Below are 52,206 nucleotides of genomic sequence, written 5' to 3' on the forward strand. Positions count from 1 at the left end.
ATTCATTGATTATTAATATTCTAATAGTAATAATCAATAATAATATCGCTAGTAATATTAATAATGTTAATATTCATTAATTACTAATGTTAATATTTAAATAATAATATTGATACATAATAATTTTAATAATAGTAATAATAATGTTGATAATAATATATAGCATTAATAATGGTATTTCAATTTTAATAATATCAATAATATTCCTAATAATAATAAGTAATTCTAATAACATTAATAACAAATAATAACAAATATTAATATTTAAAAAGGTCTTATAGTAATTTGATCAAATAATTTTAATCCTAATTAATCTGTCTCGAATAATAACGTTAAACCTGATTAGCCACTCTTGTATACCTCTAGCACAATAATATTTTAAATTATACCCCTAAATCAAAATTTAGTTCCTATGAGGAATTAAAAGTTAAAATGGTCATCCTTTGAATTTTTCTAGATCATTGGAGTTGGCCAGGCGACCTGTATGGAAATCTGAATACGTTAGTGACTTGTATCCTAAGTTAGTAGTAAAGACGACTATGGTGGTCAAAATTTTGGGGTATGACAGAGAAGGTATTAGCACCCTTCACATCCATGGTACTCCATGGGAATCGTTTTGATTACTCTTGCTTGAATGGGTGTTGCTATCTTCATGTACCTGCAAAATAAAAAATGGGTTAAAAAGTGAATGTTCAAGGAGGATTATGGCCCTCATACCTACGTATTCTCATGGTGCAATGAGAAAGTTAGAGCCTCGTAGTTTGTGGAACTAGAGAGAGAAAGGGGGAAAAGAAAGAAAAATGATCGCCAATGATTCGTATCCTCGTGACTACGTATCCCTATAGTGCAATAAAGAAGTCAGAGCTCCATAGTTTGGAGGACTAAGACTAAGAAAATATATGATTAGGGGTAGTGTTTAAACCAAAAGAAATGGCTTACTAACACACAGGAACTGACATGGTAAGGGAAAGAAGACATGAACTTGTCAAAGCACTGAGACTAACATGACAAGGGTCTTACCAAAGCACTATGACTGATATGGTAAGGGAATGGTGTCAAAACCAAGAAAGAAAGGGGGTTAACCATAAAGGTGTGTCCCAAAAGAGGTATATAACCATGACGGTGTCAACCTGAACTGTGGTGTCAAAACCATGAAAAGGAGGGGGTTAACCATAGATGTGTGTCCCAAAAGAGAGGCAAATGTGGGTTAACCAAAGAGGTGTGTCCCAAAGGAGAAAAGGGGGTTAACCAAAGAGGCGTGTCCCAAAGGAGAAAAGGAGGGTAACAAAGAGGTGTGTCCCAAAGGAGAAAATGGGGTTAACCATAAAGGTGTGTACCAAAGTAGAAAAGGGGGTTAACCAAAGAGGTGTTTCCCAAAAGATAAGGAAATTAAAATGGTGTTTAAACCAAAAGGATCTAAAAAGAGGAGCCACAAAGGCTAGTTGCAGACTTGACAGTGAACTGACTGGAATTGCACTAAAGTCTATGAATAAAGATGAATACTCTAAACAACTAGGTCATTCGTCCCATACCCAAAATATTCAGAATGAGGATAGGAATGCTCCCTCTCACCCCTTCTATATTGCTTAAGGCTCATGACATGCAATCCTTGTCAATGTCTGACAAGTTGATAAAGCAAGTTCACAAGGATAACCTGTGGGGATGAGGCAAATGACCGATGCATTACTGATGCTTGATGTATTATACTTTTTGAGAGGCTGAAGCTCTGAAGTAACAAATACGAGTCCCATCAAGTGACCAAGTGACTTATGGTCACTTCACGAAGACAAAGGGAATATGTGCAAAGTTATAGGATCTAGTTGATCAAATGGAATTTGATCAAGCTAAATCAGAGGGAAAGAGATGGGTAGAAAAACACAATGCATGATCAGATAAAGACTAACCTAGGGTTTAATTTTTAGGTAGCCAAAGAGAAAACCATGTGAGTGAAAATGTACTGAACTTAGGTCTCATTGTTAGGTAGCCCAAAAGAAAGCCATGTGGGTGACAAGTTTGCTAACCTAAGCAGATGAATGTGAAGCAAAGGCATAAAACAAGATAGGTTCAAGAGTTCAAAAAATGAACAAAGTTCAAAGTCAAACATTGTCGCTACCAGGAAATCACGATAACAAAATCGGAACTAAAGAGATGCCAAAAAGAGGCAAAGTCAGAAGAGTCGCCACCGAATTTTATTTAGTTTACCTCTATCGAAGAGGAGAGGGGAAATATTCGATAAAACCCTCGAAAAGGAAATGCGCACGGGAAGCGCTAAAAGAGAATAAGGAATCGGTCTCGCAACCGTGATTTGGGTTTGGAAGTCGGTTACGTAAGGGGAAGGTATTAGCACCCCTTACGTCCATGGTACTCCATGGGAATCATTTGGGTTGTTTTACATAAATGAGATTTATCTATCATTATTTTATTTTCAAAAGAAAGTGTGTGGAAAAGGGGGGGGGGGGGGTGTTTTTGTTATTATATTGCTCGCCAAGGATTGGGGCCCTTGTGCCTATGTATCACTCATTCGGGGATAAGGAATCAGAGCTCCGTAGTTCAGAGCTGAAAATGTTTGTGTGTTGGTTGATTTTACCTTTGAGAAAAGAGTTTTCGGGATGATTCCCTAAGGCACAAAAAATGAGTTTGATGAGTTGTATTATTTTTACCTTGAATAAGGGTTTTATGAAATGAGTGTTTGTGATTATATCGTACTAAAGTCTATGGGCGGAGGTGATTATTCTAGACAACAAGTCAAGCGTCTTGCATCCAAAATAATCAGAGTAAGGGTAGGAATGCTCCATTCTTACTCATTCTACACCACTTAAGGCTCGTGGTGCACAATAATAATCGTAATTATTAAATGTTTTGAATTTGACTATGAAAATGCCACTTGACGTTGAATCAAAGGTTTATTTTATTTTGATTATGAAATTTGGCTTATGCACCATGAATGCAAAGTAACCAACAAGAAACTAAAGGGCCTCATTGTAAGGTAGCCCAAGAGAAAGCCTTTTGTGTGCAAAAGTGACCTAAGTTAAGCAAAGGATAATGGTCTTACAAACATGTCCCCCTAAGGTGGTGCCATGATGCCATTTTTACAACAAGCATGTAAATTACAAATAAAATCCAACATTTACAAAGTGTCACGAAGAGTAATGAAAAGGCCTCAAAGCAAAGGTCCTAAGATGAAATCCTCTAAGTCCAAGTTGATTAAGAGTGAAGTGAATATTTGTTTGTCTTATCATTTTATCATGTTTTTGTTGTTTTTAATGTTTGATGATAATAAAATAAATAACAAGTAAATAAATATGCATGATGAATTTGTACAATGATGATGATGATGAGTACTTGAATGTAAATTACAAGGTAATGACATAAAAGTAAATTACAAGATAAAAAATAAAAATATCACAATAATAATGGTTAATGGATATAAATGACATAAAACAAATAATAAGTCAATAATACCAAAATCACAATAACAAAGGTTAATGATAAACAAAATTAATGAAGTATAATTAGTGGTTATTAACATGTACAAAAATGAGTATTTTGAGGACTAATTTTAATAGATAAAAAAGACTCAAAATATGACACATTAAGGGATAGCTTATCATTGATGCAAAGTATTAAAGATGATTAAAAATTCAACTAACAATAGATTTGTAACAAAGAAAGTTATGCATCCTTAAGTCCATCTATTAATATTATTTTTTTATTTTAAAAAAGAATATGATTTGTTCTCTTCCTTTTATTTTTACTCATCTTTTATTTAACAAGATAATAAGGTAGTAAATAAATTAGTATAATATAAATGATATAGTTAGATAACAATAAACATAAACATAAAATACTTGCAATAAAGTGAACAATAAAATAAATTGCAAAAAAAATAAAGTGCAATAATATAAATGTTAGAAGTTAGTAGTTAGTGAACATAAACATAAAGTAAATGAAATAAAATGAACAATAAAATAAATTGTAAGGAATTAAAATGCAATAATATAAATGTTAGGAGTTAGTAATTATTAGTTAATAACAATAAGCAAATGGATTAGCAAGTTAATGTAAAGACATGGTTTCATCTATACATCAAATGACTCAAATATGGTTAAAGTAGAGGCAATCTATCAATGCCTCAAAGTATCATGAATGATCTATTGATAAACCATTAATAGGTTTGAAACATTGAAGATTTAATCAACTCTAAATAACCATGGTCATGATCTAATAAACCTCATCAATCAAACAAATACAACAACAAATCCACAATAAAAGAAAATGGTAACACACACAAATCAACCACAAAAAGGTAAACAAAAAGATAGTAAGAGCAAAAAATCCAAAAAAAAAGTGAGAAAACCTAAGTTAATCATTTATGCAAGCTTGAATCTAAACCATATCAAAAGACCAACCAAGAACAAGAAACTATTTTTAATCAAAAAACAGAACCAAAAAGTTAAAAAGTTAAATCTAAAATCATTACCCCAAAAATGTGAAAAAAGGTAGGTTGAAATGGTGTTCAGCTTGAATGTGAAGCAAGGGTTTTGCGATGAAAATATTTGTGGTGAAAGCTTAGTAAAGGGGCTGAGTTATGAGTGTTAGAGATTGAGAAATTTTGAGGAAAAAATGTGAAATAGAAAAAAGTTGGTGGGGGTGACTTTTGGGAGAAAAATATTTTTTGGTTTTGATTTAGATTTGGAGAAGAGGGGGGTTGAATGATATTTTTTCAGAATTTTTGGGGGTTAGAAAACATGAAAATTTAGGGGGAATAGTGCATCTATTTATAGGGAAAGCAATTGGGTAAGTGGGGAGAACCAAATGCCTTTTGTGCAAAAAAAAAGACGTATTTTTGCTGTCTGCGCAGTGGAAATCAAATTATCCTATTGGGGAAATCAATTTCCCTATTTTTTTCTTCCATTTTTATTTTATTTTAAAATCCATGCCTTGAGCTCATGCAATATGCGTTTGGTTATGAATGTTAATGTAATTATTGTGATGGAGCAATGAATGTATGTATGTGTAATAAAATCATAGATATGATGAAAGTTGTTTTGGGGTAGGGTGAATTTTAGGGTATGATAGTTGTCCCTATTTAATTTTCTCGGACCTGAATACGTGGACAGCGACGGCTTCCAATGTGATTAAGGTAAGAGAGGATTAAATACTAATGGGAGTAATCAGAAATTTGCCCTGCAGGAGAATGTTAGAATTTGTTGGGGATTATGTGTGGTTATGATGATTATGCATGCAATGTGATGTATGCACCCTAAGTATCTTCTTAATGAGAAAACTTTGATTTGAAAATCCCCCCCCCCCAAAAAAAATAAAATAAATAAATAAAGGGAATAAAACTTCACTAGGAAATGAGAACAATGGTGATTGCTCCTAGCAACGGTCGGGGAAAAACAACATGGTGTTTCTTAGCAATGACTGGAACACCTAACATGTATTGGGGGGTCAAACAAATGAATTCAGTGATGATTCTTAGCAATGGCTAGGATACCCAACTTAGTGGGGATGATAAATGATTTCAAATGATGATGCATGGCGACGGTTGTACCATTTAAACCGGTTGGGGAGAAAAGACAAGGTACGGTGACGATTCCTAGCGACAGCTAGAATACCCGTCTCTTGAGGGAAAAAAGGGTTGTTCAGTGGCGATTCTTAGAAACAACTAGAATACTCGACTCGATTGGAGATATAACTTTTCATGACGGTACAATGATGATCCTTAGCGACGGCTAGAATACCTGAAATTCGTCGGAAAGATCAAATAGTTTAGTGACGATTCTTAGCAACGGCTAGAATACCTGACTCTACTGAGGAGAATACAGATGTCAAGTGACGATTCCTAGCAATGGATGGAATACCTGACATCTACTGGAGAAAATGAATTCAAGGATGATTCTCGACTATAAATGTCTGACTCGACTTGGGGAATGAGCTCAAAAGGCCTCTAGTATGAAAAATGAGAATTCAGTGACGATTCTTAACAATGACTAAGAATACCTGACTCTACGGGGAAAAGGAAAAATGTATTGATGACTTTCTAGGGATAGAAGAAGTACAATGATGTTTCTCAGCAATGGCTAGAATGCGCGACTCCTCTGGGGAAACTTGACAATGAAACGAAACAGTTTAGGGATGATTCCCAGCGACGACTGGAATGCGTGGCTGTGCTTGGGAAATGTTTTGAGCATGAACATTTATTTTATTGGGGAAAATTCCTAACAACGGTTGGAAAATTTCGAACTCTGACGAGTTAATTTGAGTAAGTTAAGGAGATACTTATGATGTGATGTCATGCATGTCAATGCGTGTTTAGGCTTTCATGGGGAATATATGAAATATAGGGTTTGCAAGTTATGCCAAGTGTGTTTGGGCTTTATGGAGGAGTGTATTTGGGGAATGCCAATGGCGATTGGGCTTAAAAAAGGGTGATTGAGGGAAGTGTACTGACTTTCCGATACTTGAGAAATTGGAGCTCGACGTCCAAGCAAGCGCTGAATGTAATGTTTGGGAATTCCTACTGGGGGGATAAATGATTGGCCAAGTCCAAGGGATTGTGTGGTACCCTCAGGTTGGAAATTCCAAATGCGTTTTGGTTACCTTTAGCAAATTTCGGAAAGAAATGTAATTTGATGTTGTGTCCCTTATAGTTTTTTTTTGAAAAGCATCTTTTAATCAAAAATTTCCAATGTAATATTATTTAGGCAAAAATTCATATTTCGTAGACAAATAAAGAAAAGTAAAAATATGGAACACATGTGAGAGAACTGATTTTATCGATAAGTGGTCCCCCCCCCCCAAAAAAAATAGGGGGTTTTGTACAAAGGAAGCAATTCCTAAAAGAGGTGATTGCGAAAAAAAAACAATGATTGTAATGGCCATAAAACATCTCGGGTTTCCATCAAATTCCAACTCTGCTATAGCCTTTATGCCTTTAGTCTCCCTTTGATCTTGATTTTTGAAGAAGGGTGATATGATTGACTTGCTGGGGACCCACATAATAGACTCGCCAAGGAATGAAGAAGGATTCCTTGCGGGATGCAGCCTCTTGCTCTTATTAAATCCCTAATTTTGCCTAGACCGCCCTTTCAGGTTTTCAGTCTACAAGGATACTCATTTTTGCATAAGTTTCCCTTTCGGGTTTTCAACATATCAGGTTTTTATTTTATTTTAATTATATATATTTTTTAAGCATAGTATTTTTTGACTGCATCTGCATTCACTGGGGATGGAAGATCTTCACCATCCATAGTTGCAAGGATCAGGGCTCCTCCGGAGAAGACCTTTCTTACAACATACGGGTCTTCGTAGTTTGGCGTCCATTTTTCCATTGGGTCAGTATGGATTGGAAGAATCTTCTTCAATACGAGGTCTCCGGCCTTTAGGCTGCGGGGAAAAACCTTTTTGTCATGTGCTATATTGATGCGCTTTTGATAGAGTTGGCCATGGAAGATGGATGCTAAGCGCTTCTCATCAATGAGGTTTAGTTGGTCAAATCGAGCTTGTACCCACTCAGACTCATCAAGCTTAACATCTGTCAAAATCCTTAAGGAAGGAATCTCGACTTCGACTGGTAAGACTGTATCCATGCCGTACACAAGGGAGAAGGGAGTTGCCCCAGTGGAAGTGCGTACGGAAGTACGATAACCGTGTAATGCGAATGGGAGCATTTCGTGCCAATATTTGTAGGTTTCCACCATCTTTTGCACGATCTTCTTGATGTTTTTGTTAGCTGCCTCAACAGCGCCATTCATCTTAGGCCTATAAGGCGATGAGTTGTGGTGGTCGATCTTGAAATTTTGGCATAGTTATTTCATCATTTTATTATTGAGGTTAGATCCATTATCAATAATGATCTTGTTAGGGACCCCATAACGGCATATGATTTCTTTCCTAAGGAATCGAGTCACCACTTGTCTGGTAACATTGGCGTACGAGGCTGCTTCTACCCATTTTGTGAAATAGTCAATGGCTACAAGGATGAAGCGATGTCCATTCGAGGCAGTTGGCTCTATGCGTCCGATCACGTTAATGCCCCACATGGCGAAAAGGAAAGGTGATGTTAGGACATTGAAAGGCGCTGGCGACACATGGATTTTATCGGCGTAGATCTGGAACTTGTGGAAGGTTTGGACGTGGCGATGACAGTCAATCTCCATAGTCATCCAGTAGTATCCGACCCTTAAAATTTTCTTTACCATAGTGCTCCCACTGGCGTGCGTCCTAAAGGATCCTTCATGATTTTCCATTACAATTTTGTTTGCTTCTTGCTTGTTCACACATCTAAGCAAAACCGAATCATAATTTCTCTTGTATACTACCCCTCCATTTAAGAAGAATTTGGATGATAGTTTTCGAAGATACTTATTGTCGGTGATAGACGCGTCCGCATGATACTCTTGGTTCTCTAAGAATTTCATGATGTCATAGAACCAAGGATGACCGTCAGCTTCGTCTTTTGCTGCCAGACAGTAAGCAGGTTCGTCCAAGTAGTTCAAGTGAAAGGACGGCGCTTCGTTCTTCCACTTAACTTTAAACATGGACGCCAAAGTTACCAAAGCATCAACTAGTTGATTCTCTTCTCGAGGGATGTAGTGGAATATAATTTCATCGAAGTAGGGGACTAGTTTCAAGGCATGCTCTTTGTAAGGAATGAGCTTATGATCTCTAGTATCCCAATCTCCTTTGACTTGACTGATTACCAAGGCCGAATCTCCATAGACTTCCAGGATTTTGATTCTAAGATCGATAGCAGCTTCAATGCCAAATATACAATCCTCGTATTCGGCCATATTGTTTGTACATTCAAAACATAATCGGGTGGTGAAGGGGAGGTGGAAATTAGTTGGAAAAGTGATTACTGCCTAACTCCATTGCCATGAGCATTAGAAGCTCCATCAAAAACCATGGTCCATCGGGATCCAGGCTCGGGTCCTTCCTCGGGACCGGGGATGTTACAATCCCTAATCAACATGATATCCTCGTCGGGGAATTCAAAATGCATAGACCGGTAGTCCTCCAAGGGCTGTTGTGCAAGATAATCAGACAATACACTCTCTTTGATGGCCTTTTGAGTGACATGTTGGATATCGTACTCGATTAAAGCCATTTTCCATCGGGCTACTCTACCGGTTAGAGCCGGATTCTCAAAGATGTATTTGACAGGATCCATCTTAGAGATCAGCAATGTCTTCTGAGTGAGCATGTACTGTCTTAAACGTTTGGCAGCCCATGCTAATGCGCAACAAGTCTTTTCAAGCATCGAATACATATTCTCGCAACCAGTGAACTTCTTACTCAACTAGTATATTGCATGCTCTTTTTTACCAGTCTCGTCATGTTGGCCGAGGACACAACCCATTGATCCTTCGAGAACAGTGAGGTACATAATTAATGGTGTACCAGGTACATGAGGCATCAACACAGGAGATTCTTGCAAATATTCCTTTATTTTCTCAAATGCGTCTTGGCAATCATCGTTCCAAATGATGGCTCGATCCTTTCGAAGAAGTTTGAAGATTGGATCACAAGTGGCAGTGAGGTGAGATATGAACCTAGAAATGTAGTTCAATCTACCTAGGAATCCTCGGACTTCCTTCTCGGTTTTGGGTGCAGGCATAGCTTGTATGGCCTTTACTTTCTTGGGATCTACTTCAATGCCACGTTGATTGACAATAAAACCTAGCAATTTGTCGGATCTTACCCCAAATGTGCATTTGTTGGGATTAAGCCTCAATTTGAACTTCCTCAGCCTCTCAAATAGCTTTTCTAGATTGACAAGGTGTTCTTCTTCGGTTTGATACTTGGCTATCATGTCGTTGACGTAGACCTCAATCTCTTTATGGATCATATCGTGAAAGAGAGTGACCATGTCTCGTTGGTATATGGCGCTGGTGTTCTTCAATCCAAAAGGCATCACCTTGTAGCAGAAGGTGCCCCATGGTGTTATGAAAATGGTTTTCTCCATATCTTCTTGAGCCATGTGAATCTAGTTATAATCGGAGAAACCATCGACAAAAGAGAAAACAGAGAACTGAATGGTATTATCTACTAGCACGTCAATGTGTGGTAGTGGAAAGTCATCTTTGGGACTTGCTCTATTTAGATCTCTATAATCTATGCACATTCTTACTTTGCCATCCTTCTTAAGTACATACATAATGTTAGCTATCCATTGAGGATAATTGGAGACCACTAGAAAGCCGGTGTTGAGTTGCTTTTGTACCTTCTCATTGATTTTCATAGCCATATCGGGACGGGTCCTTCGTAGCGTTTGCTTTATTGGAGGGCATTCTTTTTAAGGGGTAGATGGTGGACCACAATGTCAGTATCGAGGTCGGGCATATCTTGGTATGACCATGCAAACACATCTTTGTATTCCTTCAAGAGCTCAATAAATTTTGCCTTCACCTCATCTTATAGAGCAAAGCCAACTCGGACTTCTTTCGCTTCCTCATCTGTCCCAAGGTTAATCACTTCCACTGATTCTTCGTGCGGCTAGATGACTTTTTCCTCTTGCTTGAGCAGCCTTGCCAATTCTTTGGGGAGTTCAGCCTCTGCCTCACACTCTTCATGGTCTTGATTAATTGGGTTGTCAAAGTCATATGAGACCGTAGCAAATTTGTCATTGATGGTTGTCGAGGATGATCTGCATGATTTAAGGTCCACACTTTTATTGATATGAAAGAAAGGCTGATTTGAAAAGAATTTTAAAAAAAATGCCATTTTGAAAAAGGTGAAATAAATAAATGAAATGCAAGGATCTCAAAATTGATTGCAAACATGAACCTTTTTCGTTAATGATTAATAAGGAAATTTGATGAGGCCCTACAAATTATTCCCTCATGCCTTGGGCTTGACACATGTTCTTTTGATAAAAAGGAAGGAAAACAACATTGGGAATTGCATTTCAATCAAGGTCACTTTAGGTATTTCAATTTCGGTCCATTTGGTGACACCCTTTCCATCAGTCTTTGTGAAGATCAACCCAGCACCTTCTTCTTCCACAACATAGATACGGTTGTCATCAAGGTAACCGACGCTCGAGAAGTTTTCGGATAACGGGAGCACTGATCCCCATGTAGCTATCGGCACAGGCTTCTTCAGATTATGGGAGTTGTATCCTAAACCGGTACGGTCCTTATTGGCAGGAAGTTCAAGCAATCTTCCCCATCCTTGGGGGTGTCCATCCTTTATGATGGCTAGGGCATCCTTAAGAGATGCCATTGGATATTCGGCATCTTTTGATTCATCCTTTGCTGGGCAAACCATTTCAACATTGATAACTTCAAAAGATTGGAATGGGACTTCCCTCATCTCCCCTTCTCCTTCAACGTATCGAAAAGACGCGAGGTGACTTACCACAATGTCCTCCTCACCCTCGACAACAACTAGTTTATCATCAGCTAAGAATTTCAATTTTTGGTGGAGCATTGAAGTGATTGCACCAGCTGAATAGATCCAAGGCCTCCCAAGTAGACAATTGTAGGCTGGATAGATGTCCATTACGAAGAAAGTGATAAGGAAAGTATGGGGACCAATCTTCATAGGCAAATTCACCTCACCGATTACAGTCCTTCTAGTCCCGTCAAATTCTCTTACTATAAGCTCACTCGACTTCATTACGAGTCCTTCAACGGTTAGTTTATCAAATGAGCTCTTAGGCATCACATTGAGGGAAGACCCAATGTCTACCAAAACTCTTGATAGGACTGTGTCCACACACTTAATAGAAATATGGAGAGACTTGTTATGATTCCTCCCCTCGGCGAGAAGCTCTTCATCACTGAAACCCAAGCTTAAGCTAGTAGCGATATTGTTAACTACCCCTTCAAACTGACAAACAGAGATCTCTTGCGGTACGTACGATGTCCTCAGAAATTTTACCAAAGCATCCCTATGGGCCTCCGAGTACATTAATAAAGACAACATTGAGATCTTCAAGGGTGTCTGGTTAAGCTGATCAACTACTCGATAATCGCTCTTCTTAATAATGCGTAAGAACTCGTCTACTTCATTGGAAGGTACAGGGTCTTGTCTTTGATTAACGCCATCAATTTGTTTGCCTTTATCTGAACTTGAAGGATTGATAGTTCCAATTGGAGTGAGTGTCGGTGCAAATATCCTTCCACTTCTTTAAATTCCGCCAGTGCCGGTGATATTGATCATTGGATCACTAGACTCCAACGATTCTTCTTGAATTTTCAGGCCATGAATATAGACTGAGGTGTCATACACCAATGGGACTGCCTTGGTGTCAACATACGGGAATGGTGTGGGAACCGTTATCATGATCAGAGTAACATGATTTGTTGACAGAGTTAACTGAGAGAAGTTATATGGAATTTGTAGAGGAGGGACTTCGTCGTATGGTATCTCGAGGGTAGACACATCTTCTTTTGTGGATGGGCAGTCTACTACCAAGATCCCTTGGTCCATTAATTGTTGTATGACAGACTTCAACGTCCTACGCTGTTGCGGGTTAATCAGACAGTTTTCACAATCATTACTACAAATGGGAAAGGCATTATCCCTCATTAAAGCATTCTTGATCTCGATGAGTGGTGTTTTTAACTCATCCATACAGGACATCAATCTCCTTCCATTCTCAGCTCCCATCATATTCACGGCTGTATTGTTGTGAGGGGGCATCGGGTTATTATTTACATTCGGCCCCTTGGGGGCGAACATGATTGCCTTAGAATTAATAAGATATTGAACCTTGTACTTTAATGCTTTACAATTCTCGATCGAATACCCAGGAGCGCCAGAATGAAATTCACAGCGAGCATTTGCATCATAACTGGGAGGAAGAACCGCTAGTGGGGGTCCTAACTACCTTAGTTGTACAAGTGATCCCCTTAATAAATATGGTAGAATGTGGCTATACGGCATAAGAACCGTGTCAAATCTTCTCTCGGGTCTTTGCATCCTTTGTTGTTGTTGTTGATACTATTGTTATTGATGTTGCGGTTGTTGTTGATACCGTTGTTATTGTTGTTGTTGGTAGCGTTGCTGTTGTTGAGTTTGGACAGGAATTGTAAATGGTTGTTGTTAACTTGGTTGGACGGGAGATATGAAGGCTACTTGTGGGTAAGAGGCATTTCTTGTTCGAATGATAAAGGTGGCATTGGTCTCGCCTTCTCGTTTTTTACCATAGGGAACAAAAGGTTTCTTCGATGCACTGGAAGTACTGGCAGAGTTCTGGATCTTTCCCATTTTAATCATATTTTCTATTCTTTCACCGGCTAAGACCATGTCTGAAAAGCTCGAAGAGGTGCTACCTACCATTCTGTCAAGGTATGGACCTTACAGTTTTCCCATAAACATGTCTACCAGTTCTCTTTCTAGCAATGGGGGTTGTACCCTAGCAGCTAATTCCCTCCACCGTTGGGCATACTCTTTGAAGGAATCCTCAGACCTCTGAGTCAGATTTTGTAACTACATGCGATTAGGTGTCGTATCAGTGTTGTACTGATAGTGCTTGAGGAATGCCTAGGCCATTTCCCTCCATGTGTGAATATGGTTTCCCTCAAGTTGCATATACCAATCCAAAGATGCCCCGCTGAGGGAATCTTGGAAAAAATGCATTAAAAGTTGATCATCGCTGGAATAAGCAGCCATCTTTCGGTAGTATGCCCTAATGTGCGTCCTAGGGTCGTTATTTCCCTTATATTTTTCAAAGTCCGGAACTTCGAACTTGGTTGGAATGATGACTCCAGGTACCAGACACATTTCTGCCGCATCAAGGCCCAAAACATCAGTGTTCCCCATTGCCTTGAGCTTTTTCTCGATAGCCTTTACCTTCCTCTCCACCTCGTTGGTTGCTGAACCGTAGGCGTCATCCTGAGAAGCATCCCTTGGAATGAAGAATGCATCGTGTTGGTCGTCTATCTCAAAAACATGAGGACGAGGATTATCGTTTGGAACACCATCGGGTGCATTAATGTTAATTGGAGGATTAACTGGAGTCAGAGTCTCGACCGTTGGAGGGGTAGGAGGTGCAGCGGTAAATTCATGATCATCAAGTTATGGATAAGCTAGACATCAAATAACAAGAGTCGCCACCGCGCTTTTATTGTTTCCCAGGGAAAGGGGAAAAGTACGAACAAAACCCAAAAGTAAGAAGTTTTCAAATCAAAACTAATAAAATATCAGAGATTACAGGTAAGAGGGTTGGTTACACAGAGGGAATGTGTTAGCACCCAAAGTGTCCTAGGTACTCCTAGGGAGCCATTTTTTGTGTACATATGTATTTTGTACAAAATGATGTTTACAAACAAATGGAATGGGGGGATGAGAAAAGAATTCAGTAATTATATTTTTGTATTTGACAAGACCTTCGAACTTGTGCCTACGTACCAACATAAAAAATGAGGGATCAAAACCTCGTAGTTCGTGATACAAATTTCAAAGTGGATGCATTGCTTTTAACAAAAATTAAGTTTGAAAGGCACAAAGGCATAAAAAAGGTTTGAATGAGTTAGTTATTTTTGGCTTTTTAAAAGTTTAGGTCAAGTATAATTAAGTCTATTTACAAGTTTGATCAAGAAAAGAAGTTTGAAAATACAATGGCATAAGGCCAAAGTTTCTAGTTTGCAAAGTGGTCAAAGTTTAGAACAAAACTAGTTCAAGCAAAGAAGAATTTTTAAAAGGAGGGAGAGATTTTGAAATTAAATAAGTGGGGAGGAAATGAAGAGACTAATCTTATGCACAAAATTAAAAGTTAAGAGTTGAAAAGATCTGACCAATGGGTAGCAATCCAATTGACAAGAATGTCATATAGAAACCCCAAATTCCCTTGGATATTAGAATTAAGCCATAAACAATGCATACAATATTAATCTTGAAGAGCAAGGCATCAAATAAAGATAGCCCCATCCAAGCCTTAGCCACTCCATGATCTTCTTCAAATTTGCCCATGTAGCAGATGAATTTCACAAGTCACAAGTTCAAAATAACAGCTTCATAATGATCATGTTGTAGATGAACTCAAAGGGATCTTCAAAGATGTATCAGATGAAGTTTCAAATTGCAAGCACTAGGTTTCACAACAGTTGGCATTGGCCAAGTCCTTTAGCATATGAATGTTGCCTAAATTCTAAGTCCCATTGTCCAAGATCAAGTCAACAGTCCACTCAATTTTTTTTAGGGTTTTTGTTGTTATTATGTACATTAATGGTCAAATACCACACAAACAAACAAAATATACACAAACAAAATATATCACACAATATGGTCCAAATGGGCAAAGTGAAAATGGCATTAACATAAACAATTAGAATGGTATGGATAATGGCAAATGAATATAGACTTGAAATTAAATGGCATTAAAGTAAATGACTTGAAATTAAATGTTAGTTGTTAATGAGTTAGAAGTAAATATTGTTTTGCTTTTACGTTTTTGTTTTAAGTCATTCTTTGGAGAACACTCAACCCACTTATCACAAGCATGGATCCTTGAGCCAAGACATCTTCTAAAGGAAGGAAAAAAGGCCAAGTTTCCACACAATACCATGAAAGAGGGGATACTTACAATCTCACTAACTAGAATGATATGCCTTTTGTGTCAAAAATTTAGCATTATGTTAAGCAATCGTAATTGGACTTATGTAGAAGTAACAACTATTTGAGACCGGGCAATAGAATTTTGGTGTTAATGCATGTTAGAGACATAGTATAATGGACTATGCTCATGAAACATACCACACACAAAAAGAATATGCAAAAGAGGTGGCCTAATCTCATCCATATTTATGTTAATTTTTCAATCAACTAGCCTTAGGATTTAGAGACATCATAGACCAAATGAAATGAATGCATAAAGAAGGGGAATTAGATGAAGAGGAAGGGAAATGGATCATAACTCAAATTGGTCAAAGGAGAACTTTTACCAAATTAATATCATTCATTCATTTTGGGAGATGGAATGTACTTTCCATCAATCCCCTAAATCCAATGATATTAATCTAGCAAAGTAAAATCAACCTTGACCAAGGCCCAACAACATAAGTCAAACTTACACAAACCATCACAAGAGGTCAACACAATTATTTGGCATTTATTCAATTTAAAAAAATACTAAAATAATGCATTTAAATTAAATATGGTTTGTCAAATTCCTAAAATCTCATCAAAACACCAAAGAAATGGCCATGATATTTATCATAGGTCAAATAAGGTCAAAGGACCTTCGAGAAAAATTTTCTTAATTTTTAAAGACTTAAAAGTATTTTTAAACACTTAAAAATAATCATAAAATCAATTAAATCATGAAAAATATTAATAATTTTAATTTATAATATGAAAGAGGAATTTATTTAAATTTTTTTGGTGAAACTCTCATATTTTTTGGATCAATATTAAAATTAATATGAATTAATGAAAATCAAATGAATTAAAACAAAAATTAAAAAAATTAAAAAAACTTGAGCCACTTGATCTCCCTCATGAGTTGAGGTGGCAGATCAAGTGGATGGAAACGCGCGTTTCATGGTGGAACTTAGTCAGCGCGCCACACGCGTGGTATTCAAAACCAACGCCTAAGATTAAAACATTTCAAATGGATCCTGTGATCTGGAGACGTGCCAACACACCGCCGGAGCCAGAGCTCCGGTCTTCTTCTCCGGTGGACCTCACCGGACTGGTCCACCCTCAACCATCACCAAAATAAAAAAGAAGGACATGATCTGAAATAAAAAATGGCGTAGAGCACGAATCTGACCTCAATTTCAACTAACTCCAAATATATAAAAAGATATGAGGAGTTGAATTTCGAGGTGTGACAACTGAGTTGCTTCGATTTGACCTCAAAGCAACTCAATCTTCTTGCCTATATTGGTAGGACTTCAGACAACCAAAGATCCAAGAGAATTAATGAGAATTGAGTGAGAATCGAAGAGATGAAGTTTTCTGAAATTTACCTTCAATGTTGTGCAAAAATGGATCTTGCTTGCTTCAACCTTGATCTGATCACACTTCAGAAGCTTGCAGGAGAGGTTTGGTAATGGTACAAAGCTTTGGATCCTGGAGTTTCTGAATCTCCAAACAGTGAGATTCAAACTCAATTTTCAAGTTGAAAATTCTCAGGTTTTCCTTTGAATGGTGAGGGTTTCAATTGGGGGGCAAAGCTGGCGCACAAGGTGTGTTTTAATTGAGCTCCAAGGGCCTGTATTTATAACAATTGGGACTAATATTTGCACACTTGAAAAATTGCTAAATTTGGACATTTCATGCATAAGCTTGCATGGGCGTGTACATGCCCATGAAGCAATCCAATTTGATCCATGTACAATCATTATGAAGTTCAAATGAGGCTTGGATGTTAAGGCAATGTGAAATGTGATTTTTGGCATTTGATTTCCTCCAATCATACATACCTGTTAAAGCCATGCGCAACCCAAGCAAACTTTATCCAAAATGCATGAACTTGGGTTCTTTGGAAAGCTTAGATCAAGGGGAACAACTTTGATGTTGGACAGTTTTTCATTTGGAACTTGGATCATGGTGAATTTTGAGGTGGAAGTTTGGAAATTTCAACATGTTGAATTGTTTTCTAAGTGTCAAGCCATATATCTCAATATTCCACCTTGCTTACCTTTCTATGTGAGCTTTAAATGAGAAAAGTCTCTTCATAAAAGTTGTATCTATTTCAAAGAACTTCAAAATGGTAACCAATTTCATGTCATTTGGATTTATAATGGTAGAGTTATGCATTTTTGAAGTTGAGGAAAATCACTTGTTCAATGGTATAGGGAAAAAAATGACCTATAATATATCCTCATATCACATGCTCATAAAAGTTGAATTAGCTCTTACTCAAAATATAAAGGTTGAAGTAGATATCTTGAATTTTATTGTGAAACTTGGAAATCTTTCATCTCATAAAAATTGAGCAAGTTATGGCCTTGGGAAGTTGACTTTCAAATTAGGGTTTAGACAAAATGATCTATAATGTTTCAACATAGAAAATGATTTTCAAAGCAAAACTAGCTCTAGGGATCAACGTGAAAGTTGTTTGGAATGTCATTTAGAGTAATTTAGCTCTTGGAATCATTTCCATATGGTGAAAATTGTAGGAGATAGGGTCTAGGGAGACCCAGGTTTGATCAGATGAATTCATCTGACCAACCACCATCAACCAACTTGTTAACCTTCAATTCTCTTGACTTTTTAGGCTCATGGTAGATCATATATGCACAAGATGATGAATTTTGAAGTGTACCTTGAGAAATTTGATCAATTGGTGAGATAGCTTGTTGGAGAAGTTACTCAAGATACCTAGTCAAACTAGGGTTTCCAAGGCAAATCACCTCCAAAATCTTGAAAAAAACTTGATCAATATGACATGTAGTGATCATTGGGACTCATATGTGATGCTTTGAAACATTTGTGGGTCAATCCATGGTTGTGCTTTTAGTCATGAGGGCCTCAAACCCTTGATATATCGAAGAGGATCATACCCTACCTATAAAGAAATAGGCAAATGCAAAGACATATTTTTGGTATTTTGGTTAGTAAAATGATAATATACAAGTATGATACAATCACATGGTGCTTGGTGATCTCTCCCAAAACAAACCCAATGAGAGAGGGGTAAGGAGGATGCCAAAGTATGATCCCAATGCTAATGCATATGATGAAATTTCATGAGGGATCTTAGGGTCAAAATTGGGGTCTTACATGAGGATTGGTAGTACTGGCACATTGGTTCATTTATTCTTGCATTTTTGCCATAACCTCTTGACCTCTTGCGACTGCTTGAATAGTCTCCATCAACTGCCGCATTTGGGACCGCATCTGGGATACTTCTTCCTGAAGGACAACTTGGTTCTCTTGAAGTTGATCCATGACAGCTTGTCGATGTCCTCGTGTATCGTAGAAAAGTCAGCTTTGGAGAGTGGTTATGGTCAAAAAAAGGATGGATGGATGATTTTTTTTTATGTTTTTGTGTTTCGAAAGATGCAAATGATGCATGAATTTTTTTGTGTTAAAGCAAAGCTCTTTCTAGTTATTCGTGTTTATTCATTGCAAAAACTAATTGATGATTCACGTTCACAATCATAAATAAAGGAAAACACAATAGAGAAAATCACAACTTTTATTCATCCTTTGAAGGGAAAATATACTGCAATACATAGAAGTGGCAAAATACAGGTAATGGAAGTAAATAAACCAACTAGATATCCACCCTAAAAGTGACCCCTTGAGACTTGCGGAGAGCCCCAATGTCGGTGATGAGTTCGGCCATCGTCCTCTTGCAGAACTTGACAAAGTGGTAGACCTCTTCGGGGGTATTATCTGGGCACATGATCAGATCCGCCTCTTTCAACTTGTCGGGAAAGTCTTGAAGGGTATAGTTAGTTAATACCGTCATGTTGGTGTACTTGTCCCTCCATTCTTCATAAAGGGCTTGGAGATTATGAATGATTTCATCCCTTTGAGCAATGGCAGCTTCGAATCCATGACAACGCTCCTCCCAATGTCTACTGTTGTTTTGTAACTCTACATAGGCTTGGTTATAGATTCCTATCTTCAAGTTCTTGATCTTCTCGCAAGCTCGTCCAAGGTTGAACTGCTCACACATGAAGCTTCGATGAATCTTTTCTTTCTCTAGTTGCTCCTTGGCTAGAAAGTCCTTATATTCTTTTAGAGTGGTCCTTAGTTCGATAATCTGGGCCTCTTAATCTTCCCTCACTTCTTTCTTCATGGCATTAGACCTCTTGACAGTATTTTCAAGGTCCTTGATAATTCGGGACGCTCGATCCAACTCTTCGTTGCAGAAGTCTAGCTCAGAATTAGCTCTTTGTAGAGCTCCACCAACCCAAACTCTTTGTCCCTCGGATAATCAGAGCCTTTTCTTGCTATCTTCAAATTTTTCACAGACTTGCTTACCCTTATCGTCCAAGACGTGGTTACGTTCCTTGGCACGATTGAGTTGGAATCGTAGTTGAGTGTTTCCAACTCGAGCTCTTTGATTTGGTTGGTAAGTTTGTCCATGTCCTCTTGTAGGATAGGCTCGGGCTCGGGCATCAACGAGAATGAAGAAGGATCAAACAGAAACGACATCTTAACAACCTTAGCCCCCTCTTTTACCCACACATAGTAGGGTTCCTTAGCTGGATGTTTTTCTTACCCCATTCATGGTCAACACGGACTATGCTTGTCCAAGCTTTTCTCACTCTTTTCACGTTTGAATCAAGCGGATCCACGGTATTAATGACAAATGGAATGAAATCTCTTTCCTCGGGGGGCCTCGTCATGGGGTACCCTAGTTGTCTCTTGAGTATAGCAGGGTTGTAGTTGATGCAACCTTGCATTCCTATTAAGGGTACGTTAGAGAACTCTCCACATCTTGCGATGATGTCCTTTGTATCCCATTCCCTCTTGTACCATGGGATTGAGTTGGCAGAGAGAGATGCGAACCTTTGCGGCCATGTCAGTTTATTTTTGGCGAAGGGTCCAATTTGAGGCATGCGGGCCCTCATCCAAAGATGTAGCATATGAGTGTAACAAAGGAAAGTACCTCCCTTCTTCTCATCCCAAGGTGAGTGAGAGCTCGGTCAAACAGAAGCTTTCTTCCAACTTCGGGAAATAGCTATATTCTTTGATCGATTGATTGAGGAGTCTCTCGAGGTCTTCCAAGGTTGGAGTGATTTGGAAGTCGGGGAAAGTGAAGCATCTTAAAGGGACATCATAGTATTGAGACATTGTAGTGATAACACCATATTCAACCTGCTCGGTTAGAAGATCTATGATGTTCCCAAAATTGGCTCTAAACTTGTTGTCGTTGAGAGCTACGACCTTTGAGCAGAGGACCTTTAATGAACTGATGTCGGGACTCTTGAAGCGGAAAGTAGAGGTGCTTTTCCTTGCTGAAGTATCCATGATTGTGTCGGAAAATAGTCTTATAATTATGCATTCGAACAAACAGAGATTTTAAGAGCTTTGCTTATTATATTGATGATGAATGAATGTATGAATGAATGATTGGTTTATTATTTCCACGGAATTTTAGGCATGGGTTCATGGTTTTGGACCATCGTGACGAGGCATAGAGTCAATAATGACTGCTTAGTAAACCAAGGTTCTCGCTTTGTGTGATCTAAGGCTTTTGGAAAATTGGGTGTAAGACACTGCCCCTAGAGTCATGGACTTCCTTGACTGTCAGCCGCTTATGTCAATTTACTTGCCAGGCGATTGCTCCATCAAAGTCATCTACTCTAAGTGAGATCTTCGTATCGATCCTTACGAGGAAGGCACCGCGGTTGCCTATACTACGCGAACATCAGTCTAGGGTAGCCATAGTTTAAAGGTTCTAAAAGGGGTCTTAGGGTCATTAATTCTAGTAAAAGAAAAGATGCTTACGCTGAAAGCACGACGGTCAGCAATCCTCTTAAGAGAATCTACCACTAAGTGAGGTTCTCGTACGACTCTAACGAGGAAGGCACCTCGCGGACCAATACTACTCAACCTCTCCTACCTCAAGCAAAAACTCTCAGACTCGGGTGAGGAGTCTTTCACACAAGGTTTTTTCTTTGCAATCATTATCGCTTCCAAAAATTCTTCGTCACAGAGCCAAAGTTTCGGAGCAACATGCAAACAAAGAAATATGTACAGGTTAGCAACAAAAGCAATATATACAGGAAAAAATAGATAATAGATAATTCTCCACATATGTAAAATAGAAACAACCCAAACTAGGATAAACTTGCTTAGGGAATTAACCCCAGCAGAGTCCCCAGCTGTCGCTACCGGGATTTCACGATAATGAAACCGGGACTAAAGAGATGTCAAAGAGAGGCAAAGTCAGAAGAGTCACCACCGAATTTTATTTAGTTTACCTCTATCGGAGAGGAGAGGGGAACTAGTCGATAAAACCCCCGGAAAGGAGATGCGCACGGGAAGCGCTAAAAGAGAATAAGGAATCGGTCTCGCAACCGAGTTTGGGTTCGGAAGTCGGTTACGTAAGGGGAAGGTATTAGCACCCCTTACGTCCATGGTACTCCATGGGAACCATTTGGGTTGTTTTACATACATGGGATTTATCTATCATTGTTTTATTTTCAAAAGAAAGTGTGTGGAAAAAGGGGGGGGGGGATTTGTTATTATAGTGCTCGGCAAGGATTGGGGCCCTTGTGCCTACGTATCACTTATTCGGGGATGAGGAATCAGAGCTCCATAGTTTGGAGTAGAAAATGTTAGTGTGTTGGTTGATTTTACCTTTCAGAAAAGGGTTTTTGGAATGATGCCCTAAGGCACAAAAAATGAGTTTGATGAGTTGTATTATTTTTACCTTGAATAAGGGTTTTATGAAATGAGTGTTTGTGATTATATTGTACTAAAGTCTATGGGCGGAGGTGATTATTCTAGATAACAAGTCAAGCGTCTTGCGTCCAAAATAATTAGAGTAAGGGTAGGAATACTCCATTCTTACTCATTCTCCACCACTTAAGGCTCGTGGCGCACAATAATAATCGTAATTATTAAATGTTTTGAATTTGACTATGAAAATGCCACTTGACGTTGAATCAAGGGTTTATTTTATCTTGATTATGAAATTTGGTTTATGCAACATGAATACAAAGTAACCAACAAGAAACTAAAGGGTCTCATTGTAAGATAGTCCAAGAGAAAGCCTTTTGTGTGCAAAAGTAACCTAAGCTAAGCAAAGGATAATGGTCTTACAAACATGTCCCCCTAAGGTGGTGCCATGATGCCATTTTTACAACATGCATGTAAATTACAAATAAAATCCAACATTTACAAAGTGTCACAAAGAGTAATGAAAAGGCCTCCAAGCAAAGGTCCTAAGATGAAATCTTCTAAGTCCAAGTTGATTAAGAGTGAAGTGAATATTTTTTGTCTTATCATTTTATCATGATTTTGTTGTGTTTAATGTTTGATGACAATAAAATAAATATCAAGTAAATAAATATGCATGATGAATTTATACAATGATGAGGATGATGAGTACTTGAATGTAAATTACAAGGTAATGACATAAAAGTAAATTACAAGATAAAGAATAACAATATCACAATAATAATGGTTAGTGGATATAAAGATATAAAACAAATAATAAGTCAATAATACTAAAATCACAATAACAAAGGTTAATGATAAACAAAATTAATGAAGTATAATTAGTTGTTAGTAACATGTACAAAAATTAATATTTTGATGATTATTTTTCATAGATCAAAAAGACTCAAAATATGACACATTAAGGGATAGATTATCATTGATGCAAAGTACTGAAGATGATTAAAAAATCAACTAACAATAGATTTATAACAAAGAAAGTTATGCAACCTTAAGTCCATCTATTAATGTTTTTTAAAAAAAGAATATGATTTGTTCTCTTCCTTTTATTTTTACTCCTCATTTATTTAGCATGATAATAAGGTAGTAAATAAATTAGCATAATGTAAATGATATAGTTAGATAACAATAAACATAAACATAAAATACTTGCAATAAAGTGAACAATAAAATAAATTGCAAAAAAAATAAAGTGCAATAATATAAATGTTAGGAGTTAGTAGTTAGTGAAGATAAACATAAAGTAAATGAAATAAAATGAACAATAAAATAAATTGCAAGGAATTAAAATGCAATAATATAAATGTTAGGAGTTAGTAATTAGTAGTTAGTAATAATAAGCAAATGGATTAGCAAGTTAATGTAAAGACATAGTTTCATCTATGCATAAAATGACTCAAATATGGTTAAAATAGAAGCAATCAATCAATGCCTCAAAGTATCATGAATGATCTATTAATCAACCATTAATAGGTTTGAAACATTAAAGATTTAATCAACTCTAAATAATCATGGTCATGATCTAATAGACCTCATCAACCAAACAAATACAACAACAAGTCCACAATAAAAGAAAATGATAACACACACAAAGCAACCACAAAAAGGTGAACAAAAAGATAGTAAGAGCAAAAAATCTCAAAAAAAAGTGAGTAAACCAAAGTTAATCATTTTTGCAAGCTTGAATCTAAACCATCTCAAAATACCAACGAAGAACAAGAAACTATTTTTAATCAAAAAACAAAACCAAAAACTTAAAAATTTTAAGCTAAAATCATTACCCAAAAAAACTGAAAAAATCTAGGTTGAAATGGTGTTGAGCTTGAATGTGAAGCAAGGGGTTTGGGATGAAAATATTTATGGTGAAAGCTTAGTAAAGGGGATGAGTTATGAGTGTTAGAGAGTGAGAAATTTTGAGGAAAAAAATGTGAAATGGAAAAAAAGTTGGCGGGGGTGACTTTTGGAGAGAGAAAGATTTTTTGGTCTTGATTTAGGTTTGGAGAAAAGGGGGGTTGGATGATATTTTTTCAGAATTTTGGGGGGCTAGAAAGCATGAAAAATGAGGGGGAATATTGCATCTATTTATAGGGAGAGCAAATGGGTAAGTGGGGGGAACCAAATGCCTTTTGTGCAAAAAAAAGAGATTTATTTTTGCTGTCTGCGTAGTGGAAATTGATTTACCCAATTGGGGAAATCGATTTCCCTATTTTTTTTCCTTTTTTCTAAATCCATGCCTTGAGCTCATGAAATATGCCTTTGGTTATGAATGTTAATGTAATTATGGTGATGGAGCAATGAATGTATGTATGTGTAATAGGATCATAGATCTGATGAAAGTTGTTTGGGAGTAGGATGAATTTTGGGGTAGGGTGAATTTTGGGGTATGACAAACGTATCCACAAGTCCATAAGTTCAAGGTCACTCCAAGTCAAACAAAGGGTCTAAGGCCTAAGTCTAGGGTCCACAATCCAAAGCATACCATCACTCCAGGTCAAGAAAAGGTCTTTAAAGATTAAGTCAATTCATTTTATCATGTTTTGATTCATTGAAGTTTGTCAAGCAAGTCAAGCGTAATATAAGAAATACAAGATGAATAGGATAATATGGACAAAATATTATGAGCAATGTATGAAATAAGATGATGAATGAGACATAAAGTAAATACACAAAAGTAAAATGAGTTGAATTTAAATGACAAGAATCAAATGACAATAAAGTAAAGTCAATGGTTAACAGTGAGAGTTAGTGGTTAATTAATTGTGTTGGGACAATTTAGCGTTATGTTAAGAAATTGTAAGTAGGCTTATGTAGAAGTCATACATATCTGAGGCCGGTCAATAACAATTTATGAGTCATACATGTTAGAGACTTAACACAAAGTTAATCTCCTAAAACAGGGAACACAATAGATTAAAGTAAAAGAAGAATGTAGATGAAGTCAAAGAGAGAACCAAATTAAAGGTTTGACTTAGGATCTACTATCAAGTAAATCAAGGGACCCAAACATATGGCTCAATGAGGGATAATCTATCATTGATTCGAAGTGTCAAAAATGATCCAATAATCATTTATCAACATGTTCGAAACAAAGAAGACCGAATCAACCTCAAGTCCACTTATGGATGACTTGAAATGATGAAGCATTGTTCACCAAGTTAACAACTCAAGTCAAAAGCATCAAGTTCATCAAAAATCAAACAAAATTGAATTTCAATATGATTAAAAATGGATTAAAGAGAAAATCTCAAACTATGATCAAAATGATTCAAAAGTGGTTGCAAAAATTACACAAAGTCCCAAATACTATGCATCAATGGATCTAAAAAGTTGGATGTAAAAATGTTTTGAAATGGTTAAAAAATAAATTAGAAAACAAAATTAAAAATTAAAATGAAATAAAGATAACAATAAATGCAAAATGATTTTAAAAATTTAGAGAAAAATTTATGCGGTGCAAAATATTTGTAAAGACTTGGTGTAAAAAAATTGAACCAAAATTAATTAAAATGAATGAGAAACAGAAATAAGTTTCCACATGTGCGGTGGTCCCAGATTGAAGCATGAGTGATTGCAAGTTTCAGGTCATGCGTGAAATGCAAAGTCCATGGCATCTTTTTTTAGCTTAGGCCAAATAGGATTCCCTCATGCGTTTCCTGATTTTCTTTGTGCCAAATGTTCATCTCATTGCAATGAATTGAATTTAAAAAGAACCAACTCAAAAGGAGGCTTGGGGTGAAATGGCAAGTGTTTAAAGTTAAGGTCGTGACATGCATTCTAGGTCATGCATTCGGTCAAGCAGTTTTGGCACACTTTGGGCATCTTGAGGTCCCAAGTTCATGACACCATAACTTTTGATTCTGTCGAGAATTTTGAGGCAAACTTGGGTCAAATGATATTTGACATAAGCTTAATAAGATGCAAAAAAATGGGATCAAAATGGTACTTGAGCGGAAAATGACATGTCTGCCAAGTAGGGGTCATGACAAGGTTTTGACCTAGTTTTGCCACTTAGCCCTTTCCAAAGTTGAGATCCTTAGATGTTGAATTGATGATTGAGCCTTAAATCAAAGTTGTTTAGGAACTCAATAAGGACATTTGGTTCAAGGAAGCTTGTTAATTGGTTGAAAATTTAAGAAGTTATAGGCTCTGGACCAAAAGTGAGCCATACTTGCAAATTAGGTCAACCAAACTTGTGCCAACTTTGTACAAACTTGAAGTTTTCTTAAATCCCAAGACAAACTGATGAAGGAAAGACCCTCTCTTGAAGAAAAAATTATTAGGGCTTGAATGATCTTGAGGCCGGCTTGAAGAAAGAGTGAAATGACATGGAAATAAACACATGAACCACTCTTGAATCAATGAATCACAAACATTCAAACTTGTCTTAGGTTACATAACTATAGTACTTTAAAAATAGAACAAACAAAGTTTCAAAAGATAATAGGTAATAAACAAAACAAATAGATTTATTCTTCTTCCATGTCTCTAACATTATCGACTCCCGTCTACTGATATTCTAACCTTCCAATCCTAACCGACATTTCCTCAAACTTATCCATCATGTCACGAAGAAGATCCACCATATAGTCCATTAGCATTTAGTTAGAGGGGCCGGATTCTTGAGAAGTTGCAACAGTGTCTTCATTCAAGTAAGTAATCTTTTTGAAGCTGCATCATTACTTAACACCCATTTTTGGATTGACGATGGAAACATCAATTGGGTGATCCTCATTCACACAAGCATTAGGTTAATCAGAAATATCCACTATGCAATATTTGAAAACCAAAAGATAAAAAAGAACAACCATAAGTACGAGGATTTGATTGTAACTCTATCCACCATTTTTCTTCATTATCTGAATGGTGTGAGTCGAAAGCACATATATGTGCTCTAATTAGGTGTGAGCCTTTTGTCTCTTCATGAAATCATCAACATAATTTGGGTTTAGCAAGTGCAAAGTTAGGAAAGTAATTCCTTTAGAAATCTCTCTAATATCAATGCCAAACGAGACGCCTCCTCCCTCCGTGTTTATATCGGTTATTAGGTTCCTAACCTCCAAATGGTTTCTCACATCATGCATTTATATCTCTGGATTTCTTTTAGCAATAAGCATTACAGTTCTTACGAAAATCACACGCAGACCCCTAACTCTACCGGGCAACACCATGAAGTCTACCAATTATATCACTTATGTCCTATTTAGGTAAGACGAGTCACTAAATTCATCATCACCCATCGGGTTCATGGTAAAAGCATCCAAGAATCGTATAACAACCATACTCAAAGACTAAGCATGAACTACTAAAACGATAAAAAGAAAGATTATTACCTTAAGATATCTATAAGTTTCAAGGAATAAAGAAGGTGGATCACAAGAGCCTCATGAAGAACTTTGTAACAAAGAAAGTGAGTTAAAAACCACAAAAGATTTCAAGATTTCGAATGTAGCAGAGAATATATAGATACTAACACTCTAGGACAAAGACTATGACCAAGGATAAAAGAAACTGTAAAAACACAATCAACGATCCAAAGTTGGCCTCGATTTAATAATGGAACTCAAGCACTCTAAGGGCATCATCCCCCTACTTCAAAGGACTAGGTCCCTGTCGAAAACTTCCATTATAAAATGTTTAAGTGACAAGATAAGCATTTAATACACGTGTTACCAAAGGCATTAGCTCCCACTCAAGTTGTCATTGGTCTCTTTCTTAACTTAATAGACTCTTATAATTTCCTCCAGAGTGTCGCAACAACACCAATTTATTGAGGGTTGATGTTGATAATTAAAAAAAATCCTAGGTTCATATCTGATTGCGAGGACTTGGGGATAATTGTTTTGGCTCAACCAAAAGACTCAATAAGACTGACTCAACGCACATGCCCAATCCAATGCTTCACCCACTCATATTGAAGAACAAGTGTACCCTCATGATCAGTGCATTTTGATGCATATTCTTATATATTTATACTTATGCATTTCCATGTTTTAGTTTGGTTATTTTTCCCTTTTAACGTGTTTTTATAATTTATCTTATTTTTACACTTATTTGTTTTTCGCAGTTTATTTTCAGCATTAGCAGCTTTCGCGAGAAAAATCATATTTTGAGCTAGGAGTATCAGATTGAGACGTGCTATCAGTCGATGGAAAACTAAGAAAAAGATCTACAACTTTCACGAAGAAGTCAGAAGCTGATTCGGCCTGCAACAGGGTCAGAAAATTCGTTGAAGTTGAAGCATTAGTTTTATTTAAGTTTTGGGTCATTAGTTTTGGGCTTGGGTTATGTTTTCGATCCAGTTGGGTTGTAAACCAAATTCCTTGTTTTCCATATACCTAGCAGCCGCATAACATTAGGATTATCAGGATTCACAAAATACTTGAAAGCTTTGGAAGAATTCTCATGAAGAACTAATCGATCCAAACAATTTGGGGTTCCGATTCCTTGAGATTTTAGTAATTCTTATTCAGGTTTTTTATTCCTTTCAATATTAATATATGTATTTTGTTTGCTTAATCCGATTTACATATGCTATATTGATTTAATCCGATTGATTGTGTGATCCTAACTATAGTCACGATTTCGTTTGCTTAATTCGTTATCGAGTCCGTTTAATTCATGTTTGCTTAATTCATGAAACTTAATCTCGTTTGCTTAATTCGGATAATAGGAACATACAACTTATACTATCAATTGCGCTTGTCAGTTGATATTATAATCGAATAGGAATAGTTAATTTGCGGTTGGAATTACAATAATCGGTGATAGGCAAAGACCGAATCAGTAAATTGTTGCTACAACTTATTTCAATAATCACTTATTTTAATCTATTTTTTTAATTGAATCCTAAACCAACCAAAACCCCATTAATCGTTACTATCATTGGTTAATTCATTCAAGAATCCTTGTGAGAACGATAATCCGAGTCAATTTGCCGTTAAACTATATTTTTTAAAAACTACTCGTTTTGATCCGCGTGCGACAGCGGATCACCTCACTAAGAAGTTGCACACAAAAACTAGGCATTCCTCTCATGTCGACCGTTAGAATCCATCCAAAGATCTTCCACACCTGACGTTGTCATAGCCAAGGGTAGTTTTAACCATTTTTCATATACAAGTGTGGCTTTAGGTCACACTAAGGTACAACTCATATACGCTAGAATGTTTCATCTCTCTGATTTTACTGGCTTGAGCGTTAGAGTGTTAATTTTATATGTAACCCCATCTTTATCAATTCGAGACTTTCAACACATTATCGAAGAATTTCTGCGATGAATATTAACCACACATCACTGTAGTATCCCAAAATTTACCCCCTATTTTTGCTTTTTTCATCTGACCCATGACTTGAGATTCATCTGCATTCATCCATTATGTATCGAGCATTCATGTTAACACTAATCCTAATTCATGCCTCTTGGTTATCAATCAACAATTGACTTTTTGATCAACGTTGACCAAAGTCAACCATTCATCCCTAAATCCGTTTTTGTCTTGACTTTGATAACATTGATCATTATCTATGCCTTTTAGATCTTGGTGCTTTTAACTTCTTTTTTTCTTTCTAATTCTAAATTATTTTTTGATTCATCTTAATTAAATCTTGAATTTTAATTTCAACTAATTTTTAATTTCAAATTAACAAATCTCAAATCAAGTCTAAATTGCAGATTATAAGTGGAATTTCAATTTTTTTTTTTAAACTTTAGATTAATTGATTTTCAGATTGATTCTAATGTCAATTTGATTTTTTTATTTTAAATGGTTTCTAATCTTAAAGTAATTATAATTAACTTAATCAAAATTGGGTTTTGGATTTTTATTTTTTATTCTGTTTTATTTCACTATAGTTGGTTTGATTATTTTGATTTTTAGATAAGATCTCCATTATTCATTTATATAACAAATTTCCAGTTTAAACAATCCAAATAACCACTTAACCAAGTTAAACCTGTTTTAAACCGACCTTAAATTTCTATTCACTTTGTTTCATTTCAATTCAACCATCATTCATTTCCTTGAACAATTTCTAAAACAATTCAATTTACAAAACCAAATCCTACATTGGCTACAAATAACCCATAAACCTATTACACTTCTTTGGATTTGAAATCCAAATATCCTAACGCAAAGTTGATAGTCCGTCACACTAAGGTAGGAACTAAGACATTCGATTTGCTTACAATCCCACTGTCAACATCGAAGCCGCTTCCATCTAGTTTTCACCTGCATATTTTAACAAAATGAAATCAACCAGCAGCAGGCCTTGGATTTCTAACAGGAAGTTCAAAAAGTGTAAGCCCTGCAAATCCAAAAACAAACGGAATTAACTTTAATTGGTTTTATAATTTAAGTAACCAAACTCTATATTCAAATCAATATTAATTAACATCCACACCAAATTAATTCATCATTAGCTAGTAACATGTCTTCAAAGAGAACAGTTCAAGACCACTCATGACAGAACATAACTCTTCCAACCCTCTCAATATCAACCGCCATGAAATGTTCATAACAAGTTCTCAACACCAGTTTCTAGTGTGTGTGATACCGAGTCCTTGAAGCCAAGATAACAGTACCAAATCATGTACACCACAAGCCCACAAGAAAACTCTCGGTAAAGCCAAATCGAGCAGCAGAAGTTGATGCATTCCGGAATCATAACACGGACCTGCAATCCAATATTTCAACAGTGCAACATCCTACATCAGATAACCATTTCAATCATCATTTCAATAGCATATTAATTTCCCTGTATTGACTTTCCTAACAGCTATTCCAATACTCTAACACAATCAACTTAACCAAACTTTACACTAACCAATTTCTCTCCTGACAGAAAACCATTCACAACTGACTACTATTAAACTACTAACCATTTTAAACAATGTTTTTTCTTACCATCCAACTAACAGAACTGCACTGGTAACTAACCAATAACTGAAATCTTAATTTCATTCCATCGTTTGGTCTTCATTTCATAGGGGATCGCAACAGAAAAACAGAAGAATGAATCCTATCATAAGTTCTTCTAACAGTCTAACATTCTATTAACACTGATTACTAACAGGTTTTAAATCATACACTAATTAACACAATAATTTTCAAATGACCTAACAGAATAACTAACTTACCGATTTACCGAGGGCTCCCCGAATCGCCCGAATCGGTTAGGCTAAGCGCTCTATATAAGCCCTCCTAGCCTCATTCTGAGAGAGTTTCTCTTTTTGGCAATTTCCGTCTTCAGCATCTCACTCTGGAACAAGTTGTGTAAAATCTATGATCTTCAACTCTTTTATTCACTCTATAACCCTCTGTTCTCCATTCTGAGTTTGGCAACTTTCATCTCCGGATTCATCCTGCAATCCCCTGTTCTTCGCTGGTGGTTCTGCAGCCTTCACCCCTTCATCCATCCTCAACCTCCATCGGCAACGGCCGCGTATCACTGCAATAACTCAGAAGAACCAAGAATGAGAACTCGAGCAGAGGAAGACGATTAACGGAAGCAGAAAGTGACGAGTGAAACAAAGAGAAGAGAAACATAACCAGTTCGAAAAGCAGTGCAACGTATCGATTACCGGAGAACCGCCGCGCCAAAGTTAAAACACCGTGAGTTTATCTCGACTCAATCTGTGACACGTTTCTTCTGATGCGCCATACGATTCACTGATGTCGAACACGGTAAAGACGAAGATTGTTTAGACTTTATCTGGATTTCCGCTTGCTGTTGAACATTGAAGACGAGAATCTTGGAGTAACGGAATTTTAATTAGGATTAGTCGAATTGATTAGTATTAGTTGAATTTTTAGGAACAATAAACCTTGATTAAATAAGAGTAACTAGGATTATTCGAGATTAAATAGAGTTTTTAGTTTGATTAGGATTTTAGAATGTGATTAATGTTTGAATAGGAAATAAATCTTTTAGAATTTTAGAAGTTAGAATAGATTTAGAATTTTAGAATAATATTTTAATCTAGTCTAGAATTTAATCGAGGTTAATTAGAATCTTTCATGATTAGAATTTTCATTAGAATTAATTAGGACTTTTAATTAGAATTTTAATTAGGGTTTTAGTTAGAATTTTCTAATTATGAACAATTAGGCTTGATTAAATTTAGAATCTTGACATTTCTCAACTTTAGGTTAGAATCAACTTTAGGTCATGAATAAAATTTGACATATTTAGCAAATGACCATTTTGCCATTATGGACATATTTTTGGTGTTTTAGTGATAGAATGACATGATCCCATTAGGATTAGAATGTGACATATGTTTTTAATCATTTCCTTGCAATTGTAGGACTTTTAATCAATATTTTGATCAATTTGCACATGCTCCCTTAGGAATTCTAAATTAGAATTTTCAATCAGTTTCTAACGCATGATCCCTTAGGATAGTTTCTAACAATTATTAACTTTGATTAGATCCAAACCTAGTTCCCCAAAAACCAAAATAAAACCCATGATTAAATTGATCCAAAGAAATTTTGATTGATTAAATCCTTTGAACTTGTATAATCCCATATTCTAATTGAGTGACCAAAAGACCCTTGGTCACTTAATAAGACTTTTCTTCCAAGTTGTGGAGCTCAAGGCCTCAAGACAAGATCTTCAATCAAGGCATCCTCAGTTATACCAAGCAGCGGATTATTCAAGCACATTAATGGTGGCATTTTCAACACTTGTTAAATCAAAGTTAGAAGAGTGTGACACGAGCCTTAAGCAATAGAGAAGGAGTGAGACTGGAGTATTCCTACCCCAATTCTGAATATCTTTGGGTATGGGACGTATGACCCAACGCTCATCGTATTCACCTCTATTCATAGGCTTTAGCACAATTCTAACCATACAATTGACAAGTCTCTCACTACAAAAGCAAAAACAACAAAAGAAAGGACAACAATCAACAACTTATCAATCATGAGCCAAGTTACGTGCCATGAGTCTTAAGTAAGAGAGAAGGAATGAGACTGGAGTATTCCTACCCCTATTCTGAATATGTTTGGGTGCAGGACGAATGGCCTGTTTGCTCATTGTATTCACCTTTATTCACAGGCTTTAGCACAACTCAATTCAAGTTGATTAACAAGCCTCTTCATCAATCAAAGACAACCGTCCATCATGAGAAGCTGCAAGGAGACTTAAGTTCAACACCCATCGATTATGATGCGAATTGCACGTCATGAGCCTTAAGTAGTAGAGAAGGAATGGGACTGGAGTATTCCTACCCCCATTCTGAATATCTTTGGGTGCAAGACAAATGACCTGTTTGCTCATCGTATTCGCCTCTACTCATAGAATTTAGTGCAATTTAAATCGAATAATTGATAAGTCTCTCTACACAAATTGAAGTACAAATTGAAGATCAGACTTCCAACCGTTCAGGTTTCTCTTTCTATCCTTTATTCTCCCAGTAAAACAAAAACCTTTTTGTAAATAAACTCAAAAACAATTAACCCTACGATTAGGATTGTACGATACGAGTCTTAAGCAATGGAGAAGGAATGGGACTAGAGAATTTCTGCCCTCATTCTAAATATCTTTGGGTGCAGGACGAATGACCTAGTTGCTCACTGTATTCACATTCATTCATAGATTTTAGTACGATTCAAATCATGACTCTCATTTCAGAATAAAATCAAACTCACCTCATCAAACTCAGTTTTGCCTTTGGGCTTCTTTTCAGTTTAAAACCTTTTAAGAAATGACGTGCTACTTTCGTTCTACCTGAACGACGTTTAAGCCTCCATGTGCGAGCGAGCAATGTCTAATTGCTAGGATGCGATCTGAGTTCATCCATTCTACTGCAAACAGATAGACGCTTAAAGCTCCCATGCTCGAGCATACAAGTCAGTCGACAGTAGAACGCGAATGTTAATATTGTCCACTAAAAACAACTAACCCATTAATCCTAGCTCCATGAACTACGGAGCTCTGATTTCCTCATTGCACGAATGAGGATACGTAGGCACGAGGGCCCAAATCCTTGGAGAGCACAATTATTTATAACCTTCATTTTCCCCACAATTATCTATTAACCCCCGTTTCCACCCTTTCGCGAGTAATCTTCAGATAATAACACTTATTCTTGCAAAGAACATTCAAAACGGTTCCCATGAAGTACCATGGATGTTAGGGGTGTTAATACCTTCCCCTTGCATAACCGACTTCCTTACTCATTTCTCTTTCCCCGGGTTTTATCAATGTTTTCCCTTTCCTTCGGAAATAAATAAAGTTCGATGGCGACTCTGTTGTATCTTTGAGCGTGCGATGCGCTCGGGTATAATTCGTGTAGCTTCAATCACCAATTTTCTTTTCGACGCTAGAATGTTACTAGAATAAAAAATGAAATAAAATTTAATAAGTTAGAATATACTAATAAAAAATATTTCATTTATATTTTAAATTGATTGTTATTTGCAAGGTAATACAACATTTTAATGGGATAAATGAGAAAATAGTAAATTGGTTAATATATCATCATTGCTAATTTTACACCAAATTTTTTTTTTTGATAAACACTTGTATTAAAACGCACAAGGGGTGCAACCCAATACAAAGGGAAAAGTTACAATCCAATGAAACTTGCAGGATTATCAAACCATAATTCTCTATTAATATCTATACTCCCCTTAGACAAAATAGAAATCCAATCCCACCCAACAGATTTAATAATCAATAAAATCTCTACCTCATTCCAAATGGAATGTTTAAAAACCAAATTATTTCTCGCATTCCAAATGCTCCAACAAACCAAAGACCAAATAAACGCGAAAAAAGACGACTTCATTTTTCCAAATTTGACATCAATTTAATAAAAAATATTATTTATAAAAAAAAATTGAATAATTTTTTAACACAAATATAATGTTGTGTCATTAACAAATTTTATCATTAATCATAAAAATTATATTATTAACTATTTATTTTATTTATAATTAATTAGTCACTTTTCAAACATCATTTGCCAATAAAATACAAAATATTAATCAATTTTCAACATTCAATTATAAAATTCATAAAAAAATCTTTATATTCCATTAATAAATATTAATTTATTATTTAAGATTTTTTTTTTTTATATTTGAGAAATCATTAACCAAATTATTAACTATATTAATCAATCTTATATATCATTAATCAAAATTGATTTATCATATAAAGTTTTATTTTTTATGTCAAACACTTAATAACCAAATTATAAGTTATATTAACTAAATTATTATACTCAATTAATCAATTTGATTTTTCCATTTAAAATTAATAATGTAAAAGAGGTATATTAATCAAATTTTTACACACTATCAACCAAAATTAATTTTAATAGAGAAAAAAAATTTTAAAAAATTGAAATTATAAATGTCATTGTTTATTGTAACAGTGAACATTGACTTAGGGTGTATGTGTATGAATGTAGTGTTAAAGTAACATTTTTAATAATACACTTACATTAAAAGTGATGTTTACGTTGCGGGTATGTGTCGATCATTGAAGTGTTGTATCTCTTTTTGCAATATTTGTCGACAATTCCATGTTTTCCATTTTGGTTTTTGCATGTTTATATTACTAGTATAATACATCCTTCTCGAAAATAGTGTATTGACTAGGTTTTGTTGATTGATTTGACATTCAAATTTTGGACACATTTCCTCAAAACTTTGTTGTAAGTGATGTTTACGTTTGCGGAATTTTTTACGAAAGTAACTATGTTTTTCAAGAAAATTTTCAAAGTAATCCTGATTTAAAAAAAAATGCAAAGTACCCCACGTTTAGGAGGAGACGTCAATCCAATTGGCGACTCCTCTTAAAAATTGAATGGAGACGCCAATTGAATTGGCTATCCAATCCAATTGGCGCCCATGTGTATCACTTGAGAGAAGACGCCAATTGGATTGACACCTTAGTGTAAAATACAGTATTTTTTGCTAAATGGTCTACGTGATACATAATTTTGAAATATGATCAATTGATATTAATAAAATTTTCCATTTACACAAAAAAGCCTAATGGTGATGATCAGGATCACCTAACCGACCTCCGGTCACACTTCCCCTAGCTACCCTGACCCGTGACCCTAACCGACGTTGATGATTCACTACTGGTGTTTGAGCGTCTGAGGGCCAAGAGCATCACTACCAACTACAGGAGATGGCTTGTTGAGATAGTCAGACAAATCAACATAGTCTTCAGTATGCATCGAGGGTGTACTGTTGTAGCTGAGTTCATGACCCATGCCAGAGTAGTTGGGTTGTGTTTGACACATTGGTGGGCGACCAGGACGGTTAAAGGGAGACATGGGTGTGAATGATGCGTCGAGGAAAGGTTGGAAAGATTGTCGGGGTGTTTGGTAGAGATAGGGTTGTTGGAGGTTTTGGTTTTATGAGGTTTGGGCTTTTTGACTATGGTAGGAGGAGGAGCGGTTGGTGTTGAATGATCGTTGAGTGTTCTGGCTAAGGCGGCTTTTGTAGGGTGATGTGTTGGATGCGAAGCGATGTTGGGTCTCAGGTTGGTGATCAATTTGTTGGTGGTGGTATGGGGTATGCTCTTGGTATTAGGGTTGGGTGTATGACATGTTTTGGTTGTATGTTTGTGTGTTAGTGGAATGGAAAGTTTGACGGACAAGGGGTTGTGTGTATTCGGTCTGACAATGTTGTTAGGGGTTAGGTGTTGAGGTGTCTGGTGTGTAAGTTTATTGGCGTGGGTCGCACATGTACATATCCTTGGCGATGAACTGAAAACCAACCAATTTGTACCAAGTCATATAAGTACGACTTGGTTTTTCTTCATTTGGCATGCTGCGTCAGTTAAGACATGGTCATGACGGTGCTTCCATTTGCGAAACTCCGATCTTGCGAAGCTTTGCCATGGATTGAAGTTCCATTGGTCGTTAACTTTGCGCAAATGTCATTCTCCTAGGCTTGCTGGGGGATCTGGGATGTTTTGGGGCATACCGAACTGCAACTTCACACAATCACTGTTGTGCATCTCCATAGTTATGAATCGTATTATCGGTGTGCATGCAGTCCATACGGCCGCGTCTTCAGCGTTGACCTCATGGTCATGATTCAAATTTAGGTATGGATGCCAAATGAACTGACATGTGAAAGTAACTTGGATTATAATCTTGGTAGAAGAAATTAACAAATTATAACGAAATAATGAGGTTATTATCCTTACGTTTGTCAGTTGAAGGTGATCCAACAGATTATGATACTGAGTAATACAGTGTCTAGGACATATGTTATAACTCATACCACGTGCAGACCATCTGCACCAAAAAGGTAAAAATATTAGTTAGAGATAATAATTAAAGAAGTAAGTAAATATATAGTAATTTAAACAACTTACTTTTGTGCATACGAGAATGTGAAAGGGTTGTTGTTGACGGGTGCTAGGGACGGTAGTCTTGGCCAACCCCATGCTTGGAGCAAAACAACACATCCAGAAAAGGTAGATGTGTCTTTGTGTGAGTTTTTGCACAAAGAGCTATAGAGATAGGCCAGACAAGCAGTTCCCCAACTGTAACTTCCTATTCTATCTACATGTCTAAGTAAAGGTAAATACATAATATGCATACTAGAACCACTACCTTCGGGAAATAAAAAGAACCAATTAAAAGCATAATTTAACACCTAGTTTTTATTATTCGAGCATCTTCGGTAGAATGCTCATCTAAGTATAAACTGTTATAGTATGACTTAAGGCGTGAAAGAAGTATACCTTGACCTCTTGAGTTATCATCTAACAATCAGTCTCTAAGAGGTCCATGCAAATTGAATTTGCATAATTGGTTTTACCATTTACAACCTTACCTTCAATGGGCAATCCCAAAACCATGTATACGTCTTCTAACGCCATGGTACACTCACCGGTTGGGAACCAGAATGTGTGTGTCTCGAGACGTCATCTTACGCATAAAGCAAGAATGAATTTGTTATCTACCGACCAAGACAAAATCTTGCTTATATGACCAAAACCGGCGAGTTCAACATAAGGTTGAATCATCGGGTCCATGTGGACATATTCGTGGACCCGAGTCCGGAACCTTGAAACATCCTATAAAAGAAAGAACAAAAAACTTTACTAAGTTGTTATGTTATTAGAAGGGACTCTATTAAAACAAATAACAAAACAATAAAACGCTTACATAAGTTGATATGTTTTCAACCGTTCCTCTGTGCGATTCACCCATTGTGAGGATAGACATTTTTGTCGAGGATGAAAGTGGTTGGTGCAAATGAAACTACAAGAAGTTGTTGCAGATGAAATTGTAGAAGAAGTAATGAGTGATGGTGTGGAAGAAGTGTTGATGGTGTGGATGAATTTATAGGCAAATTAATTGGAGCATGGAAAATTGTGTTTGCATGTGGTCTCCAAATGAATTGGCGCCCATGTGCATTTTGCACATGGTGTCGTCATTCGAATTGGAGGCTCCATAGGGACATGCATGACACACCTAAGTCTGATTGCTTGGTTTCGAGGTCTGCATGCATGCAAGACAAGGTGTCGCCAAATGGATTGGCGCCCATATGCAAGGAATGAAAGGAGGCGCCTATTCATTTGGAGTGTGTGTTTGCATGTGTGACACGTGGTTGTCCTCTCTCTTGCATGCTGGATATGTCACTTCTGAGTAGCTTGCATGGTTGACACATCATTTCGGACTAGCTTGCATGTGCGGCACATCACTTCGCACTAGCTTGCATGTGAGACAAATCACTCACCTATTTAAGTGTCTTACTATCAACATCCAAGACTCAACCCACATTCATCTGCAGCAAGAAAATAGTTTTCATCTTCACAATGTCATTCACCAAAATACAGTGTCAACGTTCACTGCAATGGTGAAACATACGAGTTTGAGTTATACGGTTTTTATTTTCGAAACACCGATACCATTAGACTTACGATCAAGAGAAATGAAACATTCTTGCATTTGAAAAAAAGAATACAATCCTGTATAGGATCGGGTATTGTGTCAAAGATTACGTATCAAAATCCAATATTTTTTTAGAACAGTCAATGCAAGTTTTTCCCGCTTAAGGTACGAGATGATGAAGATGTTGAATACATGTTTGTTAGTCATGGACATTCAGGCTGCAATTATATTGAGTTGTATATTACTCTTCAACCATGTATACCATCTCAGCAGTCTCAAATAACCAGTCAAGATGAATCTGGTGAATTTGATCCATAATGATCAGATGACGTCAACCCATAAGCAAAAGCATAAGTGAACGTCGTTGATAAAGAAGAAGAGGAGACCGAGATATAGGTTGATCACATGCTGAACAACGACATTGAAGATGATAATCAACCACCGCCAATACCTTATAATCATGTCTACAATTCGCCTCAACATATGACAAACATGGATCTGCATGACGATGAAACATCCAATAGTGTTTTCTATAACCCGTATCCATGATCAGAAGGCGAATTAAAGATGGGAGACATGTTTCGTACCAAAGAAGAATGTGTGCGAGCTATCAAAAACTTCCACATGAACAACTTTGCTGATTTTACAGTGAAACACACTGATTCGAGAAGGTATGTCATCGAATGTCGTAACACCCTTTGTAAGTTTCGGTTGGTTGCGTCTTACAAAAAGAAAAACGACTCTTGGGAGATAGCTTCTATAGACCCACCTCACAGTTGCATTGCAACTAACGTTGAACAAGATCACCGTAAATTAAATGTTGCATTGATATGTGAAGACATTCTGCCATTGGTTAATAAAGACCCATTAGTGTGTTGGTGTAAGCCCTAGAGGCTGATCGGTCACCATTTCCATTGAATTCCCACCGTTAATCTGACATATTTTCATCACTTTGGTAAGTTTTATGTTTTTTTTATAGTTGTTTCATAGTCATTTATCATGTTTTGTTAGTTTGTTATCGCATTTCATTTTATTACATGTTTATGTCAAAAAGGTCTCTGTTATGCTTCGATTTGGTAGTGTTATTGTTACAGGTCGTTGCACAAGTTTAAAAGAGCTAATAGTGGAGTTGTGGATGCGCAGAGAGGCAAAAATATGAAGATTCAGCAGGTCAACACGGGCACCCGTGTGCAACAACACGGCCCGTGTTGTTTGTCAGGCAAAGGAAGCTTGGAGAGGAAAAAAAACAGAGTGTTAACACGGGCACCCGTGTGTAGGAACACGGCCCGTGTTGATGCCTCTGTAACTTAATCTGAAAATAATCATGTTGGAAAGCACACACGGGCACCCGTGTGAATCCACACGGCCCGTGTTGATGGGCGCGACTTAGAAACTTCAATTTTTGCCATGTGAATCTATTCTGCTCATTAAGGGTAGTTTGGACTTTTTGCTTGGGGAAAATCCATCTGAAACTATTAGAAGGCTTGGGAGAGAAAGGAGAAGACACTTTTTGACGTACGAAAGAAAACACTGTATTGAGAAGATAGCGACTACGAAGGATTTGAAGACGGCGAGATTCAAGGGCCTCGACCATTGAAGATCAAAATCTCCTAGTTCTTTGTAATGTTTAATTTTCATACTATGATTTCGTTGAATACTATGAGAGGCTAGACCCCCTATGTTAGGGGGGTGGTCCTGATTTGATCGTATGTTATGAATTTGAACAAATGATTTCCTTATTACCATGTTACTTATTTCAATTCAATTGTGTGATGTTATTATGCTTTTGTATCGGACAAATACAATTTGATCTATGACTATCAATAACAGGATTGTTATTGTTAGGGTTTTCACATAATTTGGTTTACAATTGCATCATCTAGGACTAGTAACTTTTGTAAATCACCGCAAACCTCGATTTTGTTTATGATTAAAACCAAGGATTTATTGAATGGACATTTGATAAGAATTGGTAGTTTAATAGTTTCTTCTTTAAGGACTTAAGGAAGAACATTCTGAGGTGCGGTAATTGATTGTTTCATAAGTATTAAGGAAATCTTGACTGAATTCATAACTGGTTAAATCAACCACTCACCCTAGCATGTTTTATCTCAATCGATTATATATTACTGTCTTTTGTGTTTATTGTTAAAATTCCAAAAAAAACCAAACCATTATCTTTTTGTTCTGATAGAATCAAAGTAAAATAAGTATTTCCTACGCAATCCCTGTGATCGATACTTGGAAATAAAACTCCTTATTACTACCTCGGTAAAAATAGTACACTTGCTATTTTTCCGATCAAGTTTTTGGCGCCGTTGCCGGGGATTGCCAAAATACCGATTTTAATTTTTATTCTATCAAAATTTTGTTGCTCGTCAACCAAAATTTTATCTGTGACAATCTTGTTATTCAATTCTAATCTTTGTCTAACTTGTTTATGCGAGGTAAGGCCTCAACGAAATTTTCTTTTGACGCAGATCCAGAAAGAACTCTTCGCGCTAGGCTGAGACAAGCTAAGAGAGAAAAACTGGAATTAACAGAGAAAGCAGAGGAGGAAGTTGTTTCAGTGCACTCAGAGAATTCAGATTCAGACGCGGAAACAGTTCCTGAAATCATGGCTGCAAACCCACCACCACCACCACCACCAGAGAGACTTCTTAGTGACTATGGTGGAACCAACACCCCGGGTGGTCGTATGACAATTGTCAACCAACCGGTTAATGTGGAATAATTTTAGCTGCATCCCAACACCATTAATCAACTTGAAAGGCGGTCCTTTTCTGGAAGAGTGAATGAAGATGCCAACAAGCATCTGCAAAGGTTTTTAACTATGAGCACAACGCTGAAATGCCTGGACATAACGAAGAAGCAATCAGACTTCGTATGTTCCCATTCACTTTAGCAGATGAAGCCGAAGAGTGGTTCTATTATTTACCTGCTAGTAGTATCACTACATGGGAGCAGATGGAAACAGCATTCTTGCAGGAATACTTTCCCGCATCTGTGTCATTGCGAAAAAGATATGAGATCCTAAACTTCAAGCAGAAGGAGGGTGAGTCACTAGGAGATGCCTATAAAAGATTCAAGAGAATCCTAGTGGCTTGTCCTACTCACAACATGGATGAAACTGAGCAGATGCAAATGTTTGTTAATGGTCTGCGAATTCAAACGAGACAAATCCTTGATTCAGCAGCTGGTGGCTCAGCTAACTTTGCAACAACCACTGGTATGAAGAAGATAATTGAAGCAATTGCCTCGAATGAGAATTTGGAGTTATATGATAGGGTGTCAAGCAAATCTTTAGTTATTGATTTGAAGCTTGAAACAAACAAACAGGTGAAAATTGAAGAAGCAGTTGTTGCGGAGGTAGAGAAAAGGTTGAAAGCACTAAACATAGGTGCTCAGAAAGTGGCTCAAGTGCAACAGGCACAAAACGATGTGTGTGGCATTTGTAATGGACCACACAATACTGTTCATTGCTTTGCCACACCGCAGCAGATAGAAGATATCAAGTTCTTAAAGCAAAACAATCCCTACTCCAACACATACAATCCGGGGTGGAAGAATCATCCCAACTTTGCACGGAAGGATCAGAAAGGGAATGTGCAACAGTAGGCACAGGGTCAATATCAAAATCAATATCAGCAACAGCAACAACAAGTCCCTAAGAAGGTAGATTGGGAGATTACTATTGAAAAGATGGCAGTTCATAACATCCAGTTCCAAGAGGAGACTCGAAATAATCAGAAGAACACTACAACATCCATAAAAAATCTTGAAATTCAGATGGGTCAAATTGCTCAACAGTTAGCCTCCAATTCCTAGGTACCTGGCACGCTTCCCAGTGGGACAGTTGTTAATCCACGTGATCAAAGTCACATTAAAGTAGTGGTCACCAGAAAAGGGAGAGCTAATGAACAACAAGTTGACGAACAGGTCGAAGAAGATGGGCTGTTGGAAGTTTATTTGGAGATTAGAGAAGAGCCAAAACAAACTGAAGAAGTGGTGGTGAAGCCGGCAAGCCAGCAAGAGAAACAAAAACCAAAGATCGTTCTTCCTTTTCCTACAAGAACAAAGAAGAAAGATCTCCATGATTTTTTTTTTGAGAAATTCTTAGAATTGTTCAAGAAGCTCGAGATCAACATACCTTTTGCTGAAGCTCTTGAACAGATGCCGATCTATGTCAAATTCATGAAAGACATCATATCGAAGAAAAGGTCAATCGAAGGCGAGTCAGTTATGCTAACTGAAACTTGTAGTGCTATTTTGCAGGGTCTAAAAATTCCGGTGAAGAGAAAAGATAGAGGTGCAGTCACTATTCCTTGTACCATTGGAGACAGATCATTCAAAAAGGCACTGATCGATTTGGGAGCAAGTGTTAGTCTAATGCCCCTTTCGATTTACAAAAAACTGGAGTTAGGGGAAGTGCAAGACACTCGCATGACACTCCAGTTTGCTGATCATTCTATGAAGAGACCCTATGGTATAGCAACAGATGTTCTGGTGAAGATTGATAAATTTGTTTTCCCGGTGGATTTTGTGATACTCGAGATGCCAGAAGATGAGGAAATCCCTCTCATATTGGGAAGACCTTTTCTTGAAACTAGAAGATGCAAGATAGATATTGAGGAAGGAACCATGACCCTCAAAGTCTATGATGAAAAGCTCAAGATTGATGTGAGGGATACTATGAAATTCAAGGACGACGAGGGTGCGAGTAAAAGTATTGAAGTTCTGGATACAGTGTTTGCTCAATCTATGCAGATTATAACACCAAAGCTTCCATTAGAAAGAGTTTTGAGCTCATCTATCATTGAGGATACTGAATGGATTGCTGAGAAAGAATCTGAAGTGGTGTCTATGTTAAAGGCACAACCTCCTTGGGTTCATTCCCGACCACAACGGTGGGAAGAGCTTCGACCTAAAATATCTCCGGAAGAAAAGCAAGATATAAAAAAGGGGATGGAGTTGAAACAATTACCAGAACATCTCAAATATGTCTTTCTTGACAATGAAGAAAAATGTCCAGCAATCATCAATTCATGTTTGAGAGAGATCCAAGAAGTAGAGCTAATCAAAGTACTCAAGAAATACAAGAGTGCTATTGGGTGGGCGATGGACGATTTGAAAGGAGTTAGTCCGACACTGTGTATGCACAAGATTTTGATGGAGGATGATCAGAAACCAGTCGTCCAACCTCAAAGGAGACTGAACCCAACTATGAAAGAAGTCGTTCGCAAGGAGGTTGTGAAACTTTTAGATGCGGGGTTGATTTGCCCAATATCTGACAGTTCGTGAGTGAGCCCAGCTCATGTGGTACCGAAGAAGGGAGGGACAACTGTGATAAAAAATGAGAAAAATGAGTTGATCCCCACCCGTACTGTAACAGGTTGGAGAGTTTGCATTGACTATAGAAGACTGAACACTGCAACCAGGAAGGACCATTTTCCCTTACCTTTTATTGATCAGATGTTGGAGAGATTGGCAGGTCATGATTTCTATTGTTTTCTGGATGGGTACTCAGGGTACAACCAAATTGCCGTGGCACCTGAGGATCAAGAGAAAACGGCGTTCACATGTCCGCATGGAATCTTTGCTTATAGAAGAATGTCGTTTGGTTTATGTAACGCACCAGCAACATTTCAGAGGTGCATGACATCCATATTTTCCTATATGCTTGAGAAGCATATGAAGGTGTTTATGGATGATTTTTCGGTTTTCGGATCTTCTTTTGAAAATTGTTTGTATAATCTATCACTTGTGCTGGAAAGATGTCAACAAACCAATCTGATCCTGAATTGGGAGAAGTGTCATTTCATGGTGAGAGAAGGGATTATGCTAGGCCATAAAGTCTCCCATAAAGGAATAGAAGTTGACAAGGCAAAAGTGGAGGTGATCGCCAATCTCCCTCATCCGGTGAATGAGAAAGGTATACAGAGTTTCTTGGGACATGCAGGATTCTACCGTAGGTTCATCAAAGATTTCTCCAAGATCGCAAAACCGTTGACTAGCCTGCTTGTGAAGGATACTCCGTTTCTTTTTGACAAAAAGTGCAACGAGGCCTTCGATACTCTGAAAAATAAATTGGTGTCTGCTCCTATAGTGATCTCGCCTGACTGGTCTCTACCCTTTGAGATAATGTGCGATGCGAGTGATATAGCAGTAGGGGAAGTCTTGGGGCAACGAAGAGACAAACTCCTCCATGTCATCTACTATGCTAGCCATGTGTTGAATCCAGCTCAGATGAATTATGCAACCACTAAGAAGGAGCTACTGGCTGTGGTTTATGCCTTTGACAAATTCCGGCAATACTTGTTGGGAACAAAGGTAATTGTTTATACTGACCATGCTGCTTTGAAATATCTTTTTTCTAAACAGGACTCGAAGCCAAGGCTGCTCAGGTAGATTTTGCTGTTGCAAGAATTCGACCTAGAAATTCGAGACAAAAAGGGGTGTGAAAACACCGTTGCTGACCACCTATCTCGAATGTCCCCGATTGAAGAGACGGAAGAAGAACATCCCATAAAGGACGAGTTTATAGATGAACGAATCCTAGCGGTGGTGGGTGTTCCTTGGTTTGCTGATTACGCAAACTATCTGGTGGGTGGCATAATTCCTGAAGACTTTGATTATAACAAAAAGAAAAAGTTTCTTCATGATTGCAGGTTCTATTTGTGGGACGAACCATTCTTGTATAAGAAAGGGGTAGACGGACTGATTCGTTGATGTGTCCCTGAGGAAAAACAAAATGAAGTCTTAAAGGCGTGTCATGACTCAGATTATGGGGGACACTTAGTGGAGACAAGACAGCCGCAAAAGTCCTCCAATCAGGGTTGTACTGGCCTGTGTTGTTTAAGGATGCCCAAGTCATTGTGAAGGAATGTGACAGATGCCAAAGGACAGGGAATATTTCTAGGAGGAATCAGATGCCCCAAAAGGGCATGCTTGAAGTGGAATTATTTGATGTTTGGGGGATAGACTTTATGGGGCCATTTCCACCCTCATTTGGGAACAATTATATTCTGGTGGCCGTAGATTATGTCTCAAAACGGGTGGAAGTTGTTGCCGTCCCCACTAATGATGCGAGATTAGTGGTAAACTTTCTCAAGCAAAACATCTTCTCAAGGTTTGGTGTGCCAAGGACACTTATCAGTGATGAAGGGACACATTTCTTGAATAAGCTCATGGAGAACTTATTGAAGAAATATAATGTGAAGCACAAGATTGCCACTCTGTATCATCCTCAAACGAGTGGGCAAGTTGAAGTGTCCAATAGAAAAATTAAATAGATTTTGGAAAAGACAGTGAGTGCTTCAAGAAAAGATTGGGCGATCAAATTAGATGACGCACTATGGGTGTACCGAACCGCCTTCAAGACCCCAATCGGCATGTCTCCGTATCAACTGATTTATGGTAAGGCTTGTCACCTTCCTCTGGAATTAGAGCACAAAGCCTTTTGGGCATCCAAGTTCTTAAATTGTGATCTTGCAAAAGCCGGTGAATCCCGAATTCTTCAACTTCACGAGTTAGAAGAATTTCGTAATCAGACCTATGAGAATGCAAAGATGTACAAGGAGCAAACACGGAAGTGGCATGATCAGAGAATCATCAAGAAAGATTTATGGGAAGGACAACTGGTATTGTTGTTCAATTCGAGGCTCAAGTTGTTTCCTGGCAAATTGAAATCAAGATGGTCCGGGCCATTTGTCGTGCATAAGGTATCTCCCCACGGGGCGATCGAGATCAAGAACCAAAACAATGGGGATATATTCAAGGTGAATGGCCAGAGGTTGAAGCCCTATTACATAGGCCAAGAGTCTGGATTGGTTGACCATGTGCGCCTCACCTAATGAGGTGGACAACCGCCGAGCCATGCGATGTTAAATGAAGCGCTTCGTGGGAGGCAACCCACGCGTTCGATTTCTAACTTATTTTGTTTATCTTTTCCTTTGTGTGCGTGAAACATTGTTGTAGGTAAGGAGGAGAATTTGGAGCGTAAAGTCAAAATCACCTCTGAGCGGAAGGAGACCATACCTATGAAGCAAAACGAATTTCGAAAATTGAAGAAAACAGGTCATTTACACGGCCACCCGTGTATAGGAACACGGCCCGTGTTGTTGGCCCTGTACCAAATCCAAAAAATAATTAAAATAGTGCATTAACACGGGCGCCCGTGTGTAGGAACACGACCCGTGTTGTTTTATACGGGTTAGAATTTGAATTTTTTTGAATTTTGTTGCTTTTTATGGTGGGACCCACTTGGCATTATATCTCTTCTCCACCACTTATTGTCACTTATTCTGATTGTGCAAGCTTCTCACTCCCTCTTCCTCCATTGTTAACCTAGCCTCCATCACCTAAAGCTCCACTTTTCACCAAGCTCCACTCATTAAAACCCCATCTCCCATTCACGAAAGTCGTTCCTCTCTCCGTCCTCTACGCAGTGACGGTGGCCGTTTTCACTAATCTGTTATTTGGGTTTTGAGAAATTTTTGCAGGTACCCATTATGCCCCCAAAGCGTATAAGCAAAGGAAAGGATGTGGCCACATCTTCCCGGCCGAAGTAACATGCTAGACGCACTCCGAATCCTCATGGCATTTTGTTTGAGCAACCGGATCACCAAGATAGGTTCAGCCCCATCTGTAGGGGACGATGCTCAATATGACCAGGATTTTTCAGGTGACGAAATGGAAGAAGATGAGAGGCCAGCAGCACAATGTATGCCACCCCCACAGGATTCCAACCTACATGGTGAAGGATCCTCTTTTATGTCTCAGGACCAATGGGGTTGGATCCAAACGGAGATGGGAACTCTCCGCACCGAGCAAACCAGACAAGGTGCGGAATTAGCCAGACAGGGTGTGGAATTGTTCCGATAAGGGACAGTCATGGATGACATGCAAGCCATGATGCAACGTCTGATGTTGCATTTCCCGCACGATCCTCCGCCTCCTCCACAACAGTAATCACTGTAAGTCCCCTTTGTGTTTGAATTTAAACATTGAGGTCAATGTTTAGTTCAAGTGTGGGGGGGGGGGGTTTCCTTTCATGTTTTAATTCACTTTCAATTTGTTTTGTTCTTGAGCTTTTGTTTTGTTGTCGTCGTATTATTTTGTTTGTTTTTTTATGGTTTACTTGTGTGTACAGAGTGATGAGAAATGGTTGGACGAATCCGGGATCAATGGTAGTGGATGAAAGACACCCCTCATACTTATTCTGATAAGGCACCCCGGAAGTTGATGCAACCATGAGAAAGTAAAGTCTGACACAATTTGGTGACACCGGACCAAGAGAGCGGTATGGTAGAACCGAGTCAGAAAAGAAACCACATAACACGAGAAGGCTTCAGAGCTTGTAAGGCTAACCAACATGGTGAGATTACAAAAAGCCAGACACTAAACATCAGCATGAAAGTTCAGCCAGGTATAACTCTACCACTCTGATTTTGCGTATGTCCTTTTGACACTTCACAGCATGACAACACACACTGAGGCAAGTTGTTTGTTTAACCAGGGCCTTTCTAGCCATCCCAATTTGTATGTTTCCCTTCGTGAACCCCGTTGAGCCTTAGCCATTTTATTCATAATAAACCCCATGTTAACCACTAATCATTCATTTCTTCCATCACTCGGCATGATTGTTGTGAGTTACAAGATGTGCATAAAGCTACGTTTGGGGTGGTAATCTTGAAAGATAGGGCAAGTGCATAATAAGAGATCATACAAAAAGAAGAGATTTGTGTATGTCCAAAAAGAAAAAAAAGAGAAAAAAAAGAGAAAAATGCACTTGCCGAGACTTAAGACTCTAACACCTATAAAATGCTCGCAAAGAATTGAGTGGAAAAAGAGTCAAAAGAGTGAAATTAACCCCCAGAGTATAAGTGATGCACGAAAAAAAGAAGAGAAAGAAGAATCACACAACATGAATTCCGAGTTCAAAACCTTTTGTTATCCATTTTTTGTGTTTATCCCACCGTACCCAAGCCCCGTTACAACCTAAAAGACCTCGGAAAGTGTGTGGAATCTACTATTGTCGTGAAATTAGAATGTATTCAATTTTAAGAGTTTGGTATTACATACTGTGCTGTGAATGTACACACCCTAACCATGAGAGATGTTGTGAGTGTGTGAAAAAGCTTGCAGGTGACGAGGCTTCTGATGTGGAAATATGGCAAACTGTCTGAGTCGGAGATACCAGAAACTTGATTGGAAAGGAATAACACAAATTGTGAAGGACTAGGTTGCATTGTGGAAAATGAATTCGTGGGTGACCTTTGTTTGAACTCAATACATCACTTGAGGACAAGCAATGAGACAAGTTTGGGGTTGTGATCGGTCACCATTTCCATTGAATTCCCACCGTTAATCCAACATATTTTCATCACTTTGGTAATTTTTATGTTTGTTTATAGTTGTTTCATAGTCATTTATCATGTTTTGTTAGTTTGTTATCGCATTTCATTTTATTACATGTTTATGTCAAAAAGGTCTCTGTTATGCTTCGATTTGGTAGTGTTATTGTTACAGGTCGTTGCACAGGTTTAAAAGAGCTAATAGTTGAGTTGTGGATGCGCAGAGAGGCAAAAATATGAAGATTCAGCAGGTCAACATGGGCACCCGTGTGCAACAACACAACCCGTGTTGTTTGTCAGGAAAAGGAAGCTTGGAGAGGAAAAAAAACAGAGTGTTAACACGGGCACCCGTGTGTAGGAACACGGCCCGTGTTGATGCCTCTGTAACTTAATCTGAAAATAATCATGTTGGAAAGCACACACGGGCACCCGTGTGAATCCACACGGCCCGTGTTGATGGGCGCGACTTAGAAACTTCAATTTTTGCCATGTGAATCTATTCTGCTCATTAAGGGTAGTTTGGACTTTTTGCTTGGGGAAAGTCCATCTGAAACTATTAGAAGTCTTGGGAGAGAAAGGAGAAGACACTTTTTGACGTACGAAAGAAAACACTGTATTGAGAAGATAGCGACTACGAAGGATTTGAAGACGGCGAGATTCAAGGGCCTCGACCATTGAAGATCAAAATCTCCTAGTTCTTTGTAATGTTTAATTTTCATACTATGATTTCGTTGAATACTATGAGAGGCTAGACCCCCTATGTTAGGGGGGTGGTCCTGATTTGATCGTATGTTATGAATTTGAACAAATGATTTCCTTATTACCATGTTACTTATTTCAATTCAATTGTGTGATGTTATTATGCTTTTGTATCGGACAAATACAATTTGATCTATGACTATCAATAACAGGATTGTTATTGTTAGGATTTTCACACAATTTGGTTTATAATTGCATCATCTAGGACTAGTAACTTTTGTAAATCACCGCAAACCTCGATTTTGTTTATGATTAAAACCAAGGATTTATTGAATGGACATTTGATAAGAATTGGTAGTTTAATAGTTTCTTCTTTAAGGACTTAAGGAAGAACATTCTGAGGTGCGGTAATTGATTGTTTCATGAGTATTAAGGAAATCTTGACTGAATTCATAACTGGTTAAATCAACCACTCACCCTAGCATGTTTTATCTCAATCGATTATATATTACTGTCTTTTGTGTTTATTGTTAAAATTCCAAAAACAACCAAACCATTATCTTTTTGTTCTGATAGAATCAAAGTAAAATAAGTATTTCCTACGCAATCCCTGTGATCGATACTTGGAAATAAAACTCCTTATTACTACCTCGGTAAAAATAATACACTTGCTATTTTTCCGATTAGAGGCCAATACTTTTGGTACTTGTATCGAATTATTTATTAATAATAAAAGGCTTTTTCTTTATTATGTTTGTCTAATAAAGTCCCTAGAATAGATAGTCCGTTTAATGTATCAAGTGTGACTTAATCATGAGATCACATTAAACATAAGGACACTATTCTTAAAGTATCCATAGTCGAGCTTTATTATGAAGTGGGATAACATTAAAGCATTTAGACTATTATGTATATAGACTGATGATCACATCTCATGGATCATGGATAAGGAGTTATCAAGTCTTAAACATAGGTATGAATATTAAGAGTAATATTTATACTGGATTGACCCGCTATGAGAATACTATATAGAATGTTATGCAAAGTGTCATAAGTTATTCTCATGGTGATAATAGTGTATACCACCTTTCGACCTGAAACCACTATGGACCCTAGATGTAGAGTCGAGTGCCTTATACTGATCAAACATTGTCCGTAACTGGATGACCATAAAGACAGTTGATGGGTACTCCACGAAGCATGCTAAGGGACATGAGTGACCTAGATGGAATTTGCCCATCCTGTGTAACAGGATAAATGTCTATGGGCCCAATATTGAACTGGACAAGGATGACACGGTATATGCCTTGTGTTTAATATAGACATAAATACAAACGGGTAATCGTACACATAAGTATTATCACAAAAGGATTTGTCAGATCACATGACATTTTCATGTCTTGGGTAGCAGTGATGTGTTGCTAGATACCGCTCACTGTTTATTATGTTAAATACGTGATTTAATATAATTGCCAATGCCGCGAAAACCTACAGGGTCACACACAAAAGGACGGATTGATGAGAGATAGAGAAACTAAGGACAACCGTAATGTACGGTGCCCTTAAGTGAATTGTAGAACATCGTAAGGTACGATGTACTTAAGTAGAATATGAAATATGGTAAGGTACCACGCGCTTAAGTGATTTTGGCATATTATAAGATATGGGCCACATACACTTGAGTGGGCTTTTTAGCTTGCAGCCCACACAAGTTGTTCTATAAATAGAACCCTTGTGTAGAAGCCTTTGTGAAGTTGCAATTTTGTTTCTCTCTCTCTCTCTCTCTCACTCACTCAAAGCCTTCATTCGTAGCAGCTAGCACTGAGATTGAAGGAATCCGTTCGTGTGGACTGAGTAGAGGCATTGTCATCGTTCAACGTTCGTGATCACTTCATAGATCTACATCAAAGGTTACAATCACCACAAGAGGTAACGATTCTA

General features: G+C 37.4%; 2 protein-coding genes and 1 long non-coding RNA gene across 4 annotated transcripts; all 3 read right to left on the reverse strand.

The window, feature by feature from the left end:
* Positions 1 to 4,386: 4,386 nt before the first annotated feature.
* LOC127081324 (uncharacterized) lies at positions 4,387 to 8,798 on the reverse strand. The gene is made up of 2 exons (XM_051021596.1): positions 8,301 to 8,798; positions 4,387 to 4,422 (listed from the first exon to the last, which is right to left on the reverse strand). The coding sequence occupies exons 1-2, from the start codon at positions 8,796 to 8,798 to the stop codon at positions 4,387 to 4,389; spliced, it is 534 nt and encodes a 177-aa protein (XP_050877553.1).
* A 2,050-nt stretch (positions 8,799 to 10,848) lies between these two features.
* On the reverse strand, positions 10,849 to 12,657 carry LOC127081325 (uncharacterized). The gene is made up of 2 exons (XM_051021597.1): positions 12,272 to 12,657; positions 10,849 to 12,139 (listed from the first exon to the last, which is right to left on the reverse strand). The coding sequence occupies exons 1-2, from the start codon at positions 12,655 to 12,657 to the stop codon at positions 10,849 to 10,851; spliced, it is 1,677 nt and encodes a 558-aa protein (XP_050877554.1).
* Positions 12,658 to 30,283: 17,626 nt separating this feature from the next.
* On the reverse strand, positions 30,284 to 32,214 carry LOC127085420 (uncharacterized). Of its 2 annotated transcripts, none has more exons than XR_007789131.1 (4): positions 31,878 to 32,214; positions 31,466 to 31,776; positions 30,730 to 31,033; positions 30,284 to 30,633 (listed from the first exon to the last, which is right to left on the reverse strand). It is a non-coding gene; the product is annotated as an uncharacterized LOC127085420 (long non-coding RNA). The 2 variants fall into 2 exon arrangements; XR_007789130.1 differs by having other exon boundaries at positions 30,730 to 31,002; positions 31,878 to 32,205.
* Between the last annotated feature and the right edge of the window lie 19,992 nt (positions 32,215 to 52,206).

Source organism: Lathyrus oleraceus, chromosome 5 (genome assembly GCF_024323335.1).
Source record: "Lathyrus oleraceus cultivar Zhongwan6 chromosome 5, CAAS_Psat_ZW6_1.0, whole genome shotgun sequence".
NCBI lineage: Eukaryota > Viridiplantae > Streptophyta > Magnoliopsida > Fabales > Fabaceae > Lathyrus > Lathyrus oleraceus.

Coding starts and splice junctions, on each gene's coding strand:
- LOC127081325 (XM_051021597.1), bottom strand. CDS start 12,657: ATGCCCCCTCACAACAATACAGCCGTGAATATGATGGGAGCTGAGAAT. Junction 12,140..12,271: donor ACGGTTCCCACACCATTCCC/GTATGTTGACAC, acceptor CGGAATTTAAAG/AAGTGGAAGGATATTTGCAC.
- LOC127081324 (XM_051021596.1), bottom strand. CDS start 8,798: ATGGCCGAATACGAGGATTGTATATTTGGCATTGAAGCTGCTATCGAT. Junction 4,423..8,300: donor ACAAGAGAAATTATGATTCG/GTTTTGCTTAGA, acceptor GATTAAAAATAG/TTTCTTGTTCTTGGTTGGTC.